The 55488-nt window shown below is 33.4% G+C and overlaps 1 protein-coding gene and 1 non-coding gene across 7 annotated transcripts; both read right to left on the bottom strand.

Moving 5' to 3' along the window:
- Window positions 1-2193: 2193 nt before the first annotated feature.
- Window positions 2194-2265, bottom strand: Trnae-uuc. The gene has a single exon. It is a non-coding gene; the product is annotated as a tRNA-Glu (tRNA).
- A 1794-nt stretch (window positions 2266-4059) lies between these two features.
- Window positions 4060-51951, bottom strand: LOC117101755 (rho GTPase-activating protein 21-like; the record flags this gene model as incomplete). 6 transcript variants are annotated; one of them, XM_033241803.1, is given in 14 exon segments in its annotated part: window positions 4060-10416; window positions 13007-13511; window positions 14764-14916; window positions 16467-16630; window positions 18729-18921; window positions 19166-19234; window positions 39523-39651; window positions 40498-40587; window positions 40970-41144; window positions 41583-41742; window positions 44131-44157; window positions 45245-45322; window positions 48196-48318; window positions 50141-51951. In XM_033241803.1, coding segments are annotated over 14 exon segments (5497 nt in total), but the record flags the coding sequence as incomplete, so codon positions are not given.
- Between the last annotated feature and the right edge of the window lie 3537 nt (window positions 51952-55488).

Genomic DNA, 55488 nt, shown 5'->3' with positions numbered 1-55488 from the left:
TGAGAGAGCAGCCCAAATATTCAGGTCCAAAGGTGGTTTCGAATCATAGAGCGAACTGTATAAAAATTGACATAGGCCTAGGGCCTATGCTGATGAAAAATTATTCATTTTATCTACAAAGATTTAATAACCGTGGTCAATAGACCTTTGAAACATTGTTATGAAACATTGACGACTCTTTGATATGGCTATAGATGTTATCGTTATACTGTACCGTACTTAATTTAAGAGTTGCAGGCAATATGTTGTATTGTAATATAGGATTATTATTACGGTACGCTTTGTGATATTTCCTTGCTGGGCTACTTTTAACCTTATAGGTTTTACATAGCAGTATTTTATAAGTCAGTCATGTCATCACTTTGATATACAAGTTTCCCTCCAAATAAAGACCACTTTTGGGACAGGGTCCCATGGTCTTTAGCAGCTTTGGCCTCTAGGCCTAATTAGAATAATAAAGATAAACGAAATTTGTTGATTTGGGACCACAGTAAAATGTCTTTAATTGTAGGTGGTTTTCAATTGGAGGAGTCTGTAGAGGGAGACCTGTATTCCTATCCGTAGTTACAGTATTTTATTTTATGGAACATCCTATCATATCAAATATGACTGCTTGTATTTTTTGTGCGCGTGGGTTGGTAGCACGGTTGTGTACGTTATTTTCTGATGATCCATATTAATATTCATAGGCCTATGCAGTGTTGGCACCTGTTGGGGACAGGGGACATTTTCCCCTCTTTCGGACTAGCCTTGACCCACCTGTCATCCGACACACGACTAGGTCGTCGGACAAAAAATTAAAAAAATAATAGACCTAATCCATTTGCCTATCCAAATAACGTATTTTGACTGCCAATCCCTAAAATTGTGGTGCAAAAGCACATTTTCGACCATAATAAGCCCATAAAAACAAGGGAGTTTTTATTCAGGGCCGTCGGCCGAGGCTTCGTCGGCCCTTTGGCTCGGGCCTTTCCGTTGGACATATCGGACACCCTGTCGGAAAATTTCTGGCCACTGTGCAAATGGGAAATTCTAGAATTTGTATTACAGCCCCCAAAATTAAGCAGTACCAGTACGCTCTCTCTCTCTCTCCTGCTGTTCACAGTGTACGAAAATGACTTTAAAACAATTAGGCCCTACGGTATGTATTAAATTGACTGGTGTTTCACACCAATTTATGCGGCAATACAAAACATGTTGAATCATCCTTTAATTTTATATTTTATGATTACGAAAATGTAAGTGCCACGATCCCAGTTCCCAGAGAGGGTCCAAGACTCTTGATGAGAGATTTAAGTTCCCTAGAGAGGTCAAAATTCGTCTCAGTCCTACCATGGTCCGTAACCTACAACGTTTTGCAGCAAATCTTAAGAACAGGCACCTCTAACTGGTCGGAAATGGCACTTTCTGTAAAAATAATGTTCATTTATTATTATTAGGCCTACATTTGTGTAAAATTGGTAAGTAATTACTTAAATAAACGCCCCTTAGCACATCATAAAGTCTAGGCCTATTGATCCCAACCTCCCATCCCAACCATGGTTAGACAAAATGTAATTCTAGGCTGGAGCATAAAATTAATATATGTGTCGAGAATGATGTTCCTTTCGTTATTTTCTTTATAGTCATTTAGTAGGTGGGGGCGTTTATTCTCCCAACTGAGTATATTCGGGGGAAGAGTTTATTCCAAATGAGTGTCTGACGGGGAAGTTTATTCAAACCGGGGCGTTTATTAAAGAGGGGCGTCTATTCAAATAAATACGGTATTTGTATTTAAGTGTGTCTTATCCACACCACATTACATACTCAAAATCGCTTGTCACCCTGGCGTTTGCGGAGGAGATGGCTGCACCCCTATCTTACTTCTCAAATTGTTTTGTTTTTCAATATTTATATAATGATTTAGATGGATTGTGTCGGAGTTTTATCCTGATGAATCGAATAAAGTGAAGTAAAGTCAAGTTATTTTGATTTTTTAATGTGTCCCTTTGCAACAAAGGTAAAATAATTTCATGGAAACATGTTTATGTTGTGACAATAAAGTTAAATCTGAATCGTTATGAATTGCATTAAAAATTATTAATCCGGAGCACCGGAAATTAAGGTCAGAAAAAGCAACCCCTGTTTTATCACATTAAAACCGGATCGATATGATTGATAGAAAAAAAAATTCAACTGGAAAAGAAAAAAACTTTCCCGTGCCGGGAGTTGAACCCGGGCCGCGTGGGTGAAAACCACGAATCCTAACCGCTAGACCACACGGGATACACGATGTCATAAGAAAGTAAAGTGATTAAACAATTAGTACCGGAGTTGTTAAATTTTGGTAAGAACAATTGGCCAAATTCTGGCCTATTTATTTTTGGTAAAAATGTTGAAATTTTGGTTTCAATTTCTTTACTGATATTACACGTTCCAAATAGTAGCGTGACATTAATTGGAGTGCGTTTTCTTATAATAATCTGAAGCTTGGTTTCCATACTATTGCTACACGCTATCGCCAGCAGCTTTCAGTGATGCTGATTGGTCGGTCGAACAGGGAAGCGTTCGCGATTGCGCCGAGGAACTGCTACACAGTATAATTTGCGCTGAAAACATTGTAGCGATTGTAAATGATTTAACTGTTCCCTGGTGGAAATCAGGGAACAGTTTGATCGGGAGCTTGATGCTGATTGGTCGGTCGAATCGGGGCGCCTTCTTCTCGATTGCGTCGGGGACTGCTCCTACGCAGAACGGTACAACGTTTGCACTGAAAATACAGTAGCAATTTTAAGGAAACTAGCCTTATTTCTAAAAAAAAAAAAAAAAATATTAGTAAAACCACTGTTAACGGTTTCCTTAGAATCACTCAACCTATCGGCGACAACCTGGTTCAACTTTGCCGATTGCGTTGCAGACGAATCAGGGTCCATTGCTAGCTGCAGGTCGGGGTAGTAGACGCAATCGGGGCTGCTGCAACGCAATCGGCAAGGTCGAACCAGGTTCAACCTTCCGGCTAACTGTCGCCGATAAGGTGAGCGATTACATGGAAACCGAGCTTAAATCATCGAAAAATCAATTGGTTCGATATGATATTACCATACAGTATATGCATATAAAATATCATTTAAAGTAAAATTAATCCCATGTCATGTAGACAAAATTATTCTCAAGTGTACCATGCACGAAATTAAGTTCATTGGCCGATTCGAGTGCAATAAAGATCGCTTTTAGTAGAAGTGACTCGCGAGCAGCATCAATATGAAAGTATTTAACGAGGTAAATGCTTCTAAAACTTTAATTTATGGGAGAGATGTACAGTACAAAAGTGCACGCAAGTATAGAGGGCGGTATGATTACCCCTCAATTCAGATGAAAAATGAATACTGTACACCACAGTATTTATATAATTCAAATGACGCCTCTACCAAGCTGGGAATAACCTAATGTATATAAATCATGATTTAACAGAGACAAACCATCTTGCAGTAATGCTATAATTATATATATATTTTGAACATTAAACAGAAATCTGCAAGAACAAAAAGTCCTCAACTGGGATTAAAAACTGGGGCCTTCATCTGTCTATGCAGACACCTTAACCAACTGACCATAAAGTTACCATTACCATTACCATTGTTTTTTTTTTTAGATTACCAGTATTTCTTGTTTTAGGGCCTTGGTCTTTTCTGTTTATGTTAAGCACATAGAAGCTCCGGCATTATGTGCTATATAAATGCAACAATAATATTGTTATTAATATTATTATTATTATTATTATTATCATCATCATCATTATTATTATCATTATATTAAGCATTTGACAAGACAGATCTCCGAAGAGATACTATTTTTGTAAATAAATTATGAGATAATAGAGATAAACTGTAAAACATGTTGTGTGTGTGGGTGGGTGAGTGGGTGGGTGGGTAAATATTTGTATATTGTATACACACTAGATTGCCAACTACCAAATGGCAGATTCCAATCCAATTTCCCATCCAATTCCCACTTTGCCAAATGATGATTAACTGTTTTAAAGATATTGTGTGAAATTTAACACAAAATAATGACAAAGAAAATTGTTATTATATAAAACTTATCCCTGTTTTTATTATTATCCTGTGAAATACTATATAATGAAATAACGCCATTAAATACATTTTATTTTAATTCATTAAAGACGGTTTTAATATTGAAAAATATGAAAGCTGTATATTACACATAATTTCTAATTACATCAATATTATAATAATTAGTGACAACTAAAAATAGCAAGTTGAGTTTTCTGTCATCACATAATGGAGGAAAGACAACACTCAATAATTAAACTTGTGTATAATATATCTTACACTATACATGTTCTACCATTAGAGCCATAGTAAAGCTGCTATCAAAACAAAGTTTTCTGGCACCTTTTAAATTCTGTTAAATATATTTTCAACAATGTTTTGAGACTGAGTATAGCGCCTTCTTTAGTCTATTTAATCAGTAGAAAAAAAGTTTCTCTGCATGCAAGCAGAGATGTATTCAAGTCAATGGGAGTATACGAGTCTGTACTCTCTTCGAATTGAGCACATTTCAAAAACTCAATTTCTTAAAATATTTGTTACATATTATATTACTCAAGGGATTTTAGAACCTATCAACTCAGTTCATTCATAATTTGGCAACTGTGTATTAACACTGAAGTACATAAATATTAATTACATTGTATCATAACACATTGTCGAAAAAAGGCATACAAACATCCAGAAAAGAACTAAGTTGACATAAAATGCATTGCGCAATATTTATTTTGGAATATAAGAAGAAAGTTGTCCAACTACGTAACTTGGAGGTGTTTAGCACCATAGTGAGCCAAAAAGGGACATCTAGTCAAATTTAAATAAAGCGAAAGACAAAAACTTCATAGACTTACTATAAATGCTCCAATAAGCACTGCAGCACTAAATTGAGACCAGCCTTTATAATTTATTATAGATAAATGGTACAGTATAATGTATTGTACACATAGGACTGTTCTGATGCAGCACACATCTGGTGCGGCGCTTATTTGTGAGAGGAAGTTATTGGAACATTTACAGTATTCAGAATTATTGATATATCAATGTATGTTGACTCCCAATAATTTAACCACTTGCAATGCCAGTGGGGGAGATTAAGTAGCAAAGATCATCAAACAAAAATGATAAAATTGTTGATCCAATCAATTGTGATGGTCATATGTTGTGTAAGGGGACAATTTTGAGCTATCATACACCATAAAATCTCTCCCCATGAAGCCCACCAGGGATTTAATTCCAACCTTGACTGAAGTTATAGGTGGCCCTTTGGTTCAGGCCAACTGTTGGTCTTGTTGGAAAACCTGTTGGCAAATTTCTAGAGGCACCCATGGCAGGCCGATCTATGTAATTATGTTGGCACCTGTTACTTAGTAGTCATTTGCATATTTACAACTATTTGGATATCCTTGATAAACAAAATAATATTGATACTTGAAACATGATTCAGCTGAAGACATCAAATCAGCCAATCACATGTTGTGACCGCATTCAAACCAACCATTCACAATCCAGGTGTCCAGTAAAAACAACCAATCACACTGAAGGTAATACCAGCTTAGGTCAATTCAGAATTTAACTACATTACTACAATTTTCATTTTAACACTTGAAGGCAGAATCAGTTTGATACTTATTTCATGTTCATAACAATGAATAATTTACAAAAATAAAATGGCTCAAAAATATCATGATTATTAAATTATTCCAAATGATACTAAAGTCATAAAAAAAAAAATATATGACAAATATTAGGGTTAAAGTACGAAATCATATGAAAATAACAAAACATAACATTGTTTAAAAAACATGGACACATATAAATAGGAAAATGGCAAACACTTATTATATTTCCGTTAAAAGAATATACACAAAACAAATATAATTACATTTAAATCACACAAAACACACTTTATTCACACTGTTAAGATTCATTCACTTTAAATAATTAGGATATTTAATCCTAGGACACCCATCAGATTATTGAGCACCATTTCCAGTTTGCATATATGGACCATATATGGACCAGTGAGGAAACTAATAATCTGAATGTAAAAATAATATTCATTACAGACATTAAAAGAGAAGTTAAGCAACAAATCTAGAGGGAGGGGTGAAATGTTCCTCAGAAAAAGATTTGAATTTTCCTTTTATTAAAATAAATTCCAAAAATGCTACCCAAATCCTTTGCTTCCAATCTCAAAAAAAAAAAAAAAATTGGATCCACCTCCCACAATAATGAGCCCATTTGCTTACTAATAATTAATTAAACCCAAATCACACAAGACCAAATAATACACTGAAGATGTACGGGTACGGTTACCATAATTTCTACAGGAGCGAATACAAAGCTTGTTAAAGTCTGTATAATTGATAAACAGACAGTAAAGCCGTGCAATAGCCAAATTAGGTCTATAAAGAAAAAAACTCGACAACGCGCACGAAATGGATAATTTTTAATGACAACCTCTTTAAGACTGCCACTGACAATCAGCAAACGGCATCGCCAGGTCTAGCGCATACAGGGTGCTTAATTGGAATCGTCCTGCGACAGTCGTTGCGATGGTCAAACGATGCAGTGAGTGCCCGGCATAAAATAAGCGGGTCAACACAGTGAAAGATAAGTCGCGGCCCATGAACAACCTATCTCGGGAGTGTTACAGGCTTCTGCGATGTCAGTATTGCTTACACCGAAATTACACGGGATGCGCACAAATCTTATACAGATGTGCATTCACACGGACACAATATAGCAGGGAACACATTAATAATTTCTAAAGCACTCACAATGTGTATAACATTTTTTTCTCAGCTCAGTCCAGATTATCAAATTTTCTTTCACAAAAAACTGTCATATGCCCATATATAGTCATGATGTGCCTATATATGGTCATGATGTGATGTCATCATGACCATATTTAGGCATGTCACATGTTTTTGGCAAATAAAATTTAATAGTCTGGACAGGGCTTAACGTATGAGAATTGTGTATTAACTGATTGTAATACCAATTATATATTTGATTAAAAACATAAATAAATTAAAATAATAATAACTTTTTGGTATAATTCTGAAATTCTTGCACTATAAATGTGCAGATTAAGCCGATATCAGACAAAGTTTGCATGAAGATTCTGGGCCACAGAGGATAGTAAGGTAATGCTGAGAAAGTTGACACATTAGATCATTATCACTAACCAGCACCTTGCATGAATTTTTCACAAAAATTTCATAAACCTTCCACAACCATTTTACAAACGTTCACTTTTCCATGACAGTTTTACATATAACGTTTACATGACTATTTTAACAATTTCTACTCAAATGTGAAAAAAAATGTGTTAGATATAATCATAAGGCTCCCAAATACTATGTACTTACTTTAAACTTTCTCTTAAATTTATAAATCTTGACAGTAGGGCATAAATTAGGTTGTCTGTGACTTTTTCCCATAACATTTTTCCAGAATATACAAATAACTCGATTTACATTTTTTACTATTTAAATGTTAAAATATTAATATATAGTTTTTATTATCAGAAATTCTTTGAATTTCCAAGTAAATAATTATTATTAAAATTCCAACATTTCAGAAATAGAATACAATTAATTTTATTGTAACCACTGTTTTTTTCTGAATATGCATAACCCAAACACTATATGTATCCCAATACATAACATTGCAACCTTGCATTAAAGGCAGATTCTTTTCATTTGTTTGAGTCCTCTTAAATTCCAAGACCAGTTTTTAAAAGTACCAACAAACAACCATCAGTCTTTCAACAGTGAACACAAAGTTAACCATCTAATTGGAAACCAAACCCCAAGATCATACTGTATTTTCAGACTCCAATGGTGGACGAACCAGATGGAGGGCGAACTGTATTTAAATTTAAAGTGTTCGGGTTTACCACAAATTTAAAAATTGCCTTCTAAATTTTTTACATTTCACTTCAGAATTTCCACAAAAAAGGAAAAAAAGGAAGCAAAGTAAATTATATCAAAGTTTTGATTAGCAGGAAAATAAATTTTAAAATAAAAATTGGTAAAATGGCATTCCGTGAAAAATTTAGTTTTTCAAAAATATCGCAAATAGCTTAGTGTGTATATTTTCCTATCAGGATAAGTCGAGTATTATAAGATGTATCATTTAAAAGACAGGGTAAGGCCATGTGTATGTCTCAACGTGTACTGCAATGTATTATGGGTGGTAAAACAGTCATTCTGATCCTGCACACCCACAATCCATTGCAGTATGTGCAGTAAAGACATACATGTTGACAATTTAATATGAAGATTATACACATGACTAAAATTATTTACATATTTAAAAATATTATCCTGGCTCAGATTAATTTCTACCTCATTAACAGGTATTTAAGAACATTGTAAACATTCAGTACAAAACTTGTTCTGTACTCACACTGTCTATTAGAAAGTGAAAATAATCTTTACAGATAAACTTAGAAATATATGCAAACATTATCTCTGTGTTATACAAATTGAAATTCCATTTGTTTATTTAGTTAATAAGAATTAAAAATAAGCTGAAGTCTACAAATATGATTCAATTTCAAAAAGGCGAACGTCTTTGCCAGCCTTAGGGATGCTAAGCCAATTAGCGGCCAGAAGATCTGCTGGCGAGCTACGCCGCCGCATGATCTTCTCTTGACGCTTGCGTTTCTTTTCTTCAGCCGCCGTATTGGCCAAGTTGGGGCTGCTGTTCCGTAAACGTTCTTGCTCAATCCAGGTACTCAAATCTTTTGGCTTTAGGGTAGAAGGCTTCAACTGGTCCATTGCACTGAGTTTGGAGACATTAGTATTCTCCTGATTTGCATATTCCATAATTTTGTTAAAATCCGGGAAATCTTTGTTGCCACCGACAGTGTGGCGACGACGGCGGTTTTCACGTTGGTCCTTGCGATCCCGTTTTATTGAGGAAGTGTCCTTCGATTGCCTTTTCAGCTGCTTCGAAACTTTATCTTTGTTATCAACTTTTACAGTCTCTTTACTTGAAGGCTGTGTTTGGCTCTGTTTAATTTTATCACGCTTTTCCATCGTAACAGTTACCTCGATGCGACTGACTTTACGAGGCGATGATGGTGTCTTTGAAGCACTCTGTGTTTGAAAACTCTCTTTATTATTTTGTTTAATATAGATTGGATGGGGTCTAGATGACGTTGGTTTTGACATTGCAATCTTATTAGCTTCTAGTAAACGCTGTTCGCGGTTCATAGCCTTATCTGTGGAGAAGGAATTGTTATTGTTTCTACCCAAATCATTGCGATAAAACTCATGCTCCCACGATCGTTGAGGGATACGCGATTTCTTCCCACCCTCACGACCGGAATCACTGTCACTTTCTTCATAATCGGGATCTAATAATTTCCGCAAACGTTCATCAAAGTGATCAGTCATGCTTTTTACAAATTCACTGTCCAATTCGCCCATTGCTAATGAGTTTGTCGCCCTCAATTTTTTCATTAAGGCAGGAGATGCAGTCCTGTGTTCACGCACACTTTTGTGGCGCAGTTCCGGAGTCATTGCCGTTGTTTTGGTTGATGACATTGTCCCGTAGTCTGATGTCACCGATGTTGTGTCGGGCTGGGCTTTCCTTTGGATGTGATATGCAGCAGCATCATCAAAATCATCCGGTACTGGAAACCCAGAAATAATTTTGTTTGAAACAGCGGAGATTTCTTTCAAGTAATCTTTTCCACGATATAAGTCTTCAACCTCGACTTTATCTTCTGTTTGTAAATCCTGTAACGCTATTGCATGTTCCATTTCAATACGCTCCCTCTCCCTGGCATACATTTGCTTCCATTCATTCTCCCCACTGATCCATCCCGCTGATCTATGTGGCTCTTGACTACGTAATAAGCCCCCTGTCCTGGGTATCGAAACCTGGCTGTTATCGGACGTATCCGATAGTTTCCTACGACTCCAAGAAGGTTGTCTTGTATAATAAGGCAAGTGATTTTTACGATATTGTTCCCGTGCTACTGCGTAAGTCATAACAGGTTCTTCATTGTCCGACAATCCTTCACTCTCTTTAGCAGACCTAGTATCAGTTGAGCTTTCAGCACTTTTCACCGATGAATAACTATCCTTGCGAATTATCATCCTTTCCCCTCCTCCTCCACGTGGGCGCACACTGCCCGAAATAAAATCCCCTGTCGAACCATATTGTTCTGTATATTCATTTCTCTCCTTTTGTAATTGCATGGCCCGACTGCGTGCCTCCTGACTACCAGTCAAGTCTGAAAATCCAAATTCACCATCACTGTCCTCTGTTGTAGCTGTTGCTGCTTTACGATGTTTTCTGGACTTTTTACTGCCTTTTGTTTTTGAAGAATCACTACCAGACTCGCCTGGGAAAACATAAAACAAACAAAAAACAAACTTGTAATATGATATAAACAAAATTTATTTGTACTGGTGAACCAAACATTACAGTTTTGGCATTAGTTTCATTTGCAGTAACGAGGTTACTGGGCTCATGCTAACCGATCGCCAAATCGCCATGGGCAAAAACAATTTTGGATTGGGGAAAAAAAAAACTGCTTTAGCCATTTTGGCGAAAAAGTTTTAAATACTTGCTAAAATACATCGTTTTTTTGAAATGAGCTCCATTTTTCGCTAACTCCATGCGACGCTTATTTTTGTTGTATGAGTAGTGTTGTTGCAAACGTTATTGCGTGCCTCGCAAGTTATTTTTTATTAGTAATTGTTATTTTAACGTGGTAGATGCAGGGCAGTGGCTCTATGACATAGAATAATATGAGGTACCACACTAGCTTGGGTTTTTCCACTAAAACAAGAGGGCCGATGCGATGTGATGGTGGTCCAAACAGTAGGCCTATATCCTAGTATAGTTAATAATAATTTAATCAGTGATTTTGTGTTATCGTCAAATACATTTAAATAATGTGTGAAATCATTTAGTAATGCACCGCGTGAGTCGCTTTGTTACACGGTGTACGTACTGTACTTGTGTTGTAGAAAGAGTAATTTCGCAAGCAAGGCTACCCTAAATAGGGCCTAGATCGTGTACGCTCTTGATTATCGAGGTGACAACTTCAGGTGACAGACGATCGGGCCTAACTGGTGTGGACTATCAGACCCCAAGCCAATTTTGAATATACTGTAGTCTAGTAAAACTACTGCTAGCTCCCCACACCTGATATCGTTCAAAATTAAAAAGAAAATACTGTATAGGCCTAGGCCTACATAATTTTTCCAACTTTTGTGATGATAGGCCTTAATATTTAGCAAACTTTCAAAGTACCTCATTTATTGGTGCGCTAAAAATATTAATTTGCCTATCAAATAGCGTTATCTCTCCCACCTCCCTGAACCTAGCAGAGATTTTTTCTGGTATACTCATCGAGGCAATTGTGGGGAAACCACCCCCTCCCCTTTTTTTTAGAAAGTAAAAAAAGAAATAATTGATTCTCCCAAAAACGAGTTTTTGGGGGAGAAAAATACTGTAGTACCCCCCAAGAGTAGTGTTGTCTTGATCACCTCCCACTCCCACTTGTACACCTCTGGATCCGCCCAGGCAGGACTCTAGTCAGCTCCTTGGTTCGGACTCCACTGTCGAACATGTTGGACACCATGTCTTGTTGGCAAGTTTTGGCTAATGATTTTTAACAATTTTCATCAAATTTTGGCTTAAGACAGCTTCAATTCAATTGGCTAAAAAAAATTGTTGACTTTAGCCAATTGGCTAAGCAAAAAAAATGTTAGATTGAGCACAGGGTTAGTATAATCATCTAAACATGTATACTTCCACTTTGCATAATTGTTTAGTTGTTTTAAATTATATTTTTAAAAAATCCTCGTAAAGCACTGAATTTGAACCCAGGACCTTAAGATTAGAAGGCAAACATCTTAATCACCAAGCTACAGCTTGAATCAATTTCTGATACTCATTACAGCGCTCCCAAGTCTCCTGCAATTTGTGGGGTCTCCCAAAAATTGGGAAGGCCTGCTGCACTCTTGCAAGCAAATAAGAATCTCCCGGAAAATAACCCATCTTCCGCAACTTTACAATATTTCATGTTATTACTACACTGTATCAATTGTCTTCCAGAAGTCAGTACTGATGGGTATCAACATACCACATAAAAATAAAATTAGATGTGTCAAAGCTGTTTTTAACATATCTTGTGGAAGTGACTTCTTCCAACTTGGGACCCCTGACATTATACAAATACTATTGACTGCTCATGAGGGGAATGGTGAAATCTATTGCCCCAAGGTGATGTGGAGACCGTAGCCTATCTAGCAGAGGGCCAAAGGCCCGAGAGAAGATAGGCTCCGGTCTCCACATCACCAAGGGCCAATAGATTTCACCATTCCCCGAATCTAGAGCAGTCAATATTTGTTTTATATACCTTCTACGAGACCTAGAAAGTACTTACTTCCTAATCTAGCCTAGAGGCCTACACACTAGGCCTAGCCTAGACGATCAAAGAGTGTGTCTAGCGCTTCTTTGCTCATTTCCCTAATTTCAACAGCAGCCATCGTCTTGCAATATTTGTAGAATATTGACAAAACATTATTAATTTAGCTGTTAAGACTTTTGCTATCGGCTTCATCAAGAAGTAATGCTAGGCCTAGGCTAGTCCTTCTTCATCCAGCAGCTCAAACCAACTAGGCCAGCCTCAATATTTGTTTATCATCTACTTGCAGATCCGTGGTGCAGTCAAGGGCCAATCTCTATCGTCGTAGAGGTCACAGTCCCCTTTAGAGTCAGCTCGATGTTAGGTGGGCCTAGAGTTTGCACATGCGCCAGGGCAAAAAAGTACTATTTTTCAGGGGAATAGTACTTTCTACTGTCCGCTTCTTAACCAATCAGATACCTAGAGTCTATGTATGAGGTATGTAATACACAATATTTAATTTGTCTTAATTAACCTTAAGTGAATAACCAATCACACATATCTAATGCCTTACCTGATCCATCTTCTTTTCTCATCTTGCTCAACAAGAGATTCACATCAGGTACACCCTGGACCCCCTCTGAAGCTGGCAACATATCAACGGATAGCATCTCTTGACTGTCGGTGTCATCACAAAAGAACCAATCACAGTGAAGGATCACAGTCTCTACTATGCGACACTGATCGGACATGTCTGTAACCATCGTCATCATGCTGTCGTCAGGCGATTTGATTAAAGTGGGTCCAAACACAATCGCAAGATTTCTTGCTTCCATCTTGTTCACTTCGTTGTTTGCAGCAACAGTTTTCAGGTGGTACGCCATGAATCTGAACGTTTGGTAGTGGTAGACAGGTAGTTCTTGGATCTGCTGGCGTAGGGCCCACATACGCGCGACTGGCTCTTTGGTGCGATTTGCTTCAATAAATTGCTTATAATGGAGTCTAGGAATAATAGGATGTGGAAGCTTCCGGAAGAATAGTTTCAACAAACTGCTTATCACATGAACATCATGCCATCGCTGGAGGTTAATAACAAAGAAAAATAGAAGAAACGTTACATTAAATACATGAATATCATGTACCTGATCAGATGGATATACTTATTTATGATCATACTTATCAGTATAACTTATACCGTACTCGCGCGAATAAGCGCCCGGGCACTTAAAATACTTTTGGCTGTTTTTGAGGGGTGTCTTGAGTCTTGAGTTAAATACTCCTTTCCTTAAAAAGCATCTTGCTTGTCCTAGGAAGTTTCGTGCTGTGGAGTGTGCTGTTTGGTGCTCGCAAAACCAGTCAGTGTAAGTTAATTTACAAGTGATTTAAGAGTGCAAGTAAAATTGGAAAATATTTCAATCGCTAAAACTGTTTGTGGGATGCTGTAAGAAGCAACTCCCTCAGTACTGGCAATGCCAAAGTTTGAAATTGGGTAAGTGTTGGCGCTGTAACTGTTTATTCAAACAGAGTGGAATTTGAGGAGGGGCTTATGGAAATAGATGAAAATTGAAGGCCGGTGCTTATGGGAAATTGGAAAATTCAAGGGGCACATTTTTTAATCAAAGATAAACGAAAGGTTTTGGTGAGAAAAATGTAATCGTCGAGACAGCATGGCTCATAAATGTTGGGGGTATTTACAAACAAACTGCTTAGGATAACTATTATTATTTTTCTTTATTTTTTTTTTATGTAATCTTTTAATGTAATTTGTAAATATTCATTCTTGTAAATATGTTTAATGTTAATGTTTTTGTGCAATTTCATAATTTGTAATTTTGGCCTATATATTTTTGTGAATGCAATGATTTTAGCCTTTGGCTACTTTTTGTATTATTTTTATACCAGAATAAATAAATAAAAGTTGATGCAGAAAATTAAGTTGGTGGTGTACTGTACCGTATGATTGAATTTTTTTAGGAATTGAGGGGCGCTTATTCAAACGGGGCGCTTAAGACAATTTTTCCTTTAGGAGGGGCGTTTATTCTAACGGGGCGCTTATTCACGCGAGTACAGTAATAACACTAATAACCAAATATTTATTTAATGTGCTAATTTCGAGGTCAACCAAACAATCGTGCTTCAAGAGCAACCTCCTCCTCCACTCCAAAGGTAATATTCCTAGTAGTAGATAATCCAGCACGGGACCATTATCATTTACAACTTATGAGTGCCTTTCAAAAGAACATGAACAACCTTGCTAGCATTCACCTAGAACTCACAACCATTCAGTTGGAAGCTCAAAGCGTTACCATACATTTCTAATGAGATACTCACCTCATCCTCCAGATGAATCCCATGTCCCTGATCAAGGTAATCCTTCAGTAGAGAAACTCCTGCATTATTCCCAGGTACTCGGTAAATTCCAATCGTATCAAGTCCCCTTTCCTCTATAATCGTGCAGCATGCAAACACTACGGCTGGAACATACTATGAAATGAAAAAAAAAAAGAAAATGAGCAGTCAGTCATGATATAAAATTAATTCCATTTCAAGAATTAAGTGGTGGACTACTAGTACCACATTTCAAGAGATATGAGTTTTAGGATACAGTAGGCCTACCACAATGCAAGAAAAATTACTTGTCACCCTCACAGCAATTAAGTAAATGTAAAATGTTCTCAGAAGACACCTCAAAATGAAAATTTACAGTGGTAGCCATATTGTACGATCTGTCCATTTGAATCTCTTTACATTAGTAATTTACATATTGTATTTCTTATGTACTGATAATATCAGACACCTTTCAGACAGAGCATTACAGCAATATTGCAGGAATATTTCTGTCAATTGCCGTCGGTGCGAAAAGGTCAGATCTGGCTACAATATTGTGGTAATGTAGTGTAGTAATATTACCACAACATTAGTGTCAACATGTGTCTGAAAGCAGGCTACATTTTTGTAATTGTTCGTATTAATGGGGAGTGTGCGCATATTATGGGTATGTGGTACCAATCTTATTGGTCTAATATGGAAATAACAGCGAGTAAATTCATACAGAAAAGCATTATTTTACGGCAATATTATTGAAATAATTATTTGTTTGCCATGAAATTATGCAGGTTGGTAAACATAAGTTGCCAGACCGTCTGCCCTGAGAGGGCTCTAGAGCCAGATTTCTTCATTAAATTCACCCTAGTCCAAAATTATTCACAAGCAGATAGTTAGGTTATTTCAGACACTCCCTAAAGAACCCATGCTAGGCTGCCACTTTCTACAATTATAAACTTCTCTTTATGCCTGACATGGATAAAAATAAGTTGGCAAGAAAGGTTGTATAGGAAATATGAAGGCAATTAAAATTGAAATTGATGTAGTCAAATAAACCAAGTGTGATTTATCAAATTTAAATTTAGAATTAGAAAAACAAAGGAATGTTTTTGGAAAACATTTCTGAGACAGGAAATATGAAGAACAGATGATATGTTGAGAATGCATGACTAAAGCTGGATATTGTATAGATTATTCTATATTTTAGTTCATTTTGTAAACATACTGTAGTACACATAACTCAAGCATACAGATTTTCATTGATTTGAAAATAAGAATTATCCAATATGAAAGAGCCATGAACAGACATTTATGTTTGATCAAATATGTCTGAAGTCAGGCATACAGTATGCTATCAGCACATATTCATACATTATTGCAACCATCCTATTTCTGGTAAGACTTTTAGCATCAGTGTCCCACTACCCAAACCTTGAAATTTTCTGCTGCCAATGTGTATAGCTGCCTGGATTCAAAGGCAGAAATACCATATTTAATGCTGAAAAATATTTGAAACAGATGGTTGAAAGACAATGCAATAAGGTCAAGTATTTTGTGTACAAGATGCAACAAATATATAGTCATCTGTAAATACTGTACACATTTTGTGCATGATATTTTGACAGCAAATTGTTCTGGTTTCCTTCTATTTCCCAGTTCCCTGATAACTTATTGTATACGGAAAAATAAATGAAATAAAATGAACTTACCTCTGTAAATTGTGATAGGGGGCACTCTTCTAAAGGAACAGCAAATGTTAAACCCTTAGTGGGGGCGTCCTCTATCAACTGGTTTGCTGAACTGATCTTTTTAAACTTGTGCACCATTTTACCGGCCCATTTCTGATTTGGTTTGCTTCGTGCCACTGAATCTTCTGCAAGAAATAAATAAAACAAAAAAATACAATGCAGAACATTTTTCTTTTTTGTATTATCATTAAAAATAATTTGAAATATTTGTGGCAAAGACAAGCCAAACCAGTCACTCGTCGCAAATCGTGTTTCAGAGAAAATGGCCAAAACATGCTGGAATGCTGGAAAAAATCTATTTTATTGCACTAAACTAACCTTTATATATCTACACATCATTCTATGCTGTTATTTTCCCCATTTTCAATGTTAAAATAATACTTTTTAAGGATTTAAAGATAGTTTCTGCATGAGAAATGCCTGAAATCATAAACTTTGACGGCTAATTTCTCATATATTGTTTTTTAAACAGCTGTGTGCTTAAACGCTTGTAACTTCATAAGGGAATGTCCGATTTGAATGATTTCTTTACCATTTTATAGCTATTATTTTACTCTCTAACACTGTATTAATAACTCAAAATCGATTTTTGCGACGAGTGACTGGTTTGGCTTGTCTTTGCCACATTTACTTAATAATTCATCATACGTAAGGGTCTTGGTATAAGAAAGATTAACAATTATTGTTCACCTTAAGCACCCAAGTATTTTATAATTAAAAATAAGTATAATATTACTATGTAAATTTAATTCTGGAAATATGTAAATATTTTTCTAAAAATATGATTCATTATTTTAATAACCATTGTGGAAACAAGTTATTGTATATTCTTGAAATATAATTTGATATTACCAATTTTAAAAAGTATATAATTATTCTAGTAATAATATTTATAATGAAGCTTTCAGGAATTATAGAATTACAAAGAATATAGGACCAGAGTTCATTATAAATACATAAATTAAATGCAATGCATAATTTTACATTTTTATTATGTGTTCTTGTAATTTTGCTTGTGTTAAATTCTGGCAACAATCAATCAAAGTGACATATACAAATTAATTAATAAATATGAAAAGTTGAACTCATACGTCATTAATGACGTATTCCTCCACAATGATTTATTGTTATGTAAATAATATATGCAAATTAAGTTACTATTGAAAGAAAATGAGTGATTGAATATATGATCTTCAATAATATACTTATTTCAAGTATTTACTTTAATAACAACACTTCCTGTTACCATTCAGTTCTGTTTGTTACAAACAGAAAGAAAAAAAGAATAAGAAATACGACTCATGTCAGTACCATAGCATACAATACATAAATCAGATAAAACAACTTGGACAAGAGGTTGCGTAATCCTTGGGATTAACACATCGTTAGATGAGCTTTGTGTGAAGCGTTCATAGCATTCCTGCCCTACTTTCACTAGTTACTGGCTTAGCAGCGGTTACGCTAGCAGAACTTGCTACGTGACATTCTCTAACCAATCATTTAAAAGTTTAACATTGAGTTTAATCATCCTGAAAATTTTGGGTGAAAAATAGGCATTTATACCAACTATTACTGACTACTGACATCAAAATTTGTATGGCACCTTTTTCCAAAGGTGAGGTGCTTCTGGTGTGTATTTGGCAATACACCAGGAACACATCTGATGACCTCTGGAATTCCTGGTTTGACACTAAAGAAAGGCCAAACAGTCATTACAGATATATGAAAAAAGATAAACCAGGTGGGATAAAGGCACATCTCTAACCTCTACAATGATTTAATAGCATCCTCACATTATCAGGGCTGTCACAGCCTCCAATCTACAACCTGAGAGAGCGTAAGGTGTAATCACCTAATGATGTCATGCCCTGTTGATAAAGACCTCTGATAGATATCAAATGTTCCAAGTAAGCAATCCATTTCTTACAATAGCATTGGATTTCTTTGGTATAAAATACACAAAGGATAACCTATAAAAGTCTGGTGGTGAATTGTGCACTCCGGAAGACAACCCTCTACTGTTTTTCAAAGAATGCCATGCATACTTTATCATCCACATGGACCAACAGCTCAAACCTCTCATTGAAAAGACGATGACGTATGTTGTGTTGAAACTTGCATTTCAGTACAAATAAGAAGCATAATAATGTATAATTTCTGATAATTAGTCGATTAATTGTGGATAAAGAAAAATATTTCATTGTGTACGTCCTACAACCATACCTTTAGTAACCGGCTTCTTGGATGTATGATGTTGCAGCGTTGGAGAGGAACTCCTTCCACCAAACTTCCTTCGTATGGATCCTGGAGACAACTGCTGCTTCTTCTCTGGTGGTATTGCTAAGGCCTGGGCATCAAATTTCTCTTGGTGCTGTTGAGTTTTGCGAAGTATCAATTCTTGGCTAACCACTCCCTTCTATTTTCAAGCAAGATAACAAACAGATTTGTAGAATTGAAAAATACATAATTTATATTTACTTTAAAATTTTATCACATACAACTAAATTAATGGTTTTTCACTTGTGTGGATACCAAAGAAATTATAGGGAAGTTGATTTTCTATGACAATGAAACAGTTTGAAATTAACAGTGTGAATTCCTTGTTGCATTTGAGTTGAGGTGATAACAGATTTATAGACAAAATTTTGAATTGTACTTACATCATCATCAGGATTATTGTTGGCCTGGATGGCGGTTATCCAAGCTAACATTGTTGAAGTGTCTGCAACCTGAAATTTAAAAAAAAAGAAAGAAAAAAGTTAAGAATTTTGTCACAATAGAAAACTATGTGTTTAAACCACTAAAATAATCATAAGAAAAAAATGACTACAGATAATACAAATGCTTACTGTTTAATATTTTTTTAAGAACAAGCAAACCAATTACTGTAATGAGATGATTTGTTCTGTAAATTTCACCACGTCTTTGTTCTACTTTACTGCACCCGATAAACCCAGCACATAGTGCTAGCTAAAGCTTGTGTAATAAATAATTTAAGTTAGTTTATAAAATGCTACCAGTGTTTTTATACACCTACCAGACTAACACAGCTTTTTTACATTTGTAATATAGGCATCAGGCACATTATGGTGATTCTCTTTCAGTTATTTGGCCCAAAGAGGTATTGACGACATTTTAACTTTATCATCCAGGGCTTCAGTACATCCTTAGCAGGAACTTAATTATCACAATCAAATTGTACATAGATTATGGATTGAATTAAATTGCATTGTTACCAGACTGCTAATGAACTTTTCTGTCAAATATTGGATTCACTAGGCCTAGACCCAATGAACAGCGAGAACATAATATAAAGAAATGGCCTTGGAAAATGAAGGTTAGACTTTCATATGAACAAGGTAATGAAACGAAAGAAACGTAATCAGTTAGGTCAATTACAGGTAGTACAATTATAAAGTTCATTACTATTCTGGTAACAATTAATTTAATTTACTTCATAATCTACTTTTAATTTCCTAATCAAATCAATAAAAAAAAAATTATAATTATTTTATCAAAAGCAGTAACAATATCTAATAATATCAGTATATATATATACCTTTTAAATTTTTATCTTGTAAAAGATAGTTTAAAAATAATTTTAAAATAGTTCAAATATACAAACTTTAGATTATCCCTCAAAAACAAAGGTAAACAAACCTTCACAGTTAAAACAAAATTACTTTTACTAACATATACCTGCACGTTGTTAAATGAGTGTTAAAAATTGGTGAGGCATACAGTTAAATGTTATTGGAAGTTGAGGAGGCAATCATCGAGGATGTTATAGTTACCTTGTCATTATTTTTTCTAAAGGACCTCTTTGTAGATAATGTTTTGTGTGTGTCTGCCAAATAGTCCTTGTGAGGAATTGTCCACTTTGATAATACATTTGAGTACAGTACCCTCTTACATGTGAAAATGCATTATATGCAGTAACAACATGTTAACATGTTCGTTGTTTGAATGCAGTGTTGTGGTATTGTCTCGGAATATATATGGATATGAATGTGTGCTTGTGGGACTTGTAACATGCATACCAATTGAAGCCCAGTGGGCTTAATCTCGAGATGGAGTCCATCTCAAATTTAAGCTCCCTCTTTAGTTTGCAAAATTAGCCTCGAAACAAAGCCAATCTCGAAAAGAAGCCCATGGGCATTTTTTTCAAGATAGCATAGGCTTCTTTTTGAGAAGCCTATCCACTGTACATGAATTTTAGAAAACAAAATAAAATAAAAACAAAGCTTGGTTTATACAGTAGTTTAGGTGGTTTAATGCCAGTTAAATACACTCCATGATACAGATTGATGTTTTCAAATCAAGCCCAGTGCTTCACTTCGAGGTGTTATGGTATTAGATCGGGTGCATGGCACAATGACGTCAGAACAGTTTTGAGATTTGGAAGTAATCATCAAGAAAATGTGTTAATTTTACCGAAAAAACACATGAAGGATAATAAAATCGAGTCCTAATGTAGCGGATGTTCGTCCTGTTGGTGGTAGGTACAACATTTTGGAAATCATAATCGTACTTGAAATACTTTCGGAGATATTTGGTGGACACAGAAAAACACAAAACATTCCTTTAGTAGTATGGACACATTTAAAAAATGCATCCACAAGACACTGCTTTGTATTGGATACTCTCTATATTATAGAGTACCTTCCAATTATATTCCACACAATTACACAGTTAACAAGGAAACAACCCCTTCAAACCTGAAAGTCAAAGTCGAATCTACCATTTTAACACCTTTCGTTAGCACAAATACTAACAAATTCTTTAATTCTCTCCAAATTTATCAGCAATAATGTAAAAATCACTTATCCAGATTCCAGACACAATTCAGATTGAATAACAATCCTTGCATTAACATGCATAATACATGGCATGACTTTAGGTATATAAATTATTAAACAAATTATAGTTAGTATAGTACAGTATACCACTTCACTCACTATCAAATATCGGTAGAATCTTAATACCCGTAAACAATCCAAGGTAAATACGATGAACTTCGCATTAGTAATGAAATTAATTGACCATTTATTCAATGATGTTACCTGTATCCAACCAACACTTCTTTTAAACAGCTGATCAGTGAAAAAATTACTAAGATATCTGTAGTAAGTAGAGAACCATCATAGTTCGTAATCCATTTCTGAGCAAGTGTATTGACAATCCGAGCGGAAACAAAAACCTTACTGGCATGTGAACTTTGTCCTAATTATCTATCCGCGGAAACGGGAACTCATTAAGGCAACAATGATCTTGTCAATACGAGGTAAACATCCATCAGTGTGTAGTCAACAATACTGGTACAGTAATGCTTAAATACATAACAAGACACTGAAAATCAAGGACTACAACAAAGAGGGCAGTATTAAGTTAATGATTTTCAATAAGCAGTTTACTAGAATTTTTTTCTATTAAAATAGTTGGCGGTTTATGAAAATTATGATGTCTCAAGGATTCGATCATAAAACCCTAAAAAGAATAGGTTACAATTTTTTTTTAATGGTTTTATTGATTACCACATTATAAAATGTTGTAATAAACAATCACAAAAATATATGTATGTATTTTTGGATCATTGAAAAAGAACAAACATTCAAAAATACTATTCAGCAGATCCAAACAATTTTTTTTTTCAATTATCAATATTATTATAATTATTAATATTATTTATTATAATAATATTTAATTATCGTGCAAGATCATAAGGTGTGTTGAGACCTAATATTATGAAAGAGTTATCTATATTACTAGTTTTTTTCCTCACCTTGCAAAGTGTGATAAGGAGAAGTCATCTACGACCTCACATTCTGGACACCCACACATTGAAACAATATATGAGGAAGATAATAATTACTTCTCGAGGTTATATTGTACACAACAGCGTATCTATTAGTATTGACAAGAGGGCTAATCTGAGGAGGAAAGATTAAGTAGGATCCCCGAAGATTAAGAATGAAAAATTAGGTAATATGATGTGATTTGTAAATACAAAAATGTAATTGTTGTGCTCTGAAAATCTTGAGTGGGAGAGAGGGGAACCAAAGTTTTTATTGGTATGCCTCTTAGATATACCGTAGCAGCGATTAATTGTAATTACGCTCGCTATACAAGGCTCATTTGAAGAAAAATTAGTGTAAGAGACTCGCTTATGAAATAACAAATATTTCTTATGCTATTTTATAGCTTCTGTAATATCCATACTGAATTGTAACTATACTGTAGGTTTATTAGTATTCTGCCCATGTTTATACTTTTACCAACATCTAATAATATTCCTTACTACTCTTAACAACGTAATAATAATAATACATGGCATTTGTAGAAGGCTATTTCATAAACATTAGAGAGTGTCTTTTCTAAAAGAATACAAGCATTATATATTATTGAAATAAGAAAAGGCATGAAAATCAAAACTATTAAGGCACAGATAAACTAAACCAATAGCAACCTGATGTGATAAAAAAAAAATTATAACTTAGTAAACTTAAACGCCACCTCACCATTCCTCTGCAATTTCAAAGGCACACATAATAAACATCTCCAGATAGTGATTATAGGCAAAGCCGACGTCCTATACCATCATCCTCTCTGCTCACCTAAGATGATTATGAGTTATGATAATACTATAATTCATTACAGGCAATCATAGTAGATGTATTCATGCATTGTTACACAATACCAAGATAGAATAAACATACATATATCACTAACTGTGTGCCATATCAAATTGCCTAATCAATTAATTCACTGAGGCAAAATGTGTACACAATATTCATTTTATATTTACATATATTTTTATGCTTACCATAAATTTATATGTATTAAGTATCAGAATTTTAGTGGTGGGAAAGAGCCATAGGGAGTAAATTCACCTAAATAGCTCTCAACGAATGTAGTCCTGTAAATAAATGAATAAAGAAATTGTGTAATAAAATGCCTCTGGCGGGACTCGAACCTGCGACCTCTCGCTGTCAAGGCAAGCGTCATAACCATTAGACCACGGAGGCTTCATGGTTGAACAGATTCAAATACCACCAGATACACTCGATTACTCGATCTTTACATATAACCATATTACAATATTCCAAAATTAATAAAGTAGAGTAGAGAAAAATATTATGATACATATGAAATATTGTAAATTATATAAAATGTAAAATATCCTATTTTGTCATACATGTATAAACACAGACCTTTTCCTTTCAGCAGATATAACAATAGATTTACACCAAAAAAAAACAAAAAAACTTTAACTGCTACTATTAAAAATAGTATGACTAAATAATTTCACTAATCAAATTGTTATTTATTTCATCTAGAATTTCCTATTCTCTTGATCAAATTCACAGCTGGAAAAATTTTTTTTTTCCTTATCTAAATCATGATGGCTTTTATAAAGCCTTCGAAAAGCTCCCTCACATGTCCATCTAATTATAACCAGGGTGTTACTTTGCTTATGCTAGAACTGGAACAACAGATACACATCACATCATGACCATATATAGGCACATCATGACTATATATGGGCATTCAACAGTTTACATCTGATAGTTTGGACAGAGCCATATGGATACGTATATGACCCAGTTAACCTTACTACTGCCACTGAACTAATACCTATCATTTCTTCCAAGGACTTGCTAATTATTAATGTATCTCTCTGTCTTTGAACATGGTTTAATATTGTTTTCGTTAGCTTGCATTCAGAGTATATACCCTCATTTACATCTAGATTAAGTCGCTGACATTTACAATTGATCGTATGTGTGAACTTTAACAACAGGTTATAAATAAGTAATAACAATAAATAATATTAATAACAACAATAATCAGTTGTTGTAAATCGCTGAAATCATTATCCCATGAACAGTCGTGCACCATGTGTGACCTCCTCAAGTCAACTGGGAAATATTCTTATTGCTGCAGATAAATCTGCACTGGATAAATTTATTTCATTATCATATATATCCTACCTGGTACGGTAGATTCCTAATTATATTCCTTGGTTTGGCAAGATTTTTTTTATACTTTGTTACACAAACTTATTTTTCAAAGGCTGGCAAACGAGGGCGGAAAAAATTTAAAATGAAATTTTGGTTGTTTATTTAGCAAAATAAGTTTTGCCAAAACACCCAGATGTAGGAGAAAATAATAACAACATTTTATTTGTGAATGTAAACAGTGTTGTAATGGAATGGTTAAATGCTTTCAATTTATATTATTAGGATGAAATATACATATCTTATTTTTGGAGATTTTAAGGCAGCAGGGGGCATAATAAAAATGAAGAAAAACTTTAATTTTTTTCTTCAATTTCCATTTTTTCATGGTCGCATGTGCCAAAAATTAAATTCTAATTTTATTCCAAATCACTATTATTGGGCTGGTGGTGGGTTTGCTAAGCAAGGTATAAAAAATTGTCTCGCCTTAAGAAAAAATGGATAAGGTGACTTTCAAAGGGATACAAGCAGTGTGACCGGACTCGCACCTGCAACCTTACGATTGAAAACAAGACTCTACAAAATGCTACACAACATATTTAATATCAGTCAGTCTATGAATTAGTCATGCAATCAAGGTATAACAGTCCCTTAAATCATGCACTATTTAACATACTGAATTCAAGCAATATGTCTTAACCTTTATTGATGAAATTGAAAGTTAAAGTTTCATGCTTAGATTATTTCATTTCCCCAGATCTCAACATGTTTATATTGAATACATATTATAAATTGTATGTGCATGACAGCTAATGGTGTAGAAACTAGTTTAGTTTAGTTTTAATTCGGAATCACTTTTGTTTCAGTGGCACACATCAAACTGATGATGGATCCCAAAGAAATATCCAACAATCAAAAGATACAATAACTATGGCAAAGTAAACTACTGTTTACAAGAAACAAAATTATTTACAATCAATATTCAACCTAAAAGTAAGATAAACAGCATAGTAATATCATGAAGGTCATGGAGGTATAAAACCTCCATGGTAATATCAAGATAAATATCTAGTGATAACCTTCCTTAAAGACATTCAAACAATGGTGCCAAACTTAGGTACAGCATATTTTAATATTACTACTGTACTGAGATTTAATAATACGGACAGACCACTTTCATTACCTTGGATTTTACTCACATTCTTGGGATAGGCAACAGGATTCAACCAGTAGCATCTTTACAGATACAGTATTATTTTAAGTGTCTTCCCACAAAGATATATTCTGCATGAATTAACTCCAAAGGCCTTGTTGATATGATGCAGTAAATAAAACATTCAACTAAAAAAATAATTATCTTAAATCTAGACAAAACTTGTTAAAAACCATTGGTACCACAAATTACATTTACTTATTTATCATAGTTATTGTTGAAATTATTCCATCATACCACAATGCAAACTCATTATTCGAATTAGTATTCATTAAATGAACATAATAAATACATGACCCTTAATATTCTGAGGAAAAAATAAACATATTCATATTCACATACCACATATAATTCATTTAATTTCTTTTAAGATCAATTTACTGATTCCTTTGAATTCTTATATAATAGTGAATGCGATAATAATGCAGCAGCTAATGTAGTCACGATTCAAATAACAAATTTTTCCAGCAGCAATATCTATGAAATGTTAATTAACCTTGAATGTCCCATGTCGTTAGTTTCAATTAATATTAATGATGGTAATGATGTTAACAATGACAATTATGTTAACAATGACCAAGGCTAAATGGAATGGTAATGAGGATATCCGCTCTTAGCATAGAATAGCGTTCTTCAGTTTGAACATACTGTACACTGAGCTACAGTAGGCCTAAGCACTATCAAGCGTCTAATCACACCAGTTAACTTTGAAAGCACTAAAAGCAAACATATGGCATTATCAAAGACTTCATTTTGAATCTCTCGCTCAGGTCAGCCTTTCGACCTTTAATGTTTTATGGGTAATGTGTCGCCAAATCCTTCATAACCACCCTCAGAGAAAATCATTTATCAAACAGCTAAACTACAGTGTTAAAAACACTATTAAATTTAACCTAGTCAAAGAAACAAACATTTTAAATATTACATACAGAAAATTGCGGTATTATTTTATAAGTAAATTATGAGTTTTTGCGAAACTGTAGATGTTTTACTATGAAAGTCCTCAATTGTCTGCAAACAAGGTCATTTAAGGCCTATGCAAATAATATAGAAACAATATTACTCCATTTTACAAAATTGTAGATGTTTTACTATGAAACTCCTCAATTGTTTGCAAGGTTATTTAAGGCCTATGCAAATAATATAGAAACAATATTACTCTATTTTACAAAATTGTGGATGTTTTACTATGAAAGTCCTCAATTGTCTGCAAGGTCATTTAAGGCCTATGCAAATAATATAGAAACAATATTACTCTATTCATCTGCTAGTGGTAGTAGTAATAATAGTCATATTGACAACAGTGATTCATAATTCATAATTACATTTTTTTCATACACCGATGACAGACAATGAAGGGAGAGGAAAATGGCAGGGATTGTGGTAGTACGGTTAATGTAATGATGACGGTAATGGTTCAGCTGTGGGGTCTCTGGCTCAGCTATCAGTAAGTTGCGGTTAAATCTGTTAGAGTATAATTAATTAGAAGTATTTTCTAAGTCAGAGACAACACACCTGAGAGGGCCATTTCTCTGACACTAGAGGTGAGATGGAACTGAGATTGGTGTGGCTTATTTGTCAAGTAATGATGCACCACTTGTCAGAAAAAAAAGCTGACGTCACTGCTGAGTAATGGTGATGAAAAACCCCCCTCCTTTAAATTTCTTAAATCAGTCCTCCAACCCAACTAATGCACTGCAGACAACACCCAGACACAAACATTTTCAAACATATCTGCTTTTATAGCATTATTTAGACCCATAAAGCACAAAAATCCTCTTGCTTTGGGGGTTTCGCCGATCCCACCGGGGCTTCGACTGTGGACCTCACACAGAAAACCCCCCCTTGGAAGAACCTGGCTACGGGCCTGAATGCAGATAGTACTAATGTAGAAAATCCATTGACAGAACAGCAAATTATGACAAATATAAAGACAAGTATAATCTAATAAAAATCCATTAAAAATCTGATTTGTAAATTCTATTGTAGAAAACTGCAAGAAATATATTCCAACTTTTTTGGTAATAGCAGCAATTGTGGATGTCAACTCCAACATGCTGATGGCATGTCGTAATGTTGCTCAATTAACGGCCTACTTTAATCAAGCCTACCACTCAACGTACATCACCGGTAATACCCGCATACCGACGCCGTTTCAAGGTACGTACAACTAATGCTGTGTGCTACTAATTGAAAGGCGTATAGTGAACCTTTCTGTCATGCACTACATGTGCATTATTTGTGAGGCATTTATGACTGGGAGGTTCTCGCATTAAACTGTTTAATCCTGCATACGGTAGACCACTCAGGTGTTATATTGTATGAGCAGTATGTTTTAAAGGTATATTGCACATATTAAAATTGGAAAAACATATCAATTAAAACAATGAATTGCTTATTCAACTAAAAGGATCCAGTATGTTTCAACTTCTATAGAGAAACTTAGCTCAGGTGCAACTCGAAAATCAAATAATTCCATTCTCAAAATGCAAGCAAAACAATAGCAGCCAGAGGGGGAGTGGGTTTGAGTACAGGACCACAGTCGGCGAACCTTGTCCCTACTTTGAGCAAGAAGCCCTTCATTTCATTAGGGAATAAGTCTCTGCTTTAAAACAGCATTTTTACAGATTGAGAGCACCATTTCTACATGTGCATATTCTTTTCCTTACCTCAGCCCTAACTATTGTGTAGCTAAGGTAGGTATGGACCCCCACCTAGGTAGGACACTCTGACATCAGCACTATGGAAATCAAACTAGTTCCTACATTTTTAGAATATTTTTCTTTGCTTTAGTTTTAAAGATATTTTGGTTTCATTTTCTTTAAATGGATGCTTCATTACAAAAATATTTTAAATAATTATTATTAGGATTTACATTACCGATCGTTAAAACAATAATTTTTAAATGCCTTTGAGTAAACATGCCAATAAGGTTAAGAAATTATTGTTGCATTAAGTTCAGTTCAGACTATTAAAATTTTATTTGATAAAAACATGTGACAACATGCCTAAATATGGTCATGGTGACATCATATCATGAATATGTATTAGGTATACCATGAGCATACAATATAAGTCTTTTTGTCAACGAAAATTTGATAATCTAGGCAGACCTTTACATATCTCATCTCATAAGCGATTGCAAAATGGAGAAGACTTTAAATTCTTCATCACAGCTCTTATTACGTAGACCAAGATTATGCACTGCAACATATACGGTGACAGTGCATTTTCATTATCATGTTCACTTCTTTGGAAAAGCCTTTCCCAACAAGTCATTGAAGCTGTATTTCTCTTTATAAGTCATGATTGACAGACACTGCTTTTAATTTATAATTTCAGAATCAGCATAGACCACTGTATTGGTATCGATCAATCATAACAAGTTAATGAATAGGCATACAGAAATTTGATGTGGTATAAAATTAGGTAATAATAATCAATTTTATTCTAGTTCTTAAATTTACATTCTAATCCATACCATGCTTTTACTTTATGGCAAAGTAAAAAAAAAAATTTATTTCTTGTTGTAGTCCCTGTCTCTACCTATATTTGTTGCTATCTTTCTTTGTGTGTGTCTACGACCCCTACAGTAGACACTTAGCTATCATCTGGAAATTTACTTATGGGTGTAAATTCAGTGAAGTGCATGATTACATCATAAGAAAAGATTTGTCTTTCTTGGGCCAGGTTTTACGTTTTTATCAAACTGGTGTCCCGATTGTTTAGTAAACATATATAAGGCAGTAGACAAGCTTCCGCTGGGAGCCTATGTTTTTTTAACTTTGCCCAAGTCTCATGTGCTTAGAAAATTGTGGCGTGTTTATTAACAAGAAACCTGTTTATGGATTTTATAACCAGGACCCTAGGGTTGGAAGGTGGGAACTTCAACAATTTGCAACAATATTTCTTCACTTGTATTTGCGACATTTTTATCGCTATTAGTTTTGAAAAATAAATAAATAATTACTACCTCATTTATTATTATGACAACATTTAAAAGGTGAAACATAAATTATGTTTATGTTATTAACAACAACAAAAAAGTAGTAGGTTAGTACCCACACTATTGACTAAAATTTTGAAGGTTTACTTACCTGAATAATCTAAATGCTATTAAAAATATAATTTTAGGCATAATATAATATTCTTGAATAAAGAATATGTTATTTACTAATTAAAATAATACATTACTACATCAAAAAATACAGACTGTTATGACAAACAAGAAATGACTATAATCAGAATGAGATGCCTATGTATCATTTATGTACAGTATTACAAAAGAATAAACTGCAGATTCATCGAAGAAATTCTACAATGAATTTGAACATTCAGTGGAAAGGCTAGACGTATGCTGCTAAGCTCCGAACATTACAAATTCAACATTTATTTAATGAGCATATGTGTGCGGTTAAAAATTGAAGCGGTAGCTGTTTACGTTTTGAGTCATGGTCACCACTCCTCCCTCATTTAAGCGACCATGCCTAGTACCGTATTTTAGTGATATTTAGTCTATCCTAACCCATCATACATTTACATCGTTTTTATCACCTTTATCTAGTTTATCAAAATGTTTGCTATTAATTTTATGATTTGAATTTCAGACTTAATTCACAAGTAGTTAAAGCATGGTTTATCAAAAATATTCTTTAAGGTAAAATATAACTTGAAAACATACATTAAAAATGGAATGATTTAACTTTTACTTTATTGACATCATTTTGATATTACCTTTCATGCACCACATATTTAATTTAAAATTATCAATGAGATAACAGGATGAAAACATTCATGTGAAAGATCGATATTTTAACAATTTTTCAGATCCATATTAAATAAAATGTTATATAATGATATGAATAATTGAAAAAAAAATGTTAATGCTGGTGCAGTAATTTTAATTAATTCAAGTGCAATGGAAAATGAAATGTTGTTTATTTAGTATCCAAATATGGCAATGATCCATCCATAGTGCTGTTTATAATTAAGACTGGAATGAGATCAAATTCACCTCAACCATATTAAGTGGTTTTGTTCAAAATTCAAAATGTTCAACTACAATTCCAAGGGTTTAAAATATGAAATTCATAAATTGATCCTATTTAATTATATTGAATATTCTGAAACAAAATGTTAAAACTAAAATCACTCTACCAATAATAAATACCATAAAAAAATATCAAATTTAAAATTAGTTTATAAAAAATAAGGCTACTTAATATTTAATACATTGCATATTAAATGTAATATAATTTTATTATTCATGTTAATTTTTTTTTGTCTGACTGTTGTTAGATCTGATTTCACTCTGCTGTATAATCCTAATTTGAACTAGAAAACATATAAAAAAAACTGATTTATTACATGTTTTACTGGACTTTCGTTGATCAATATCAATGAAATAAATATTAATAATTACTTATTCTATTAGACATTCAATGCATTTCTTCAAATCACAACAATAAAACATATGTATTTTATGACGTTAAAACATTGTTTCATTTTTTATCAAAAAAATAATGAGTAGCAACATTAAAATAATGATGAACATAATAAACATAATTACATAACATACCTTTGACTACTACTAGTAAATTCCCAAAATACTGAGATTATAAATTAATACTACTGAATTCAGAGTGCATCAGCTGAATATATTTCTCTTGTGTTTCCTAACATCATCTCACAACTAATACATGAATTGAGAAATCAATTTCATATTCATTTCTCTTATCAGATATTAAGTTGAAAATTGTACGGAAATGCTACGTAGCTAAGCTGTGCGTCAAGGAGATTTCATATGCATACAGAGATACAACACCCAAGAAGCTAAGAAACCATGATACAGAGAAAATTATGCATATCACCTGAGAGCCATCCATTGTGAATGCTGGATCTATCACAGGTGAGATGGCGTGTGCAGCAGCACTACAGAGAGACCACTTGTGTGGTGGTTGTACCTGTAGTACCTGTAGTCCGGTTGATCACACCCAATCTTAATAAATACAATCCACAGGTTTGGACACAACAGTAGCGTTCCACGGTGAAGCCAAGTGGAGAGAGCACATTAGCATTTCGCCCTCTGCCTCTCACGTCGACTAGATTCTACAGCTCACCGCTCAACGATATTGCATTTTTTCTCCCAAGGCTTAATTCCGCCTGCTTATGAATAACATGTAATTAAATTTCACAGTCAGGAAAATTTGGTGGACATTAATTCACATTATTGCCAACCTGTGCTGAAAGCATACACCCAAATATATACACTGATAGTAATATTTCCTTATTAATAATGCATTCACAAAAGAAGGGTAATTGGTTCTGCTTGAGTGAACACTTGACCTACATAGTTTAATTTCATGCTATTTAATTTCGCTACAATTAAATTTTAAGCCAGCAAATAATGGGCTGTCCATATACTTAGCATGTGTAGTACGTACATACAAGCCAGGCTGACTCAGACTGTTTGGTTTAGTTTAGTTGTAAAATCAATATTGCTAGCATAACAGCAATACTACAGCCATGATAAACACACGGTTGCATTAAAAACCATCAAAATATACCGATCAGGACAGCAATAAATATTGTATGATTTAACGTTGTCAAAATAGACTCTGATTGATAAATTTTGAATCTTTCAAACAAAATGTCTGCAAATTTCAGCTAATGTACATTTGACAGGAGGTAACTATAGACAACATGAAGATAGAAATTATTTGAAAGGAGAAATCATTTTAAAAGTTATTTTGGGACACCAAAGGAAGAGAGAAAAAACACAGAGAGCAGGAAGACTGTTTTTTTTTCTCGCTAGAATGATGTCATCTCAGTTCGACGACATTTTTCTACGTCTAATTTTGTACACACTTGAAATAGTGAAAGTGTACAGAAAAAAAAAGCATATGACACAAATTTTGAGGTCTAGTGGTATAGCACTAGTCTTCAACTGAAAGAGTTGGGGTTCGAGTTTGATCGGTCGTTTGTCCTTGTGCAAGGTACTATCTATAGTACGTGGTCCTCCAACGCCCAGGAGTATATGTAGGGTACCTGGTAGATTAGAAATCTACGCGAGTGTGTTCCTGCGTGAGCATGTTCCGATGTTATAAGAGAGTGAACCAATAAATCTTACCTTATCTTACTATTGTAACATGGTATGGATTATTTTCTAAGATCTGAGTACTGGTACATATGTATGCCATTATAAAAGTTCAAGTTACATAATAATATTAATATTCTTTATTATTTATAAATGCCAAATAATTCTATGTTATTTCATAATCACTGTAAATGTTTTGACAAGTGAATTCTGATAATTCTCTCACCTTAAAATGACCTGTCTGCTCATTAATGACAAAAATCAAGGTATATTATAATTCTATCTCATAGTATTCTGTTCAAAATAGGGGTGAAACATGTACATTAATTATTATACAATGTGTTTTGATAAGTTTTGTTATGATTGACTTCCTATGACTTTCCTTTGAGTAGCATTCTAGGAAAAGAACCAGGGTCTTCTCGGTTAATAATCTATCAATTCATTTGCAAAGCTAGGTTTTTCCAATTCTATTAAATCTAACTATTAATCAACCATGGACGGTAGGTCAGTTTCCGACACTTCATCTATCAAAACTGAAAGTATAATAATGGAATTTAAAAATCAGATGAATACCCCTGTATCTTTAATCATAATCATCAACGTGCATTAATAGCCACCATACATCATGATACAGAAAAATTCTATTAAAGGTCTCCTTCTAATGTAAGACTACACCAATTAAAGACCACCTCCATTTAAAGACTAATTTCTGTGGTCCCAAAATAAAAAACCGTTTTATCTTCAATTTTCTAATTGGAGACTAAAGCTGCTAAAAACCATGGAAAACATGGTCCCAGATGTGTTCAATTGGAGGGAGACCAGTATTATATAATTTTTATTATTAAACATGATTAAACATTATTAATATTATCATAATTAAGGACCCTGTACGATAATGCATAGAAAGTAATACATCTAGTAAAGTGGGGATCACTTACCAATTAACTAGTGAATTCCATTTAGTGTAGAGGATTCTAAATTTGGAATGCAATATCAAATGCATTTATTACTATTGTTTGCATTATTACAATCACAAATTCTCAAATCAATACTACCGATCAATAGCTGGATTTGTATGAATGGGCTTTGTTTGGCAACAGCTCATAAATATTCAGCTATGACTTTTAGAGCCATGACACCGTGCCGAACTGTAAACAAAAAGTATGTTAATTAATCTATGGTCTAATTTGAGAGCTGACAGGAGTGAAAGGTGGAGAGAGTTGAACCTTAGTTTCCTTAATTCTGATAATGATATGCTTAGTAAAATATCAATTTATTTATAAAAAATCATGATTAGAATCAATAGTATAAAATTATCTGTGCATTAAAGTCTGGAAAAAAACTCAATTAAAATGTTGAATTGGTAATTTATTTTATTTGTTGTTTTTTCATTGTAAATGCAGTCATTATGGCCATGTGCAAGTGACAGCCATTGAACAAAAATAAATATTTAATAACATTTAACTGCTGAATGGGCCAGAGATTAGAAAAAAATGATTTTCACTGATTTCATAAATTTTATATAAGAATCTATGTAGAGAATTTAGTAATTAGTATAAAGAGTAAATTAGCAAGAAAGAAAAAAAGAGATGGTGAAATAGAACTATTTTGTTTATTTACTTTGTCATTATTTTCTTTACTTATTCTAAGTCATTCACAATCATCCTAAAATAATCATAAATTAAGAGACATTACAAAATGTGACTATACTTGTGTACGAGTACTGGGTAGCAGAGGAAGTTCAGGGGGGGCTTGGGACTAGCCAACCCCTCTCCTAAGTAAAAAGAAAAAAAAGAAAAGAATGGAGAAAGAGTAACTTAAATTTAAATTTCATGTACCAGTGTCCATGGTCAAGGATTTTTAAACAAAAATCTCAAATACAACAATTCCCACCTCTCCCCCCTCACCCCCAACCAATTTCTGCTCAGTGGTTCACACCTCCTGTGACCCCTACCAAGATTTTTCTGCGTATGTGCCCTACGGTACTAACATGAATTTTTATTCTCTATCTTTCATTCCTAAAGGAATTACATTATAACCAAAGTTATCCATGGGGAATTACATTATATAACCAAAGTATCTGGGATTACTCATAAATATTGAAAGAACATGAGCAATGTAATTTTCATGTAAATGTATATAATATAGTTTATGTCTATGGCTACATCTATTTTCTCCTGGGAGAGAAATGATTAAACATTAGGGTTTAAATTCAAAGTCATTGCACCATCATACTAATTACAAAATAAGGCATTATATCTTTTACTTAGAATTTATTTCCCTACAGAAAAGAAATTATGAAATATTGGCTATGTACAATTAAAGTAACTTTATCCTAAAGAGAACCCACAAAAGGCTTTATATAGTGTCACACAAAGTTCAAAAGAAGATAGAATGAAAAGGGTAAGGAAGGTAAAATGAGGAAGAGATAAGGTGAGAGAATGTTGGTCATATAAAAAAGATGTAACATTACAAACACATAACATAACAATTATACAGAAAATGAAAAACAAGACTGAGTTGATTGGCAGGTACAGTAAAATAAAGTGAAGTAAATCACTACAGCAAAAAGTCGGTGTACCACACCAACCCAGTTTCACATTAAAATAAATCTATTATATAATATATACATTTAATATGGTTATCCTTATATACTAATTTCATTACTTCATATAAATGGTTCTGTATTTGAATAAATTAAAGTAGAAAGCATAGTTTTAAATAAAAAATTATAATTCTAATATTAAATAAATCTAAACGAGTATAAATATTATAATTTGTATTGTTTATGGTGACTTCATGGCTTTCTCCTGAATTTATGCATTACAAATTTATGCATATGTTTAAGATAGGGCGTATAACTATCAGAAAACCTAATTAGCATTGCCGTTAACAATATGCTCTTTTGCAATACTCAATTTGTGCGAGTAACACAACACTATACGACACAACTCAGAATTCATTAAAGGATACACACATACAGTAGTCTCTCCTTGCATGAACCAGCTCAATAAATTGGCAAGAGCATTAAACAGCCTGTCATAGACAAACATTGCAGATAAATTATAAAATACAGACAAACTTGGACTAAAAGAAGAACATGACCTGTAAGGGTCAGATGGACAGTGTGTGACCTGGTATACCTACTCATTCTAAGCCTTTTCAACAGTAAATTCATTTAAGAAGGCTCAGGTTGAGTTGAAACTCAGGAACCAGTTGACACAACATGGTGGTTTGGATTTCAAATCTTTCAACAATAATTGTTCTTGTATGCTTAGAAAAGGCCCTGTAGTCACGGTTGTCTGTCTCAGACTTGAAGAATAAATGTGTACCCACAGTAGTAGGATATTACAACATTAAATATAATGGTCACTGTCATATTTACCAGAAGCTACATCCAAATAACCAGTGGCATAGTTTGCTTTCAGCTTGGGTGGGAGGTGGGTGGGAGGGGTGTAAAATTGTGAATGTGGAAATTTAGAGTGTGGAAATATCTTCTTTTTTTTTTAACTCAGAGGAAATTCTTATTTTTAAAAACTTAGCAGAACTAATATGCCACATCCCCAGCATATACCCATAACAACAAAATATTTATTACTAAAAAAAAAATATAACTTGCTATTGTGTGGCAGGAATGCCTATAAGTGAAATAAACAAAAAGGGGGTTGAGATATTCTAGTATCACCTGATGAGCCCATATCAGCTACATCAACACAGGATAGGACTGAGACCAGGATATTTCTATTTCTATAAGAATAGATAAATGAATAAGTATTAAAAAAATAAATAAACGAATGTGTTGGATTGCTACTTGAAGATACTAAAAGCAGCGTATCTGTGGCCAAGTGTATTGAAAGGTCACATATAAAGCACTAAAGAAAATTAACTACACACACAAATTACAGGCAAAGAGCAGCATATGTATTTGAGTTTGTTTCACATCAAAATATTACGGGGGAGAAAATTGAATCAATTTTAAGTCTCCAGTGGGATGTTGTATGACTTGTAAACAAAACTATGCGGATTGTCAATGGTAACATTTAATTCTATCAAGAAGTACATCCACGATAGATAAACATAAACGAATGAATTAGCATATTTTGTATCTATTTCAAATAAGACAATAGTGTGCAGAAGCACATATATCGCCTACACAGATTTCCATGAACTCATTTTTTTGGCAATCCATCCGAAACAGAAGTTAAATATAGCTACTTTTGATGTCAGAAATGCAAATAGTTTGTCTCAAAATTTTAAAAAACTTCTCAAACTAGGAAGCCCTGATTAAGTGTCTGAAGTGTTTTTTCATTTCATGTATTTATTTGTCCGTAAAAGGTAAATCTATTTAGTTATACACAATCATACAAACATAGTAGTTTGTAAATACAGTAATCTAGAGGGGAAAGCTATACAAAAATAAAGGGATATTGGTGAGAATCTAAGTGGTTACTAATCATAAGCTATTTGCTAAAACAGACAGGTTTTATTGTTATAGTTTGAAAAATAAACAATTCAGAATTCATATTGTTATTTATTATTTGTGTATACTGAGATTATCACTGGTACTTATGCTTGCATTGTACTGTTAATTAAATATACTGGCTTCCCAGTCAGTGTAGCAAACACTAGATTAGTACTCTGGGGAAGATCTACATATATAAGCTGGCACCGAGAATTGGCAACTGGAAAAAAAAAATCATAACTTCCCAAGATAATAATCAATATATTAACATTCTGTATATTCCTGCCTTGTTATTTAAGTCTGAGGAATAATAAAGATTATGTATCACCCTAAAGAAGATTGGCTTGAATTAAAATGCTAGTAGGGCCACTATCAGAATACATTCATCTAAGTATCACTTAAGTTATGTGCGCTGCTGTTGCAAGTTCAAAAGGTCTTTGTTTTTACTCATCTTATGTAGTACCGTATGTAGCAGTGCAGTAAATCAACAATACTTGCTGGCATACCAAATTCAAATAATGGTCATATTTGAGGCGAGATTGAAATTACCAACTCTATCGTTTTAGAAGACAACGTGCTGATATGATCCAGATCTTCAAAATGATGCGAGGTATTGATAATATTGCCTACAAGAGGGCACCTGTTAAAGATCCACAAACCTCATTTTAAAATCAAAGGCATGACAGAATGTCTTCTCTGTTAGAAGTACCAACTGTTGGAACTCGCTGCCCAGTCATGTAGTTGATTCCCCAATTGTAAACCAATTTAAAATCTCAGTTGAAAAAGCACTGGTCTGGTCACCCATTGAGAAAGAGCCCATAAGTACCCAAGCAGACAAAGATCAAGTTGAGAGAACAAAAGCTGAAAGCAAATTCTCAAAATCCAAAGATTATTCCCAGCTTGAATAAAATATAATTATTAAGGAAACACAGAAAGAAGAGACAAGGAAAGTAGGACACAAGTATACAAATGGCGATTTAACAACTAAAGACAGACTTATTAATGTGAATGCAACAACTGGTGTTCTTTCAATGCAAGCTGTTCCTCAAGCGACAATAGACTGCATTACATGTACGACTGAGAGCTACTTTTCAAATTTCGCAGTCACATATTTGTTAGCCTACTCCATTATAATCATCTTTAGACACTGTATTAACAAGGAGGGCATCGTTAACGGTAATAAAACATCCTAACTTGATCGTACACAATTCGCATGCCAATCAGGTAATTGAATTTGGTGAGGGATTGAAGCAAGACATTTGAGAAAGAATAATAAATAAATACCACATTGATTTATTCTTTATATATATTTAAGAGTAATTTACAATCAGTGTAAATGGAAACCATATGGCTAATGTTGTTAACATCTTTAGAGAAGTTAACAACAAAATATCTTCTATCTTTGTTCAATGTATTCCATATTAATGTTTTATCAAATCATTTATAATACATGGCACGTGTACATTATGTGAGTTTTGCTGTTAGTGTTATCACCATTAAAAATAAATAATTCTGTTTCTAAACTTTGCATTTCCATCAAGTGATTTGAAAGAAACTGTTAGGAAGAAGCACTTTCGATGATGTAGCATTTTCACTTATGGTAGGTCTTTGTCTTAACATTTCATTATTTCATCTTACAGGAATTGACTTTGATTTTGAAATCAATCAAAACAGACAGTTTCAAACTTTCTCTATTCTGTTTAACTGTTGTAATACATTCAAGTTATCTTAATTAAACATGAGAGCAGAAAGATAGACACAGTTTGCTTTAATCATGACAGAAAATAATCTCTGTGTCTTGTTTCACCACTAGCTACATACTGTACTTCCTACACTTTTGAAAAATTAACTGATACAATATAAACATTATTTTTATCTAAATGTTAATCTATAGCAATACCAGTACGCCATAACAAAGGGCATGTCTGCTAGCACTGGATGACTAATAATAAAAAGTGCTTGAGTCAATGGAATGAAAGACCCTCAGACACCCCCTACCTTGCAGTGATGTGCTCTAAAGCACATTGCAAGCCATAAACTAAAGCACTCTTCCTTCAATGTCATGCCAGTCTCATGGAACTGCCAATCAATATAGCTTTACTAATAAATTGCAATTTCACCACAGGTTTAAACATCCTCTTCATTCCGATATGAAACAATATTGGATTTTCAGGTTAGTTTGGATAACTATACCTACTCTATATAGCATCAATTGTCGCATACAATCAGTCTCTGGGTAAACCACAGTAACACATAAAATTCAAATATGTCATAAAATGAGGGCCTACCTGGATAAGGTATTCCGAATCATTGTAAGTGCATAGCCGGAATACGTTCTTCTTTTTGGTGTAATCGTAGGCAATATCCACAATTGCTGATTTAATACTGATTGGCTGTTCTTCTAGGCTAACAGGATTCTATGGGGATGAAGAAGATTATAATGCAATTAGCAGTTAGTAATTAAAACAACAATTTAAAACTTGAACATCTCTGCACGATGCTTTTTATGGATATGTAGTTAATGTTAATTTACACATGTTGAGTTAAGAATGTTCAGGTATCAAAATGATTGTCACTTATGATTATGTGATGTTCACGGTGGTCCTAAGTTGGTAAAAAGTCACTTTCGGGAGATCAGGTTAAATCAGCTTTCTTAACACATCCGACTTTATTTTGCTACACATGGTGATATCTAACAGCACTTTTTCCAGTGAGAACAATCAATAATAAAGCAGGAAAAGCATGCAAATATTATGAGTTTGTGGAAGATGGGTTATTTTCCAGGAGATTGTTGCAAGAGATTGTTGCTTGCTTGCGGGAGTGCTGGACACCATTCCTGTTTCCGGACGACGCCCCCAAATTACGGAAAACTTGGGACCACCTGTGTTTATGTGATTCAGTTTATTGTAATGGCTGAAGGATCTACTGTAGATAGTACTGAGTTGAGCATTCTTCTTTTATGATGATGATGATGATGACAATGGTGATGATGATGATGACGAAGATGGTGATGATGATGACTTTTTTGCATTGATGAATAAATTGGCTTACAATAAAGTTATGTATTATTATTGTATTAAAATGTCTATAAATCAGTGAAAACTAAATTAATTTGATCTGCATTTAATTGAACGTTAATAACTTATTTTTAATGCAACATATTTTACCACAGATTGTATATCTTCAATAATAAAAATGAAACTACAAAAGACTTATAAATGCACATATCTACTACAAGCAGCCATCAATTGATTCCAACCTACCAAGTTTATTTCTCTTCTTTCTTTTAGAAGGTATAATGCATGACCCTTTAAAACTCCCCATACTAATTTCCACGACCTATCTGTTGCCCTCTGCAAGAAATAACAAAAGTCAATCAATTATTATAAAAATAATCATGATGCCTATAATAGAGATTTTATTTTTTTGTGTAATATTTCTCTTGACATAAAAAAAAACTCCATCAAATAGCATTGCAGTACCCGGTGCTCCTTGGGGAACAAGCTCAACAATAGCCACCAAGCACAAATTCTGTGGTCCAGTGGTTATGACACCAGGCTAGTTATCTGGAGGTCGAGAATTCGATTCCCAACTGAATCCCTTGCAGGATTTTTTTTCACAAGCATTTGGGAATGTACTGAGCATTCAGTACTATAACACGAAGGACAAACATTGACTCGTAATATTTCTCCTGATGCAAAAAAACTCCAACAAATAGTAATACAGATTTCTTACCCTGCCATCTTTGGATTCAACTTTGACCTGCAGAGGGCCTTCTTTGATTATATCCACTTGCTGTTCACTTTCTGGGCCTACTCTGGACGATGCTGCTTCAACGATTCTCGGTGTTCCTTCACCAAAGAATTCCTTTAACTTCCTAATACTTGGTGTTCGTTTCTGACTTGGTTTTCTGTTGGTGAATAGCAACCAATTAGTACGTAGGGATTTCTCCTAAAGATATTTTTAAATACATTATGTTAAAAATTATTATATATCAGTGGAACAGATATGAATTCATCAGCTGATGATTAAACGACAATCAGCCGACGCAGTGCACGTCTAACTTACCGGAAGTAATTGTTTTAATGTGATGTTTTTGCCGTTTCTCGTTCTTGTTTTCCTTTTGTACAAAATACACCAATTTAGCTTTTGGCTACTAATGTATTTTTTTATGAAGGAGTTTTTTTGAATAAAGATACCGATTATAAGTAACACAATCAATAATAATCTTGACACTTTCCTGGTCATTTTATTCATTGCACATGTTTACATTTTTGTGTGATAAATAATATTAAATATATAATTAATAAAACAAAAATATTGTTTTTTTAAATTATATTAGTCTTACTGAGAGACTTGTGGTGGTGTACGATGTTCAATGAAGTCCTCGTCCAATGAATGCAAAGATGTGAGACTTGTTGTATCTGCCTGTTGGGGGTGTTTGCTGCCATCGAATGTTGCCTTGAGAAATGAGGTTCGACGACTTACTCTCTGCTTCGATTCACCCACTAAAAATAAAACCATTACAAATCCATATTTGTCAACCAGTACATATATCCTAGTGTAACTTGACTATCCATCAAAATATAAAAAAAAAAAAAAAAAAACCATTCTGTGTAGTCCAGTTGAAAACAGAGGGTGTAATATTAACTGAATCACAAACAAGAATTAGGGGAAGTGGGAGAATATATTGCTGAAGTAACATGTCAAGATACAGGATACAGGATAAATCATTGGTATCATAAGTATTTGTTTCTATTTTGTAAAGTTTTAAATAACTGGTCAAATATATAAAATATAATTAAACTTTGGGATTTTATTAAAATTCATAATTGTTTGAACACATATTTTTTGAATAACAATTCGGGAATCACATCTAAAACAATTTGTCATTCATTTGTCTATGTAGTCTATTTATGACACAGTTACTATCCTACAAATACAAGGTATAAGAGTAATTAGGTATTAGGTATAGGAGTCTAAATAATAAGAGTCAAAGTGAAGGATATAGGAAGTTTGGGTTCTGCAAACCATGTTGAATAATACATGTCAACAGTGATTTCTCAATGTCAGAAGTTGAAAATGGTCAGACTATTGTTAAATTAGTATGGAATATAAAAATATATATTTGTGTTTAGATATATTGTAATATAATGTAAGAAGCTAAGTAAACAAATCATACAGAAAAGTATTGGGATAATGTGGATGTATAAAATAATCTGTATTTGTCTATATAATGATAAATAAATTAAAAACATGTTTCTCATCTTCACATTTTTCCTTTATTTTTAGGCCACTGCCTTTGGGGTCATGGTAGAAGTGTGCTCGTCATGGCCATGGGTAACACCAATTCTACCACCACCACAAGGCATATAAGGTATACTTGTATAACCACTGTCATCATGCTTAGACTAGACCAGAGTGGGTCCTGTCTAGGGCCTGCCCCTACGGTCATATTTGCAAACATCAAAGTTTTTTGAGGACATGATAAGAAGACCGCTGCTGTGGTCATTTTGGAAATAAAAACTAGAGGAAAATTGCAAGTGAGAAACAGGTTTTAATTTTTGTCAAATGGCCTAATGGCACATGGAATAATTAGAAATATGAAAGGCAATGTACTGCTTGCATGGCAGTGTATAACATATTTGTTATTGTCTGAGGATGTGCAATGGCTGGGTATGAGTGTGTCTATTCTGTCAGTATGTAAGGGTTCTAATAATTAATATATGGAACTAAAGGTAGATACAATATTATTAGGAAATGCATTAAAATACATCAAGACAGTAATGATAATGACCATTATATATAAACAATCGATAATATGTAACAGCAACAAAAATGATGACAATACTTAGAATTGTACAAAAAAAAAACCAATACTGATAATAATAATAGCAAAGTAATACCAATAATAATACAATAAAATAATAACTTAACCATAATAACAATCATCATTATCCTTCCATAAAAATTACATAGGCAGTAAAGGATATAACTAACAATAATTAACAAATAAATAACACAAATACAGTACACAAGTAACTAAACCACATAAAAAAGAAAAGTTCAATGTTAGGCACCAGCTACCACTTTGTACAGACACATTAACAAACACAGAAAACTAAATTATATTGCCCATGGATTATTTTTTCCCTGATGAATCTTAAGTAAAATGGCTATGACTAACTATTTATTGGATAATGGATATAGTATCATTTTATGATTCATTATACAAAAGCCAACACTGGACAGAAAATGAAGGTATGTTATGTCTTAAGAGACATGGGGAATATACATATGTATTAGAAAGTATATTATTCAAATGTATACACTGTTAATTCTTAAAGGGACACAGATAGTGTACACTTAAAACAGAGGATATGCAGTGATATGTGTTAAAGAAAATGGGGACATGTGTAAAGTACTGTGGTAGATACACAGTGATATTACCACAACTTAAGGGGACATGGGTAATGTCAACATATAATTAGAAACACAAAATGACATTGTAATATTTAAAGGGACAGAGGGTATGCACATACATTAATAAGTCACATAGTGACACTGATGCTTAAAGAAACACACAGAGCAGTTGCCTGATGTTTCAACCAAGACTGCATCATTTTTATCAAAGAATGGTCTGTCTTATTCAAGGGGTAATAATGAACATGGATGCCAAGTTTATCACTGGTAATAAGGATGATTAATAAGATTGGACCTTCAGTAAATACAACATGCAACAGATTTTCATTTCTGCTATAGGGTTTCTAGAACAACCACAGGCTTTGCCAATATCTATAAAATTCTATGTATTATACAGCATTTGGATAATGTTTATTTTAATAACAATGGTGGCAGCAGACACGTTTAAGAGTACAACAAAAACAACAACAAACCTTTCTTTTGACTAGAGTCATATGTGCCTATGTATTGCAATAATAAAACAAGAAAAAAGGAATGTTTTAGTCAAAAAAAAGTTTGTGAGAAAAACAAAATCATAGAATAACACTTATGACAGATGCACAACATAAAATTAAATATATAATAAAGAGAGTAAAACACCAGGATTAAGGAGAACATGCTACCGAATACACAACTATATAACATAAAAACTAAACATAAATTTTAGCAACCCTTTAAAAGAAATAGATATCAGTTAAGTCTCTCGTAAAATGTTATTGAACATTACAACAAACTATTTATAAAATAGTTTCACAGTAAAATGTTATTATACTGTTCCATATTTAAATGTGGTTTTGTTCATTAATAAAAAAATATTATATCAAATAGGAAGAAGTAAATTTTGATAGTATGTTTAATCAAAATTCATATTCTAAAGGTAATCCCACTTTTTTGATCAATATAATCAACATGATATATTTATTTATTTATATTCCTATCTCTTGGCATCCTGTATGTATAACATATTTATTTAATTATGCTAATAAATATTACCATAATTATGATATTACTATTTTATTATTGTTAATTTTTATATAAACCTCTCTCAATTGATATACTATAAATAAAAATTGAACTTATTAAGTAATAAAACAGAATAACCTACTGTATTTCTCTGAAAAATTAACTTTGGAATTCTAAAATTCAAGCTAGATAATATATTCATAACATGATTTGAAATCTACTTTATTAGAACTATTTCCCCAAATTAATGGAACATCCCAATTTCTGATACCAAGGTGTGTGAAAGTTATTCTACATGTTACTTTTCAAAATCATGAATGATGAATGTTTGAATGGATGGATGCATGAGACATGCACTATATAACATCATATATTATAAGAAATCCATCAGCCCAAGTATCTTCACTAACATTTCCCCAAAACAAGCAAGCATGCCTGTACAATGAGAACGCCCTCTATAGTGAGATTTTAAAATGCAAGCTACCGGCAACAGTCACAAGCCCTGAGAGGTTAATAAGCACCGCAACTCCTGGAGGAAAAAAGAGTGACAAAAAGAAAGAGAAACACCATGAAGGTAAAAGTTACTTCTTCTAGCCAACCGAGGAGTAAGTGTTTGAATCCATGATGTCTTTTCTTTGAGAGGTTTTTCTGAACTTTGCATCCCTAGAAACATAATAAAATAATGAGTTGAATTCCCAAGCTACTGAAAGATGAAAGAGGTTACACCATGTTCTTGGCATGATGTAAGTAATAAAACATGCTCAATTACTTATATAGACTATGCATATTTCATTGGTCATGTACTTATAAAATAATACATAAAACACTAAAATTACTTGGAATCTGGTATAGTGTTATAAAAGTGTTGTTCGTATAAAGGATGTACATATACTGTGTTCTGATTTATACATGGAAGAATGTGTTGCTTGAGTAATGCAATAATGTGTTTTAAACACATATTTTTCATATTGTGAACTTATTCAAGCTGTTCTTATATGTATATATACTTATTCAAATTCGGTACATATTTAATTTAATATTATAAATAATCATATACTTATACAGTATTATGTGAAGTACTTATTTCAAACATGAATAAATTCTTGCTGCTTTTAGTGTTATATACAGTGTACATACCTAAACAAGAATACTTATTCATTGGAAAAGAATGATATATTTTGAAGTGAATAATGTTCAATGTAAAAATAAATTTAAGAACATATAAATAGAATGAGAATTGGTATCAAATATAACATGAATTATATAAGTTGACATTATTAATATATACAAAATAGAACTACCATAAATGATTGAATAAGCACCAATCACAAATATACAATGTACTGTACTAAAAATGATATTTTCCACTCGTGGGTAAATGATGTGTGGAACTTATTAAGATATATATATTTGAATAAATATTACACTACATTACAGATTCTAACATTATTAAAAATACCAATGTTGCAAAACAAGTAAAGTCAAGCACAACACTCCAAAAGTTTGTAACAAGTGCTGCAGTCAATGTCTCTAGCAAATACAGTAAGTACCACACTGAACCCTCCAAATAGTTCATTCAGGTAGTGGCGCGTATTTCATCATTTATGATAGTTTGTGTATAATATGGTATACATGTGTTTATAAACATGTTTAAACATATAGAGCACATGTTTAAACATATAGGGTACATGTGTCTATTTACATCGCATATATATTATTATTACTTGTTAATAAAGGTGCAATTTTTGACCAGGTATATGGAATTGACATGCTGGTCAATAGGAGTGCCTGTATGATTCCAGCCAATAAGAGCAACCGTAAAAAAGCAGGTTAGTTTTTGCAACAAATATGAGACTCAATATGCAGGTCAATATTCTGATAAATTAAAATTGAAATACTGATAATGATCTAATTGGTTTATTATATCAAAGATCTCTACTGAATAATAATAATGATTATTAATGAGGTCAGATGCATCATTAATATGGTGAGGCATGTTTGCGGTTGTGATAGGTAAAACAAATCACATCACCTAAAAATATTCCAACACAATTTGGCAAGACAAATAATAACCACAATCTTTAAAAGAAACAGATTTTTAAAGTAAACAATTACTATATTATAACTATTTAAAATAAATAATTTTTTTAAACAAAATTTTAATTGACATGCTAGCCAACAGGCATGCCTGAAAATTCATTTAGTTATGAATAAAACTATATAATATTTACATAAATATAATTAGATTTATATTTTGTTTTTTATTATTAGGGTCACAAAGGTCTGTCCAACTTATCAAGTTTTATGTGATAAATACCTGTGATTTGCCCACAGGGTGTGATATGACATCATCATACCCATATATGGGTGTGATATGACATCATCATACCAATATATGTGTGTGATATGACATTATCATACCAATAATGGGTGTGATATGACATCATCATACCAATATATGTGTGTGATATGACATCATCATACCAATATATGGGTGTGATGACATCATCATACCCATATATAGTTGTGATATGTCATCATCATACCAATATATGGGTGTGATATGACATCATCATACCAATATATGGGTGTGATATGACATCATCATACCCATATATGGGTGTGATATGTCAATCATACCGGGTATGACAATCATACCCATATATATGGGTGTGATATGAGATCATCATATCCATATGAGTGTGATATTACATTATCAAGCCCATATGAAGACAAATCAAATACACTTTAAGCAAAACAATTTGATAGCGTGAATCAGAGCTTAAAATCTGTTACCCTATCCAAGCTTGTTGCATTTGGACTGCCACCAGGCGTTTTTCTAAACATTTATTTACTTCTCTCAAATTAAACAGCAAATGATGAGTCATGATGTACATGACATCATTATAATAAATTAAGATTTCAAGGATATGAACCCAGGACCATGAGTTAGGCACAGGAACACCTTAACCATTGAGCTCCAGTTAAATTCCATCATGTTAAAGCAGGAATGTGGTCCTAGGCTAAGTGGCACTTCCATAGCCCCACCTTTTGATAGTCTTCAGATGCCTTGGACCATGCCACACTTGCTCAAGCGTGTTTCATAAGGCTCTTTTTTATTACATTTATTGATTTATATATATTAGTATTCATTGGTTATCATTTTTAAAATTACTTTTAAATATAAAATAATAGAAAATTTAAGCAGCATTTAAACATTACTCATTGGCCTGTTTTGTGCTTGGAACACCAAATCTATCGCCTCACATTCGTTCATAAAAATTAATATTTATATTTTCTTTATAATAAATAATTATGACTCATGAGATTTGGTATACTTTGGTATGTGGTTGGTATACCTTCTAATAACTTTTAAGCTGTTTAGTATAAATATGCAATTTTTAAAAGGTTAGTGTTATGTTAATATATGTTATGTTAGTTATATGCACAGAAGCAAGTAATTAAATCATGCACCACTGAGCTAGCTAGCAAAGTATGAAATTATACTACAAAGTAAGGGGGTCAATCTAACACACCCAGACTACCAGAACGTCGTCTACCAAGCAAAAATTGAAAGGGTCTGCGTAAACGTGGTGTGGCGGGCTCAGAGTCTAGGCTCTCACAAGAATCGTAATTTGAGTGCGCACGTCTAAACAGCTCTACGAAACACAGAAGAAAAAAAATTGGTCAAGTAGACTGGGTCACAAACAATACATTCTTCAACATTTTTAAATGTAAAACACAAAAAGAATTTGAAGACTTTTACTCTATAGTTAATACTTCACATAACAATTTTGATTACAGCACATGGAGTATCAGTTATGGAGTAAATTTAAGCACATAAATTAATTTATATATTAATGGATCACAAAAACACATTGTATAATTTGTAGGCTGCATATCAAACAAAATCAACACAATTTTACACAATGAAGATTAAAATAATTGCTTGTATTTTGAAAACAAATGTTTTTAAACATGGGAACTGGTGAGAGAAACTGTGCAACTTGGTTAATGAGACTAACACAATAAAATAACAAAACAACACAATAATAACATAATAATGCATTCTACAAATTATAGAGGGCAGTATTCACAAAGTTAGCCATACATGTTACTGTAACAAGACAGTTACTAGAAATGTGTTAAAATTAAGGTGGAAAAAAGAAACACAAGTTTTATTAAAATAAATATATAGAAAGATTATGACTTATAATAAATCATTGGTTTATTATAAGTCAAAGAACACAAGTAAGAAATTGTGATAAATGTTGCTTTCAATAAGTTATTGAAAATAAAAATAACACTAGTTGCGCAGTAATGGTCAGTGCCTAAAACTGCAAACATTTAGAATTTAGAAAAGAGGATCTCATTTTCAAAAGTAAAAAGATTCCAAAAGTATATATTTTTTCTAACCCAAAAAGCCTTTATTTAATATAAAAAAGAGGAATATTAGTAGTGAAATGATAAAAATCTTGGTCAACAGGTCAATAAGTTATGTATTTGAATGACTTGGATTGGACCAAGGATAATCTTGAAAGTCCCATTAACATTCATTTCCAGTGGGGTCCTTCTGGTAGTAATGATTGGGCAGTACATTGGGACACAATCCCCTACTCCCAAAGTGTACTGCATCCTTTAAGGGGCATATTGCACAAGGGATTGATGGTTTAAACGTCTCTTCTGAAAAGACAATGCAATTTCTTTCTTGCATTTCATCCCTCCAGCTGAAACACAAGAAGAGCAGCGGATGGAATTGAACCAGAGACCAAGGGTTAACAATGGATCCACTTCAGTGACTACCACCAGTTTAGCCAACTGAGCTAAGCTGTTCTTAACTTTTGAGCATTCTTTGGCTATGTTCAGACTAGAAGACACTATGAAAAAGAGGTAAAAGATTAATCAACAGAGTAATAACCCAGGATGTCCATACACAAAAATGCATCAAATTAAAGGCAAATTAAATTAAATCTGTCATTAGATTCAGTTGTAAGGCGAAGTAAAACCACTGATGCAAGATTTTGTAGCTTACTGATGCAAGCTTATCTGGGGACAGTGGCTAATACAAGTAAGCTGCAGATATTACTGTCACAAGATAATCTGTTTGCCATATCAGACAGTGGAATTTGTCAGCAAATCAACAGTAGCATAACAGTTTTGCATCTCAACTAAAAAAATCAGAATCACACTTGATGTATTAAACAGAATCAAAAGGTAAAGTTAGACAGATGCCAACTGAAAGCTAATATGTGTAAGTTATTATGATCAAATAATCAGAACAATGATATGCAAAGTACACTGTAAATAAAACAAGCACTACATTAAAATTATACAGGGACTTATATCCAAAACATTTATGTACCTTAATGAGTCACAATATATATTTTATATGTAGATACTCCATTTATAAAAATTGCAAAACAAATCGTTGCCATTATTGATCAATATTTAATTTCCAGTTAGTTGATATATAATACTTACGTTGCTTCCTCTGTTGTGTCGTTAATGGAACATATTCTTCTGCTTCATCCTGTCTACTGATTTGTTGCTTTGGTGTTTCCCTCTGTTGCTTTGGTGTTTCCATCTGTTGCTTTCGTGTCTCCATCTGACTAGACTGTCTCTGTTGCCTGGACATACCTTGCTCCCCGCGAGCATAGGCAGCGGCCTTCCAACCCTGTCCTAAGTTGCGGTGATTCACTCTTTCTAGGCTCTTACTACGATGCCTTTCACGCAGCCACTGTTCATGCTGGCGTTCGCGTTCTTGACTTCTCTCGCGAATCTTCATACGCCCCCTGTCATTGCGGTTGAATGGGGGTGGATCATTCTCCCATTCATCCTGGTAAGAATCTAGTCTTCCGGATGTGGTAGAAGAGGTACTACTAATTTTTCGTCTACGCAGGTAATCTAGGTCATTTTTCTTTTCATCGACAGATCTTTCCCTAGGAGAATCTAACGATTTAAATTGAGTTCTGGATTCAAATACCTGTCGCCTTTCCGCTACAGACTGAAAGGTACGATCTTCCTCAGATTGGATCCGTCTACGACGGTTTTCCCGGAGAGACTTTGTGTCCCGTGGATTTCTAATATGAACCGGCTTGTTTTGGTTATACTCACTACTTCTGCGAACAGGTTCAGCTCGGAATACCCCATCTGTGTCAGTAGGTTCAATATCTATATCTTGTGCATTCCATTGATGATCATTGATATTACCGTCGGACCGCGATATTACCATTCCTCGCAAATTTAAATTTTCTTTTTCATGAGAATCTTCTTGTTTTTCTTGCCTAAAATCATTATCATCACATCTGGATTCATGTCCTCTAGATACATATTTTTTTGCATGTTCAGTTGCATATGTGGTAATTGATTTAGTCTCTATTGATCTGTAGTCCACCCTCCCCCTAGACCCTATATATTGTCCCCTTCTTCTGTCAGAGTTGATGTCTGCTACTTTGTCCCTCTTATTGCCACCTGATGGCGACCTTCTAACTCTGCTTTGAGCAGACCAATGCCCTTGGTTATTATCTGATCCAGATTGAGACTTATTTTGAGAAGACTGACTGTCTACGGAATGTCCAGAGTTTGAAATAACATGAGGTATAGTGGTTGGGTCATTACTTGTTGGACTGACCACATGGGCCGGTGTTGCACGATACACCGGTAGATTTGGATCAGTAACCGCAGCCTGGGGCAAAGCTCTATCAGCCCTCCTTTGATCTTCCCCAGAATGTTTTGGCTTATTTCCAGCAGAATTGACCGATCCACTACTGCTGTTGGAAGGCGAAGTGTCTCTTTTTAAAGATAAAAGTCCATTCTTTTGGAACAACCGCTCAACAGAGCCCATTAGCTCTAGCGAATTGCGCTGCGTTTGTTGCGAATCACATGATGATGGAGAGGATGTGTTCTGAACACTCCTCCTTTCTGTAACAGCTCTCATCGTTGTACTCTCACTATTATTATTGTTTGTTCCACTTGCAGCAATTATGTCAAATGCATTTGTTCTTAGCACAGGTGTAGACGTCTTGAAAGATATCGGCTGTGTTCGATCAAACTGATGCCTTAATTTTCCATCGCTACCTTTGGCATCAGCTTGAATGGGGGATACATACGGGGGTAATCGTGCATCTAAAGATCCAGTATGCTCCCCACTATGATCATTGCTAAACATATGCGTTTGTGTTGTTTGTTTGGCATCTGGACTGACGGGTATTGTTGTGTATGCTGACGATGGGTAAGCAACCTGTAAAATGTCCTCATTTTTTGGCACAACCAGAAGCTTAATTGTATCAGAACTGAAAAATAAAAAATTATTTTAAAAATTGATCAAAATTTGTTTGGTTTAGTACACTCTAAGAGATATGCATAAATAAACACACACAACATAGAAACATATATTGAAAGATTACATTGACAACAAACATACATACATACAGTTGTCAATCAAATAGAGCAGTACATATTTAAAATTAAAATGAATAGTATTCTATTAATGAGGCAAAGAATCAGTACAGGGAGAGTGAATGAGTAAGTGTAGCACTGTGCGATCCCGTTCAGCTTCTGATGACGGACTTCTCATTCCATAGATGCTAATCAACAGGACTTGTTAATTATTGTTTAGTCAATGTATATATTGTTGTCCTTATGTATAATGATGTGATAATCAGTGTGCGGCTTTTCTTGCATTTACAATCATTATGAATAATATAAAATAGTTCCTGTCCAATGCGTGTTGCTATATTGTTTACAATATGTAAATAATGCTTATTTATTGATGCTCTGATTCTGTGTGTACTATATTTATTATCTGCGTTATTATCTTGTCTGCATTGAGTTGCTATGTTTGAGTAATTAAACAACCTTTTTTGACAAGTTATTTGTATAGTGATAACCTATCTTTGCACATTGATCTGGTGGGTCTACTATTATGCTAATAATATTTTATTTTGAATTTAATGTACTGAATGTTTTATCCTGATTTGGTAGATATACTGTCTGTAAGTGTAATGAAATATACAACTTTAAAAATTTAATTAAAATAGGGTTCTCCCTCCGATTAAAGACGCTACAAGTAAAGACTGCTTCCAATTGATGATTACTTTTCTCTGCCCATAAATGAATACCTATCTTTTATAATTATAATGATTATTTTTCTAATTAAAAGCCCAAAGCTGCTAAAGACCATGGTTAATTTGGTCCCTAAAGTGGTCTTTAATTGGAAGGAGACCTGTAATTGAATTGCTTAACTTTGTGTATTTCACTACTGTACAGTATTTTTTTTTTTTTATAAATTAATTAAAATAATTATTTAATAGGTGGTAATAAATTGGTGCAATGACATAATTATTATAAGGTTAGTTTGATATAATTGGGTAGTACAAGTAAGGTGCTTTCTTTCTGTTTTTGACTATTATTTTTAGCTCTACTGAAATTATTTTGTTTCCTGTGTAATTTGGTGTCAAAATTTCTTCTGTAATGTAAACATTACATTATTTCTGCAATTTAACTTGACTGCCACCGAATAATTTTATATGTTTGATGTTTTTCGAAATAAAGATACCGTTTAATGTATGCATGAGACCCTTATATTAGCTGGTAATCAATTCAAGGATATTGGTAATAAAAAGATTGTAAGTCAGTGAATTTTTTTTGGTTTATTTTTCATTTTAATTTAATAATTTATTTAATATATTTAAATGAGCTATTTTTTAAGGGTGTTTTTCTCCCATATTTCATCAGACAGTGTCTTTATACAAGTAGGTACTGTCTATGGTGGTATCTGGAACACTTCCAACTTCTAATGGCACACATATCTAAACAATTAAGTTTTTGCTAATTTGCAGACTTTTACTACGAAAATCCATAAAGTAAGATCCAACTAACTAGAATTTAAGGCCATTTTTAGGCAGTAAGGAATGTTGCTGGATAGGTGCCAAATGCTTTGAAGTAGAGACATACAAAAATAATTCAATAACAATAATAATAACAATAATAATAATAATAATAATAACTACCACTAACTCAGAACTAAGGGGAATATCTTTTGTGTTATTTTTTTCCCATAACATCGTTTTTTTAATTGTTCTCTAATTTAATAATTTAATAATAATAATAAAAATAATAATAATAAAATATTTGAAATTACATTGGATATAATCTACTATAAAATTGTCACTGCCTTGTTGTTGCACAGTAGCTAAACAAACTGTTGACAAAAAATTCAACAAACTGATGCAGCCCAAGTATAATTATATCTGCATAGTGGACAGACGTTACCTCTAAAAACATCCAACCATTCAGAAAGCTTCACTCAGCCAAATTTAAATTGTTGTCTTAAGCAAGTTGATAATATTTACAAACACTGATTAAGATTCTGGTTGATTGGCTATCATAAACTCCCGACATAAAGCTCTGAGATCGGAATTTGGTATAGGTGCTATGAGGACAGGTGTCAATAAAAATTACAGGCCTGAGTACATAGCAATTATTTGAATATCTCCATAATAATAACAACAATAAAAAAAATATTTGTGATATTCCATAAATTATCTCAGAAAATGAACAAATATTTTGGGGCCAAGGGGTTTTACATAGCTTACTGCAAACACTGTTACCACAATGATACTGGTTAATACCGTATATTGGAGTTGCCCAGCCAGTATATCATGGGATGCCCAATCATATCAGGTATACAAAAGATTATTAAGCTATCAAAACTACAATACCGATCATGGTTGTTAATGGACATGGATATTACATAAATTATGAACTTATAGTTTTGTCGTTTAACTTCTATCAGAAAAGTTTGTCAATAAACTAAATCTGCTTCTAAGTTAAAACGTTTTATGCTATCATTTCGAAATTTATATAAATATGTTGTAATGACACACATTCCAGAAAAAATTTCTTAATAGAATTGAAATCTCTACTCATCAAAATTCGTAACCAACCTTCCTTGTATAAGCGTTAGAACACTATTATATGTTTTTCCAGTAACACTTTCTCCGTTAACTGATATTATTCGGTCGCCAGTGGCTAGGCCGGCATCGTGCGCTGGTCCTGGAACTTTTACCTGCTTCACAAAGATCGTGTCCATCGGCTCAAGGGCAGCAATTTTGCTGCTATGCTTACTTTGGTCTGAAAGAACAAGGAATTAAAAACATGTTATAACAGATACCAAAAAAAGTCTAATAATCTTCATTACTGGATGAAAAGAAATCAAGCACGTTATATTGTAATTCCCTTATGTAATTTCCTTTATTACAACAGAAATACTGCTTAATTGAGCATAACAACAGAGTTCACTACGAACAAAAATACTAATTTAAAAAAAAAGACTTTTAAACATCAATGAACTGCAGTAGAGTGTTTTGACAAATAATTAGACATCAGTTCATATAAACCAATCAGAACTATAACAAACTATTTAAAAATAAACAATCTGTGGAATCTCCACCATGCTGAAGGTGGCAGCCTACAAGAAGAAAAATGTTAAAAAAAACATTGATAAATAATAATAGCAATAGCAAATGAAGGTTTGGTACAAGGTAATAAAAAAGAATTACTAGTATAATTATAAAGGACAATTGACAAATTCCTGGTCATAGATACTGTAGTACAATCAAGAAGATAATGTAGTACAGTTGCAGTATTTAGGTTGCAGCAGTAAGGACATATATCTGCTGCCCTCTATGATAAACTTGAAGAATGGTACCATATTTCTTCCAAATTTGAGTACACAAATTTTAAATATGAAAATCTAAAAAGTATTAAGAAAGATAACACCTGATATTCATCACTGGTATGTTGAAATTGGTCTCTTATACACATCT

Source organism: Anneissia japonica, unplaced genomic scaffold, assembly GCF_011630105.1.
Source record: "Anneissia japonica isolate Jap-2015-1 unplaced genomic scaffold, ASM1163010v1 scaffold288206_len369265_cov204, whole genome shotgun sequence".
In the NCBI taxonomy this organism is placed as follows: domain Eukaryota; kingdom Metazoa; phylum Echinodermata; class Crinoidea; order Comatulida; family Comatulidae; genus Anneissia; species Anneissia japonica.
The sequence above is the reverse complement of the archived record's forward strand: the minus strand, read 5'-3'. Positions and strand labels throughout refer to the sequence as shown.